Here is a 71,514-nt window from a genome sequence, read left to right as displayed (position 1 = left end):
TAACAAAGTGGGGTATTTACTAGGATGTTATTTCAAGTCTCTTAAGTCCCTGGTTATGTCTGTTGCGATTTCTCCACAAATACAAAAACAAGGGCTGCGATGATTTATTTGAAGGAATGTAGGTGTTTTGCCAAAACAAACATGGCTTTTTTTTTTTTTTCCCTTTCCCCCCCCAAACAATTGCTTCTCACGAGCATTTGTCACTGCAACCTCTCGGATTTCTTTCTGCTGTGATTTTACAGGTGCTTTGTCACAGTATCATGAGCGGGTTTCTAATGCCCAGCAGCAGATTTGCTCGCTATGAACACACACACTGTGCAGAGACACAGACACAGCTCCCATGACACCATCCCAAGAAATCCGCATCCCGAGAAATCCCTGTCTCTCGCAGTGCTGGATGGCCAGGCCCAAAGCCATTTGCACACTTTGCACACTTTGCCCAGCCTTTGCCCAGCACAGCATTTGCACAGGGCTTGCACAACCTTTACATAGAGTTTGTGTGGCTTGCACAGCATTTGCACACTCTGCACAGACCACAGGGCCTTGCACGCTGCCACTGGCACCACCCACCCAGCAGTTAGTGACCACCAGGACCCCTAACCCAGCTGGGGCAGGAGGCAGAGGAAGGCTTTAGTAATTGTTATTCTTTTGTCAGTCCCTTATTAAATCCAGCCTGATGCTCTTCAGACACTAAAGGTCACTTTAAAAAGCACCTGACAAGACCTTCCAGCTCCTGAGGCCTCACTCCCCCCTGGCCAGGGTGCTGAGATCCCACTCGGGTGCCCTCACAGAATGAGAGCAGGTGGTAGCAGGGCTGAATGTTGAGGGCAGTTCTTCCCAAAGATGGGAAGGCTGAAAAACACTGTCTAGCCCTGCCCCACTCAATCCCACCTCAACCAGCAACTCCAGGGTCACAAACTCTGCTCCTGAAGTTCCCACTGAAAGGTATGGCAGCGATCCCTTCCCAGTGCTGCCCAGAGAAGGGATCAAAGGGATCAGCAGAAGGATGGAAGGATGATGGGACAGGAAGGACTGTTGAATTCTAGAAAATGGGCAGACAAATCTATCCATAAACCTCTGGGCTTCTCGCAATGGTTTCTGGAGCCTGCTGCCTGGAATTGTTTTCACACAGTCAGTTTTATGTGAAACACTGAAAGATACAAAAATGGTGAATGTGGTCCATGCCCTGGGTCCCCTGAGACGTTACATCCTCCTGCATGTTGGGGTGCATGTACCTGCCAAACATGTGGAACCCCAGGCTTCACCCTGGGACTGGAACTGTCACTGCATTTTTTCTGTGTGTTTTTCAAAAATTAAAGTTACACTGATGCAACAGACAGCCAGTCTGTGCCTTCTGGGGTTTTTTTAATCACAGTTTTTTCTTTTCCCTACAGACCAGTCCTCTTCTCAGCCCCCAGTGTGGGCAGCAGGGTCAAATCCCTGCCTGGTGCAAGTCAGCAGAGCTGAGCAGGGGGTTCCTCTGCATCAGTTTGCACCACACCATCCTTGTTCCTGTGCACAGTTGTCCCCGTGACAGAGCTTTGTGCTGCTGGGTGATGAGAGCCAGATCCCTGTCCTCACCATCTGTATGGAGACCCAACACAGGCACACACATACCCACGCCACCCTGAGCGACATGGACACACATGTCTGCACACACCAGGCACACATGCCCACACCAAAGGCACACTCACACACACACACCACACACACATATGGGTACACAGACCCAAGAGGCAAATCCTGCCCAGCCATGCCAGAGGGTAGATGTGAAATCCCACAGCTCATCCTCTCAACCACACAGCATCTACTGACGTGCACAGGCGCTAACTTTCCCATCTGTAATCCATTGCAACTTCACTTAAACCCTTCTGGGCTTTCTTGAATTTCCATCAGCCCAGCTCAGCCCAGCCCAGCTGCAGGACCTTCCCAAGCCGCTCTAGCCCTGCTCAGCAGCTCCTGCCCCCAGTCCTTCCCTGCGCCGAGGACGGGCTCCCTCCTCTCCCACTGCAAACCTTTGCGCATAATTTCACACTGGCAAAGAGCCACCTTCTACCAGCCCCCTTCCAAAACCAAATTAGCACGCTGCTGCAGCAGCAGAAATTGGAGAGGAAGGACTGCAGTTTTATTTTACAACTCAATTAGCAAGTTTATACAGAAAAAACACCCATATAACTGAGGGAGATTTTATGTCCGTTCGGCTCCACCAGTAAATAGACTTGTTCCTCTTGAGGGCACTCCCCACTGCTGTGGGTACAGCAATGTGCTCCTGCCCTTGGGGGCCCTTAACCAATGTGGTGATCCTGGCTCCAGACCTGCTCACTTGCTCCATCTCTCTTTGCTTTTACACTTACAAATCCTCTGGGTACCTCCATCACAGGTTGAAAAACAGTTCTGAGACTGTCCTGTCACCCTGTTCACCAAGTATTAAATCAGAAGTGTGCCAGAACCTCAGATGAAGATAAAGGGCCCCATTTGTCTCTAATTTTTCCCTAAGAACTAGTCCCAGACAACATGAAGCCAGTGGCTGTATGCCCAGGATGGATCCTGACTCCCATAACAGCTTGCACCTTATCTCACTATGGTCTCTTTCTCCCTTCACCAATAGGTCAGGTTTTTGGAAAGAAGGGGGCAGTCAACTCACTAAGCCTGTTTTCTTATTGGGAACATTTTTTGGATGCTGATTCCTTCAGGATCGGGAAGGAATCATTTCTGCCTGGCTGATACTTAGGCTAGTCCCTCTGACATAGTCTCCGTCCCTCTGCTCCCTCTTCTGGTCCCTAGCACTGCCCTGCTTGTCCTCCTGCATTGTCCATGGTGGTTGGGGACCTTTGTGTGTGGAGCACCGATTCATTTCCATGAGTCCTGGGCAGGGTGAACTCCCCTACCACATCTGCATCCTCTCGTGCAACTGTGGGCAAGGTCCCAGCCTGGTAGAGGGGCTGCCCTACAGATGCTCTTTGGCACAGGAAAGAACGGGGTATTCAATTTAACTGGAACCCACTAGCCACGGAAGACCACTTCTCAAAGGAGGAAACTGAGGCAGAAGGGAAATCCTCAAGGAATAATAACCACATACCTCACATCACAGCCACATTCCCACAGCTCTGCACCTCCACCTCACCTTCCCTATCATCAGCCCTTTTTGATGGAATAAAACCAAACTGCAGTGACAAGCCCCCTCCACTCTTCAAAGCTGGAGTGGCTGTTTCTGTTAGCTAAGTCAGTGGGGCTCCATCAACTTTTCAAGTCTCGAGCAAGTTCAGAGCGATCAGAATGTTGATGCCAGTGGCTATTTGGAAGAGTGTGTTTTCATGTAGTGACCACACAAGAAGCCTCTTGAGGCTTCACTTAACAAATGTCTTCTAGTGAGATGGCTNTACAAGTGACAGTAAGGCCAGCTCAGCAAGTAACCAAGCAACGGCATCATTTTCTTTCCAAATCTTCCAGCAACTCCTTCCAAAACGTACTTAAACTCAAGCCAAGCTGAATTCTTTCTGGTTGTCTGCACGGGGATAGCCAGAGAAGATAAGACAAATCAAGGTACAAACTCCATGCATGAAACATCAGACAGATTCAAGGACCCCATGGGCTGCTTTGCTTCAGGCCCAGAGACCTGACGTCACCACAGCCTGGATGCCTAAAGCTGTGCTTGTCTCACATCACTTTCTATTTGAACACTGTGCTCTAGCTGGAGGACAGGAGACTTATGGAAATGCTTTGCTGAAAATTCAATCCTTCTGGAAACATAAAAGCTTCTTGAAATAGGCTTTCCAATCCCCTCAGGGAAAATTGTCCTATTCAGCATCTGGTCGACAGGATTGGGCATAAGCCACCTGAAAGTAGCGAGTCAAAGCACAGTTGAGCACTCAGTCGTGCTCAAAAAAGAAAAAAAAGTCCATTTGCTTTTTGAAGGGTGCAGAGTCAGCATGTAATTTGTCTATGCAGCAAGCCCAGATGCTGGACCATGGTGACGACTCACTCAAGTGTCCTTATGGTGGTAGTCTAGGCTAGCATCTAGTTGGAGGGGGTGGGATTCACTTTACTTCATTCTGGCTTCTTCTCAGTCACCTTCCTCCCATCACTAGTTACTGCAGGGTGAGCTGTACCTCCAGAAAGCAGTTCTTACAGCATTAACACAGACCCCAGCTGGGACAGCTATTACAGAGGTGCAGAAAGCCCTCAGCTGCCTCCTACCCACCCCTGGCTGTCCATGTGAGAGGTCACGAGGGGAAGTGCTCTCCTACAGCCTTCCTCAAGCTCTGCTCCATGATTCTTTATTTTTACATATTTAATCCTTTGATCTCCACTCAGTCCTTTTTTCTCTCATCTGTTTTCCACATTATTGTGTTTCTCCCCAACTTCTTGTCCTCCAGCTCCCAGCTCCTTTGCAAAGGCCCCTCAGATGTGGGGGTATCACGACCTGAAGGTGAGACCCGGCTGGGAGAGTAGAGTGGAGACCCAAGGGAGCACCAGAAAAGGAACACTGCTCACAGTAGCTCACCCCCATCTTTCCAGTTCCCAATTATTCCTAGGAGAGTCCTCTGCCCTCTTCCCATCCCTCTCCAACAAGTGCTGCTCACCACTGTTGTCACTCTCATTTCTCTGCCACTTGAGACAGAATTTCTCCATATGAAGTCTTATGCTTTCTATTCCAACACAAAGTCTTACCCATAACTCCAGTTCTGTCTCACTCATAACTTTCTGCATGCAGATGTTCACCACTATGAACATGAAAGGAAGAATGGGGGTTTTTTCCCCTTTAAGTTATCTTCCCATCCTTTGGTATTGTTTCTTCCTTGTCAGACACTCTTTTCTCTCTCATTTACTTCAGTGCTCTAATCTCATGTTTTTGTTTTCCTCTATAGACCAGACAAATGGAGATAAACTCTGATGTTTTTAGGTCAGCCCGATAGTTCTCCACCAGTGATAGGGATCTGGCAAAGAAAGGCCTTTCCCCAAGAACTGATTTCCCTCCTTTTTGGGGATATCATCCTGATTAGGAATCAACAGGGGAATGGATCCTACCAAATTACTGCTGGTAATGCAAGATATCTAGTTGGAGGTATTTGCTTTCCTGGACAGTTGCTCTGGGGACACCAACAAGCCATGGGTGTCAGCTGAGGTGTGCAGAGGGCCAGAGCAGACCTGCCAGTCCTCAACTGCAGCCCAGTCCTCCTCCCTTCACTCCTCTGTGCCAGCTGCTGTGCTGGGCTGGGAGGAGGAGGAGGAGGAGGAATGGAGGAAGGTGGGTGCCTGAGTGCGGAAAGGGATGTGGTCCAAAGTCCTGTTTGATTGCAACTTCTCATGGTCTGGATCACTTCTGTTGAAGATTCTGTCTGTCTGACCTTCCTGCCAGGGCAGCATGTCCTTTCATGATGAATGTGGGTGGTTTGGGCCAGGCACTCAGGAGAGATGCCCCTCACCCAAAAGGCCCCACAGAAACCAGCACAGACCATAGGGCAAACTGAGCAGCTCATGAACTACTTACCACTTGTACCTTCTGGTCTCCTGTGCAGTTCTGCATTTTAACCCAACAATTTCTGCTTTCTTTTTCCATCTTGCCTTTTCCAAATTTTACTGGAAAACATTTCATGCCCTAGGTCTCTTTCTCCTTCAGCTGCTGAGCAGCAAGAGAAGCTCAGAGGATAAGAACCATCGCGTCCCAGCCCAGCAGAGGGGTCGGGTGGCTGCGGTGGGACCGAGCATCATCTGGAAGCGCGCGGGCAGGGATCTCTCCCAGGGCAGGAGCACCATCTCCTGGAGAAGGGATTTATAGCACTGAGCCTCTGTATAAGGTGTTTCCTGTCGCACTTATGAAATGTAGAAGGCACTAGCAGTTTCGAAGGCACTCACTCTTGTTTCTCTCCCCTTAGGCTGTGAAACACATGCAAATCAACCCACTATGAGTGTGTCCTGTATACAAGAAAGAGAAATGGAAGACAGGAATATGTTATGTGGGCACATACCTTTTCCTTTGTGCTGTGCATTAGATGGACTTGAGTGTGAGGTGCAGGATCAGCTGTTACCGTTTTACTATGGGTGTATCAGGTGAAGCTCCATCTTACTTTGTATTTCTCTTCTCAAAGCACCCTTGAGTTAATACAAAGAGCAAATCACACCTCACTTAAGGGTCCTTTGCATAGTATTACTATATAAGTCAGAACAAGCTTTCTGCCCACATATCTTTTCCTTAGTAGATGCATTTGAAAGAGATAAAAGCAATGTACTAAATCTTGCAGTCCTTGTACATTTATTTAGTGCTTTCACTAAAGTTAAAGCCATGCCTCTGGGCAGTGACAGCTGAACGGACAGAGTCACTGACACACATCACTGGGTGGGATGTCAAATACCCTGTTAGCAATGAACTTGATTTCCTAATGCATTACAGTGGTGTGTCTTCACAACTTCCTAACTCAGCTCTTTTGCTCAACTCAACTCTCTTGCTCAACACTGCAAGTTGGTGTGGGTCGTGCTGACATCAGTATTTAGGTAACATCCATTTCTGCCTTAACGAGAAAGACACAGACCTGTTATCCAGAGCAGGTTACAGGGATGACCACAAGGGTGGAGCACCTCTCCTGTGGAGACAGGCAGTAGGGGTTTGTTAAGCCTGGAGAAAAAAAGGCTCCAGGAAGACCTCATTGCAGCCTTGCAGTACTCTAAAAGGGGCTTATAAGAGAGAGTCAAACAATTTTTTTACACGTGCAGATAGTGATAGGATGAGGGAGAAAAATTTTAAACTAAAAGAGGAGAGATTGAGATCAGATATTAAGAACAAATTCTTTACTGTGAGAGTGTTGAGGCACTGGAAGAGGTTGCCCAGAGAAGCTGTAGATGCCTCACTCCTGGAAGTGTTCAAGTGTTCAGGAACAACCTGAACAACCAGGTCTAGTGGGTGGCATCTTTGCCAATGGTGGGGAGGTTGGAACTAGATGATCTTTAAGGTCCCTTCCAACCCAAACCTTTCCATGGTTCTATAATTTATATTTGATGCAAGGAACATGTTTGCTTTGCTTTGCCAGCTTGTGTGTTCTTATACACCAAAACGCTCATGCACAGGTTCAGGCACCTGAGACCATCTCACATGCTTAAATGTGAGCACATGGTGCCACCTGAGACATCCAGACCTCCAGCTGCTGCCTCAGAAAAGGAGGCGATCCTACCCCTTCAGCCTCATTGACCAGCACCATGCCTACGGATCTTTCCAAACCTAAAAGATCCTATGATTCCATGTTAACATCTTGGGTGCCCTGCAATCTGAAGAGAGCCCCCAGGTGCCTCTTTTAGCACCCAAGCACCTGCTCTTCTGAGAAGATCATCAGAATTTAGTAGGAAAAAAATAAATGAGATGGGACTTTCTGATACTGAAGAAATCCTTGAAGAGCACAGCACTGTGTGTGGGTCACTTCAGCAGTGTACAGGGAGCTCTGCCTATTTCTGTGGTTCACATACTGATCTCACCAGGTTCATAAGTCAAAATATGCCATTTTGGGCTCCTTGTTCTGTGTACAGAAGAAAAGTGCAGCTGAAAATTATTTAATATGACTGACTCCTGCATGAAAAAAAATGATGGTCCAGTGGTCACCTGTTGGTTTTCTAACAAGCACTTTGCACTTGGAACAAGGAGATGTTAAATTCTGCCTCTGTCCTCTCTGCAGGGCCTCGTCCTGCAGTGCAGATTCTGTCTGGGCTGACAGTTTTTATAAGAACCAAAGGCACAAGGACTGTGAAAGATTGTCCTGGTCCTTGATGATTTAGCAATGTGGAAACTGCAAGTGAACCCAGTTCTGAATCTTCTCCATAGTTTTTTCCTCTAAATCTTCTCCATGTCTTTTTCCTCTGTACAGTGATGGCTTGCGGATACAGTATGTGTAAGACAGGTTGTGAATGTAAATACTCAATAATGATTGAATAACCATAGAATATCCAGAGTTGGAGGGGACCCACATGGATCATTAAGTCCAGCTCCTAATAACAACCACAATTATGGTCACCTTGTACCATAGTCCTTGAATTTCGGTATTTATTCCTCCACTATTCCAAATTTTGCAGTTCCTCTGGCTTTTTCATGAAAAGCCACAATCCCAGGAGCAGAAATAGGGCTTGTGCTGGTAGTTCAGAGAAAAGAGTTGTGGTAGCTGAACAGTTTAAATTTTGGGGAAAATGTAGCACAGTGATCAGCCAGCTTCATCCCAGCGGGATCCCAAGCCCATGCCAGCCCCTGGCTGAGCCTCTCTATCCTTCCTTCCCTCAGGCTGGAGCTGTGCTCGGGATGCCAGCTTCTTGCAGAACCAAGTTCAGCTTTGATAAAAGCGACTATTCCTTGTTTCTCCTCCTTCATTTCCAGCTCCTTCCCTTCCTTTCCCATTGCTGCTGGCTTGCTGGGTGCCCACAATCCATTTTCCATCAGCATTAAACATAGGAGGAAGGAGACCAGAAGGACACACAGGACAACAGAGCATGGCAGGGCTTTAGGCTCATCTTTTCACCTAAGGATGCTGCCAAGCCCCACAGCACAGGGGGGAAAAGTGCCATCTCCTCCCCTTCCCCAAATCATGTCCTACCTGTGCCATAGTGCTCCAGACTGGTTGGCATCTCCTGTGTGATGGGCTCATCCCAGAGCAGGCAGCTCATCCTCAGCTGACAGCAGGTGGCCTGGAAGCCACTGGTCACCCAGTGATCCTCACAGGGGCTGGCAGCTCCTTGTTTCATCACTCCAGTCTGAGCCCTATGAGCTCTCCAGGTAGACATAATTGTGCAGCTAGAGCTAGATTCTTAGGCTGCATCTACACAGTTAAATTAAATGTTTGTAGGAACACTCAGTGGCTCCCTGGCATTATTTAATTTACTTGTGTAAATGGAACGCTGGAGATCCTGAAGACCAGGGCAAGTTACCTGATGGGCTTGTGTGTAGGAAACCTAGCTCATGGTCAAGATTGTCTGCAGCCTTGCCTTCTTTACTTCAAAAGCTTATTCCAGCATGTTCGGGGTGAACCTTAGCTAGCCAAGAAACAGTGGCTTTTCTTGAAGAAAGAAAGGTCCAGCCCTTTGGTATTTGGTGGGGAGCTGAGAATTTGGCAGCAAGAGCAATAAAGAGCGCTATCCTGGGGACAGACCTAAGCCAGCACTGGGTGGGAGCTTGGGACAGCCACAGTCCTTCACATCTTAGTTTTCCCCTCTCTGTAGTAACAAGTCCCTGCCTGCTCTTGAGGGCAGCTTGGGAAAAGGATTAAGGAAATAGTAGAGGTGTATTTCCAACCTTGCACACGGATGTTCTTGATGGAGTCTCAGGAAGGAAAAACACCTTCCCTGCAATTAGTTTTTCCACAAGTCCTGCATTTCCCATTCCCCTCCCCAGTTCATCACAGCCCAGACCAACTCCCCTGACTGCGTAATGTTTGGGTAGAAATTACCATTCTGGTTTTGTAATTGTAGATTTGAACGCCCGAGTGACTGATTTCAGCAGAGGCACCAGTCATATGAAGTGGGAATGGATACAGCTGGTTGTAGGACCAGACAGAAAAATGTGGTCTCCCAAGGAGACTTCATTTCCATTCTCCTCAGGCTGATTGTTTTTCTCACCAGGTGGTGGTTGCTTCTTCCTGCATTTTGGAAAGCCGAGAACTTGACTCATGAGAAAAATATCCAAAGTGTTGCTACACCATTGTACCATAAATGGCTACATCTGTCTCTAGGGATGTATTTTCCTCTGTCTTTCTGAAGGACAATCACTCATTTCTATAAAACCTCCAACACCCTTATAGTGCTATTTTAGTAGTTACTGTTTTGGAGGAGTGTGATAAGGAAGCATTTAGGGTGGATTCATTTCACTTGATCTAGAATGTGAAATTTGTTAGACATGCATCAGCTGTACCACTCTTTGGACTCCAAAGATTGCACTGAATTGATTTTCTATTACTACTATATATATATATTTAAGGCACATGACAGCACGAACACCTGCTTCTAAGGTCATAAATTTCAACCATTTAGGCCTCATTCTGTTTTCTACACATAGACACTGCAAATTGGGATGTAACAGAGATCCAAGACACCTGCTTGGACATGTAGACATAGCACAAGACCAGCACAAGACCTGAAACTCTCTAGGGCAGCAGTTGGAGGCCATGCGGGATACACCAAGGTCTCTTCAAGGGCACTAAATTACAGCCGAACAGTTGAATTTAGACCTGAGCACCTAAGCTGGTTGTTACCATTCCCCTATAGCCACTGGAGAAAAAGTAAGCCCTTTTAGGGCACAAATCTTTAAGTGAGCACCTGAAGCAGATCCCAGTGCTCCCCAAAATTTTCCTCTTCTCCATTGACTACAAAGCCAGTCTACCAGACTAGCATAGAGCAAGACTTTGAGGAGGCCAAAAATCTAATTTTAAGCATGAATTATATCTCTCTGTGAAGCTGGGTAGGCAAATTGTTACTGCTTTATAACATCTTTACAACTACAATACTAATATCTTCATTAAAAAACATGGATGTAGAAACCTGTGTTCATGGCCTGGTGAAACCCAGAGTCTGACTGTCAGCCACTTTCTAAGTAAGAATCAGAGCATTTGACTTAAAATGCTTGTTGTAAAACCCCTTTGAGCAAAACTCTGCTACTGGAAGAAACAGCACTGACCTGGAAAGATATTCATCTTCCTACTACAGCTGTGTATGAATGATTGGTTGACGAGATGGGTTGTACTGGTTGTGCCATGAGACAGATGCACACTTACAGATCTCCCTGCACAACTGGGCAACTCTATCCTGGCTTGCTGTCACCAAGAAATGGTTGGGCGATTGCAATCTCTCTCATGGCATCTGCCAAATCAGTTATCTTGGACTGAAAAGAGTGCAGCAGAACTAATGCAACTCAGTTTACCAAACCTCCTGCATTTTACTTCCCTTTTATTTCCATCACACACTGGAGGTACACCAGAAGTGACTGGCTTACTGGTGAGCCAAATCAAACAGGTATCTGCTTAAGTCTATGCCTCAGCCTTTCCCTTAGAGGGACACAAATCCAGGCCTCTCACCTATTGAGCTGCCAGGTTTTTACAATAATTGGAGGAGCTGAAAGTTGTCCAGCCATCTTCTTTTCTGTTGTATTTGATTAAAATTGGTCATTGGGTTGTTGCAACGTTATTAAGTGGGGAGCAGACAGCTAGACTGGCAGATACATGGAGCAACAGACAGAGCAATTGCATACACTTTCTATTTAGGAAGAGATGATGAAGAAAAACACCATCCCTCCTCCCAGTCCCTTCTGAGTTTTTTGCTAATTCAGAGAGTTGAAATTTTTCCATTTGAGAGAATTTCAGTCAGGTCCAGCATCACTCATAAAAATGGAAGAATTGTTCCAACAATGTCCCAGAAAGGTTTCCTAATTTTATAAAGAAATCCAGGAAAAAAATCTGTCCAGCTCTAACCTGACTGGCTCGCACTGTGCTGTGGTGGGTAGTTCAGCAGAGAAGTCTGGGTCTCCATGAGTCTCAGCCTTTACTCCTGCAGGCAGGAGGCTTCATAAAAGGAGTCACCTCTATGCTTCATGCAGCTAATGAGCAACCAGGAGCCAGCACCAAAGCCAGGCAGGCCTTGGGCTCTTGCTCATCTCCAACCAAATAACTTAGTATGGACATGAACACCTCCAGAGCTTATTTGGTGGGAGTGAGGGAAATCAAGGCAAAGTACTTGGACAACACCTTTGGTCAGGCGGGTGGTGAAGATGGACTTGAAAAACTTGGCAGCATATTTGGGAGTCTACCTGGAAATTTTTTGACTGTTCCTTCACCTTTTCTGGATCTGGGGAAACACTTTTCATTGAACCTATGTAAAGAGTCAACTACCCAAAAACTATGGTTCCTTTGGGGGAAAAAAAGATTCTACTCTACCTATTTACTGTAGATGTGATTTTTGAATAATATAGACAATTTTCTGTACTTTAAGGCTTGGTTTTATTAAACTGAGGCAAACCAGGAAATCTCATCTTTTCTTCCTCACTGGCTACGATGAAATTCATCCACGATTTACCTAGGGTCCCCAAACTTAAGAGAGGTGGAATTTGAATTCCAGGGCTGCAGCAGGTCAAGAGCCAGGTTTATCTTTCAGCAGGGATTACCTATGGTTTCTACTAGATTATTCCTGACATGTGGCTCATCATATTACAGGTTAAATGTTTAAAGGGGGGAGGAAAGCATGAGGCATAATGAATAACAGCTATATAACTCTCCTCCCTTCTCCCCAGAATAAATCCATACTGAGTTTAGGAGGTGCGTAGATTAAAAGACTGTCCTGACAAGCTATCAACAAACTTACCACATCATATAACAGGAGTGAACTTTAAATCTACCATTTTGGCTACCTTTGAAACTCACTGAGAAGCCCAGTCCTAATATAAAATCTCCTAGTGGTTCACATCTGGGTTTTGTAATTGTCATCTGAAAAGAGTGTTAGGAGTGATAAGTGAGTGGTCATCTCACTGGAATCCTAGTGCAGCCTATTTCAGCAATGAAATGATATTGTATTTCTCCCCATATGAATCAAGGCTGAAAAAAAGTTTCATGTTCAGCTTTTAAACTGTGTTTCCATAGCTGATTTATTTTGTTTTTAAATATGTTCCTCTGCCCTTGCTTTTCCCCTCTCATTTTATTTACTATACTCTAAGCAGGGCTCTGATTTCCCCTCATCCTGTCATGATTACAGGCAGAGTCCTCTGCCAGGGATTCAAAAATTGGTGGACAATACCCCCTGGGCTTATAAACTCACTGTTGTTCTCCTTCTGCTTTGGGGGAGATGAAAAGCGAATCCACGAGCTGCCAAGAATCACACCCAGGCAGGGACACAGTGCTGCAAGAGCTGGTCCCTGCTCAGTGTACAGGAGACAGACATGACCCTGGGATGAGTTCATGGGGTCACACCTTGACCCTGACGGAGACCCCTCATCCCCCCGTGCCCCTGTGAGGAACAGGGAGGGATTAAACTGCAGGGCTGCAGTCCGTTTGCATGGACGGAATGAACAGACCCCAGCCACAAATCACTCCATATTTTAACAGGCTTTGAGAGGTTCTCCTTCTTCACTTTAACCCTTTATGGGACCTCAGTGCCTGCAGAAGATGGATGGTGGGCAGTCCTCCAGTACAGGTGGTGAAAGGCTACCTGGTGTAAACATACTTTTTCCATGTCCCAGTCGGGGCTGAAGGAGAGGGAGGACCATCCCCTTTACCTCTCAGGTCTGGGATCTCCACTACAACTGCCTTCCAACACACTCCTCACTGACAGTGCTTCCCTTTGCCTGCTCACCAAACAGTTCCCCAATTCAACATCAAGCTGTTCCCCAAGGAGGCCAGGACCTGGTTGTCAGCTATTTCACAGGCATCAGAGCATGAGCCCTGCAGAGGACCTGGATACCCAACAGCTGTCAGATCACAAGCTCTGCAGTCACTTGCCAGCCCCCAAACCATCAGGGCTTGCCCCAGTCCTTGCAAAATTCTTTCACATGCTTTTTAGGTTGCCATAAGGAGGGCCAAGGGGAGAGCTTTTGAGCCACATCTGGTGTAGGAGAGCAAATGTGTTTGTGCCCCTTTCTGAGGAGGGGGGTGGTTGCTGCATCTCCATCATGTCTAACTGTATTTTCTTGTCTGTCCTGCCACAGGCTGGTGGATGGAGAATTATCTACTCTCTGGCAGAAAAGTGCTGTGCTAATGCTGAGAGAGCTCACAGACAATAGGAGCTGTAGGCTGCTGATTTCCAATCTTTTTCATTTCTTTCTTCTCCCCCTTTTTCATTCTACTCCCACTTGGTCCCCTACAACCCTCTTCATGCTGAGGAAGGTGGTTGAGAAAACTTCTCTGAGCTATGCGTCAGTGAAAGTTTAGCTATTGGGCGTAAAACTGTATCAAAAATAAATACAAACATCAGTCTTGACTGAAAATGTGGTCATATCACTGACTGACTTCAGCTCTGTAGCAAATCCCAGTGTATCTGGTCCCAGAGTCAGGTTTTGAGCATGAGCTGAGGGTTAGAATGGAGTTAGTGGGATTGGGTGTGCAAGTGAACGGTGACAGACAGGAGCTGGGCATTGACTCCCAAAAGGTGAGTGTCATGGTTTTCTAGCTACTAGGAAGAAAATTAACTTTACCCCCACCAAAACCAGCAGAGTGAGACACAGCTGAGGACTGCAGTCAGCACCAGCAGCCCATCCCGGTTCTATAGGTTGTACTTGAGTGCTCTCTAGTGGACAGAAAAGCAAGTCCAGAGGTGAACACAGCTGATGAGGCTCCCTCTGAGCTTCCGTCACCCTCACCTGGGTGTCAGGCATTGGGTCTGTAATATCCGCACACCACGGGCCTGTGCTGAGTGTCTGGTGCAGGGTTTGGGAGGGCAGTTCAAAGCTGAGTCTTCCTGATCCGTGAGGCTGCAGGGCAGAGGTTTGATGCAGGAGCAGTGCAGGGTGGCAAAGGATACACACCTTGTCTGGTAAGAGCTGACTCAAAGGTAACATCCCAGTCCCTTCCCATTTATGCAGCTTTCCAGTGCTTCTCCTTGTGCTGAAGGAAACACCTGAAGGACCTGTTCCTACATGTGCAGTCAGTGGGTAGAAGAGCACAGAGGTACTGTGGAAGGACAGCAGAAACACTGGTCATGGGATTTTATAAGGAAGTGAAGGAAAATTATATCAACTCATTTACCAGCCACTGATGAGCCTCCAGGAGTCCTCAGCTCTGAGAGCCCTGCTAGTGCTGAACATAAACACTCTGAGGGAAAACAGCTCTTGTTTCATAGCACAAAGTGATAACCCACTGGATATAGCGGAAGCAAACTACTTCAGTGTGACAAGAAGGTTATTATGGAAGTCAGCTCAGGGGACAGACCATAAAGTGGTTATGTAGTGGGTGCTCCCAGATAAGCAGAACTATACTACTGAACCCAAATGTTCAAAAGGTGCTCGAAAATCATGAGATCTGAGTTTTGAATTCTGAGACTAACTCATCGCATTTTCCTTTTATTTCTGTGAAGTGACAGCTAAAAGATTTTTATGATGGTCATATTAAAACCAGAAACAGCCACTTGACTCATGAAATAGTTACGCCAGCTACAGAGGTTATATGCATCTCTCCTTAAACTCTTTAAAGTCTGACTTCTCCATTACCTCTGTGTTGTGGGAGCTATTATCTTAAGTTGCCAGGATGTCAGAGACTGAAATGGTTAATGATTTATGCATTCTAGAGTTGCCAAGGGACTTTTGAGGCTTCTGCAGGACTTCTGCATTATACCTCTGATGGCCCATCAAAGCCCATCCCCCCCTCTGCCAATCTTGAAAGGCGGGAACCAGGCCAGACACAGAAACTCTGCACAGGCCCAGGGAGAGGTTGGAGGCTCGAGGTACGGCCCGTGACAATAACCATGGGTATAATAACTCATAACTTCTTGGAGTGTGGGGGCTTCCCTCCTTCACCCCCAGCAGATCAAGGCCACCACTTCAACTGACAGACATGGAAGCGGCAACTACCAAGTGTCATCGCTGGACCCTGTGGGCAGTGACTATAGACATCTTTCCACTCTCATCTTTTCTCTCTCTTACTCTCCCTTACCCTTATCCTGTCTTTCCTTTCTCTCCCTTATGAATTTCCCCCCCAGAGGTTATCCCTATGCCATATTGCTATAGATGATATAGATGATAACACCCAAAATGCTAACATACCTGTTGAAACAAAATTATTAAAATGAACCCTACCTATATATGTTTAAAATAAACCCTACCTATATATGTTTTCAAACACCGATTATTCAGTGTCGTTTCACTCTAATCCACCCCAAGGGAATTATTGATAAGAACCTGGGTTACCCCCCTCCCCTTTTTCTGGGGTGGGTCATAACACAGGATGACACCGCCTTTCATCAAGAGCTCCTCTTATATGGACACTTCCCAATGCTCAGACATCCTGAACACAAATAAAACTCCTTCAACCTTTTATTAAGCTTAATTACTTGTCTCCTATTCATGCTTTCCCTTTACTTTCTAGAGGCCTTTGACTGAAATCCGACTGCCTCCTTTTCTTTGAGCATCTTCTTTCACTTGGAGCAGTCATCTTTGACCTCATCTAGTCAGAAACCACTGAGGTTCTACCACAGTACCACACATACCTGCAGCAAAAGAACATGGGTTTGTATGTGGGCAGTTATTCCGTGCAAATTCATTAACAGTTTTGTTACAGAGATGCTGCAGCTATGCATGTTAGGCTGCTGAATACTGACTGCACAAGTATGTTGATTCAGTTTTTTGAGGGTCCAGAAAGAAAGGGAGTGGGGAGGAGGGGGGAGAAAAAAAAAGGAAAACTAATTAATAAAAATAAATGAAGCAACCTACCAAACCAGTCAGCACTGGAGAGTTAAGAGGAAGGAAAAAAGCAAAAAAATCCCAAAGAAAATAGCCCTGAGATTCACTCTTCACAGTCACCATGATGAGAGACCCTGCCCTAACCTCACAGGAAAGTCAGCTGATTATTTCCACAACCTCAGAGTTTAGCACCACTGAGGCATTTGTTTTATTCATTTATTACGATGAAACGGGCTGTGGAGTTATAAAAATCCCATATAGGATAAGACTTCTTAGGAAATCAGATAAACAGGCAGCCCTTGGACTTCTTCATGAGTATAGTGATATAGTGCACACAACCTCTCCAGGACAAAGAGGGGCAGCATACAGGGGCCAGGCAAACACTTCTGTTTAGGGAGAAAAGCCTCAAGTTTTGAAGCATCTTCACAGGCACTTGGCAATATTTGGAAGGACAGTGCTCAGTGAGTATGACAAGCCTCAGTGGGAGCTCATGGCTCAGGTCCTGCTCTATTTTTGCTGTCTCAGGCAGCTAACTGCCAGCTACTTACTCCTTGTTACTATCTGAATAAATTGGATTATCCAGGAAGCCAAATGGGGATAAAAATGCCATTAGAGAAGCAATTAATTTAGACATAAAACTATTCATGATATACCAGTCCTTCCAGGAGCTCCAGCCCAGAGCTGTTTAACCCATCAGAGGCCACATGAGAACAATTCACTATCCAAAAACACTTTCTGGTGGCCTGTAGCACTTTTGGCAACCAGGACTCCTGTGCCAGAAAGGCTGCAGCTGGGGGATGATGTTTACACTCTGCTTAACAAAAGGTTTTTAGTGGCAGGGAGAGAAAACAACTGGGATTTTGAAAAGAAGCTTGCCTATGAAGTCTCCCCTTTTTGTTTTGAGTTCCATGCTCCAGATTTCTTGTTTCACGACAAGCATCAAAAAAGACTGTTCTATGTATGCCACTTTGGACCTCTCTTTATTTTTACAGATTTCCATCCCATCCTAAACTCCTCTAGCTGTTCCTTTCAGGGGTGAAAAGTCCTAATCCACTCACTCGGTCTTCTTTCAGATGCTGCTCCTCTCTGGGGACACCCCTGGACCATGTTGCATACCCACTGGTGTGCAGACCTCGTTTGACTGCATTGATGCAGTCTCAGAGTCTGGTTTCTGTTGCTTTTCTAATAATCCCTTGCATATTAGTGGGAATCTTCTGTCCAGAGAAGGCAACGGAGCTGGTGAAGGGTCTGGAACACAGTGTGATGAGGAGCAGCTCAGGGAGCTGGAGGTGTTTAGACCAGAGGAGGCTCAGGGGGGACCTTATCGACGTTTGCAGGTCGGTCGCTTGTCCCAAGTGAAAGGAGAGGAAATGGCCTCGGGTTGCACCAAGGGAGGTTTAGATTGAGTATTAAAAAAAATTTATTCACTGAAAGGGTGGTCAGGCATTGGAACAGGCTGCCCGGGCAAGTGGTTCAATTGCTGTCCCTGAGGTGCTCAAAAAACCCGTGGATGTGGCACCTGGGGATACCGTGTAGTGGTGAGCATGGTGGCTGGGTTAAGGGTTGAATTCGATGATCTTAGAGGTCCGTTCCAACCATAACGACTCTATAACTCATAACTGCAGAAAACAGCCCCCGGTGCGAAGCTTCCCCCCCCCCCCCCCGCTGCTTCCCTGCAGAATCCCTGGGCACCAGTGCAGAGAAAGCGCTGGGATAACCGAGAGCCCGGAAACCTGCAAACCAACCGGGTCTGCCCAGACTGGCCGCGGGTGCCGTGAGGGGCAGCAGCGGGACCAGCTGCTTCTTTCTTCCTTCCCAAAATAAATTTCGGAGCACACAGCCGAGGTGTGTGGCCGTGTCCTGCTCCCGGCTGGCGCTGCCTCGGGATGGGGCTGGGTAAGGCCAGGGCTCTGGAGCAGTGTCGTGCCCATTGTTTTAAGGCAGAGACGCGCGCGAGCTGTTTCCAGTGAGGAGGAGGAGGAAGAGGAGAGCGCGGAGATGCACCGAAGCTCGGGGGATGTTTTGGTCCCGTGGGGAAGAGGATGAGTTAGTGGGGTTTCCGTGGAAAACTTTCCGCCCGTCGGTGTAGTCGTGGCCGAGTGGTTAAGGCGATGGACTAGAAATCCATTGGGGTCTCCCCGCGCAGGTTCGAATCCTGCCGACTACGGACTGAGGCCGCTACTTTTTTCTCCGCGTTCCGGACATTTTCCTCCCTCCCCCCGCTCCATTTGCACCGGAGCCGCCGCCGCCGCCCGATATCCGGCAGGACCAGCCCCGGGAAGGGAGGCGGGACCTCCTCCCGCGGCCATGGAACAGCGCGGCCCGGCACCCGCCGTGCTGGTCACCACCAGGTACCGGGGACACCGGGCCCGCCACCCGGATCGGCCCCGGCGGGGCTGGGGATGCCCCTGGCGACGCTGGGGATGCCCCTCCCGGGCCAGCTGCGCTGGTGGCGGGAGCCGTCCCGGGAAAGCGAAGGGAGGGAGGGAAGGAAGGGAAGGAGCGCGGGGTGGCGGAGCTGAGGGGAAGCCGGGTGGCTGCTGCGTGGGTTTGCCCCGGGACATTTGGGATACGTGGGGATCCTCGAGTTTTCTGGCGTTTCACAGCCGGGAGAGATCCCTCCCTGGCCCTTTCCTCCTGTGATAACTTGGGGTCGCTTCCCTTCCACGCTGACGCAGCCTGTGCTCCCGCCCTGCGGAAACGCCTTTTCCTTGTCGCGATTCTGAGGTGGGTCAGAAGGAATTAGAATTTATCCCGAAGTTTTGGCTTCATCAGTGGTTTGGCTGATGTCCATTCCCCGCTGCCATGCCCTGTATCCCGATCCCCGTGCCCACCGGGAGCCCCTCTGGCTGGAAGCCCAGTGATGGGCTAAATGGATTTTTTCTCTTTTCCCACCTTGTTGTAAACCTGCCCCAGGTGGGTGCAGAGGCGCTGTTTTCCGTTGCATTAAACTTTTAAAACCTGGGTTTTCCTAGATGTGATAAAGGAACCCTCGCGACAAATGCCTCAAGAAGAAAATGCTTCTGGCAATCTTTATAAAAAAATGATAGAGATCTCTCTTTTTTTTTTTCTTTTATCCCCACAAAATATTTGAAACCACATGAAAGTGGTTTCCTGTCAGAAAAGTCATGAGAAGAAGTGTTGATTCAGCAAAGTCCTTATCTCCTAGGACATAAATAACAGTTATTTCAGTCTCATTAACTTCAAAGCTGTTATATTAATCCCTTAATATCTGGCTTCCTTTGGAGCAGTGGCCTTGAACCTTCAAATGTATCTGACTTGACTGATATTTTGTAGGACTGACTTGATATTAGGTTTAGCCTTGGAAATGGAAATTGAACACCTGGACTTGTTTTACAGTCTGTAAACTGTAAAAGACACACTTGCAAATTGTCCCATTGATACTGGAATGCTTTCAGTGATAAAATGAGATATATATGTATGTGTGGGATTAAGACTTTAGCAAATAAACATATTTTTTATCTTGTGAGGTAAAATAGCTCTACAGTTTTGACCTTTTCCACTCTTTATACATACTGGTTTTGAGAATGGGACTCCTAGTTGCTGTGGTAATAAAAATCATAGAATCTTAGAATATGCTGAGTTGGAAGAGATCCATCAGGATCATTGAATCCAACTCCTGGCTCTGTGCAGGACACCTCAAGAGTCACACCATGTGCCTGAAAATGTCCAAACACTTTTTGAACTCAGACAGGCTTGGTGACCGCTGCCCTGGGGAGCCTGTAATCTGTATACTTGTACTTAGACTATACAGAGGAATAAAATGTTTGGGGGTAATTTGTGTCAGATATTTTGCCTTCAATTAATGAATAGACTAGCTGTACAAGTTTTTTTCCTTTTGTTATGACCTGGAACACCATGTTTTGGCCCCCTTAAGGCAGAGGTTGTTGGAGCTGGGTGTTGCTGGCAAGGCTGACTGTATCGAGGCAGGATAGGGCTGACTGTATCGAGGCAGAGTCCTCTCTCCTGGGTGCACAGACGTTGGAATAAAGTTTCTCTGGTCTTAGCACTTTATCTTTTACTTTGCTTTCTTGCCTGCAGTGGGTATTCCCCACTCCCCATCTTAGCCTTTCAGCACAGAAAGGAGATTAATTAAAGTACAATTTAATTATTACATGCAAATCAAAAGACAGGAATGAAAAACTGTCTCTTCCATGAGCTGTGGAAGCTGCTCTGTTCAGCTGACCCTTACATAAGTTCCACTTCCTCTGTCCCTTGCCAGCCCCTCATGATCTGATTGTGCAAGCACAGTGTTACTGGTATGAATGGTCTCCTTGTTTTCAGGTGAAGTGATTTCGTCTTAGGAAGGTTAGCCATGTGCCCAGGTCTCCCCTGAACCATCGGTATTGTAGACAAAAGTGTAACTTGGGGATAAACAAGCTAGATTTAAATAAGGAGTAGAAGCAATAAACCTGTGTGTCCAATTTAAACAACCAGCTTTCTCCTTTTGTTGCTTTTTTTTTAAAGGAACAAGTGTAAGAATAATTGTGTTTGATGTGAAAAATGCAATGAAACTATGTTCTGTCTTGGGATTTGCAGGTGCTGCTTCTGTTTGAACAATAATAGCAGTATTTAATGAATTAAAACACTGAGGCTGCTTATTTTGAAATGAAGGCATTACAAAAAACAGTGAGCACTGGAGAGTACACTCTGTCTGTCACAGCCTCCCTGTTGATTTCTGTTTGTTTAGAATCATTTTTATATTTAAAAACAATCCTGTTGCTGTTGAAGAGGTAATAGGGGTGGGTTTCCTGTAAGAGATGGTAATGAAAGTGATCACAAGGCCTAAAGCAAACAAACAAAAATGTAGCTATTGCCCCTCCCTCTAATTGCTTCCCATTACAGTCACTTTATGTCAGACTTTTAACAACTTTAAAAGAAAACCCCCCGGGGTATAGATAAAGTACTTATTAGGTTCCTGACATTTTTAGGGCTCTCTGAGGCAACACCTCTTAAGGTGAAGTTGTTGTGTCATCTCGGAATATCTGTATGTTTTCAGCTGAGTGGGAACCACTCAGGGAGGATGGTTCACTGCTGGTTATTTGTTTTATTTACATCAGGAGAAAAGCAGGTTAATTTGCTATTTATACTCTGTGTTAACAGAAGTAGAATCATAGTCATTTAGTGTGGAAAAGACCTTTAAGATCATCAAGTCCATCCATTAACCCAGCACTGCCTCGTCCACTACTAAACCATGTCCCTAAGTGCCACATCTACATGACCTTTAAATATCTCCAGGACTGGTGACTCAAGCTCTTCCCTATGTTATTCCTGAGTACCAGCCGACAAACCCTTTTGCTGCCTAAGCTGCAGGCACAACTTCTGAGTGACTACACATCTGGAGAGCATTTCCTCTGCTGCAGGTCTATTCTAAAAAACTCCATATCCAGCTGATTTTACTGGCAGGTGCCCTTTGAGTCAGCATTTTGGCAGAAAATGAGAACAGAATCAGAGCAGACAGAATAGCATTGAGGTAAATACTATAAAATGTTGGCGATGGTAGAGCTGTTGTTAAAGTCCTAATGTTTTAAACATGTCTTGCAGAGAGGATTGGGTACAAAATTTGGGACTGTACCTTTGTTGGTTGTTGTCCTATTTATCAAGAACTCTCAAGATACTCTCTTTAAAGTGCTTTTTATTAAGGTTTTGCATTGGAGATTCAGAGGTTGTCTTCTTGGGAAAGCTCAAGTTTCAAAAGAACTGGTCAAGTTTTAACATGATGAGAGGAGTTTTTTTGAAACTTTGTTTGAAACTAGATTGTTTAAACCTCTTGAAACTATATTTTAAGCATTGTGCATCCTTAGGTGAAAGGTGCCTGTGTTAAGGAATCTAAACTTGCTAAAGAAAGAAGTAAATTCCATAAGACACCTCTGCAATCAACAGAAGTCCATGGAAGATGGGACTTGATATTCCCCATATAGTTAAGGTTAAAAAAGGCAGAAAAAATGTTTAATGATTCTAGTTTGTTTGTTTTTTTTAAATGATCCCTTCTGATTTCACTAAAAAGCATTCACACATGGGAAGCACTGTTTTGTGCCCCAACAGCAACTGCTTGGTCTTACTCCTGATGAGTGAGAAATATAATACAGTTCTGGCATTCCTCTTACAAAAATACCATAAATAATTCCTCAGATGGGAATCTAGGGAAAGGTGACACCCTGGTTCCGTGGGTCTGAAGCTGGCAGGAGAAGAAAATGCATTGAGTAAACTGCTGCAGCAGCTCCCCTGTTGCATTTTCCTCCCAAAAGGAGACGTTCTAACTTTCTGGGTGGTTCTGACCTTTGGCAACATTCAGAGGTTAATGCTGTGATTGTCTATTTAACTGGGTATGAAAGGACAGGTAGTTTTGTTTCCAGTAAGATTTTCTGTGGGAAAGCTGAGATGTTTTAGCTGGTGCACCCTTAGGTGTTTGGCAACAAGACTATGTCAGGCAGTCAAAACCAGAAGGCAGCTTCAAGGGATCATGTCCTCCTTTAACTTGCTCAGTCCTGATAGATGTTTGTCTAATTTTCCTCAATGACCTTCACAGATGGAAACTATGGTTGGCCCATCAGTCTGCTCCAGCAGCTTCCTTTGTGTTCCAGGCTTTTATCTAGTTCCCTTGTTGCCTCTTAAACAAACCTCATGTTGTTCCTGTGCTCCAGCAAGCTCCTTCTTCCTTTTGTGGCCCCTTTTAGCTTATTGTTGCTGCCATTCCTGGGAATGTCCTTAGACAGAGGAGAGTTGGATAGGGCTTGGCATGAGTTATGATGAAGAGACCTTTGCCTCAAAACAAACTGTGATGAGAGATCATGGGATCTTCTTACCTGCCCTGCTGAGTAAGAGCACTTTCAACTCCTGTGAGTGAAGTCCTGTTCTGAAGAAATCCACATCTTCTCTTCACAGAAATGCTGTGCTCCTGAAATTCTGCCTGCAGTGGCCAGTGGCAGGTGCTTTGGGATGGAAAGTCATGGATAGGAAGCAAGCCATGTCTAAATTTGTCCTGATGCAGAGTAGGAGCAGTGTTGGGGCAGGGTCTCTTTGATGTCCTGTTGCAGTGGGAGTCTTTGCGCTGACTTTCTTGTGCTTTGAACTGGATCCTTGGAGAGGGTCAGTTAAAAGTCTTTGTGCCAATGCCTGAACTCTGCGTGTATTTTCTTCCCTTAGGCAAATTCAGAATACGCACACGGGGCTGGATTTGTCAGTGCCAGAATACCAGGAAATCCGTGGGAAGATGATGTCTGGCCACGTGGAGTATCACATCGTCGTCGTCACACGACTGGCTGCCTTCAAATCAGCAAAGCACAAGGCTGAAGATGTAGTTCAGTTTATGGTAAGTATTTAATCAGAGCTGTGTTGGTGACCACTTTCTTAATCAGCTTTGATTATTTTTGTCCTGATGTAGCAGATACTTTATCATCAATCACAGCCTCTCTGGGTCAAGGTCCTTGGTAGCACAACACAATCTGTATTATTTCTGCAATAGGAGTATTCTACATGTATTAGTTGAACTCTTTATTCCAGGAGCTCAAAGCAATAATGACTGTTGTTACCTTAAAGGCATTTGGCATTATGGGTCAACAAATAGAAACCAATTAAGCTTTTTATAAGTCCTGCTACAAAATTGTCTTCTTCCAAGCTCTTGGACTTGGTACATAAACTTGAAATAAATATATAATAGCTTATTTGAATGGATATATTAGCCTTGGCATGGCTTTTAAAATCTTTAGTAAGAGAACTCATAAAATGTTATTGAGTTGGATTGTCTTTGTCGTTATACCTGCAGAGTACAGGTTTGAAAACAGAGTACATGACTTAAACCAGGTGAAATTAATCTCATCTATAACATATGCACATCCACTTAAGCTGTTTCACCTGGGACTGTCTATTAAGTTGATGGAAAAAGGTGCATTTAGGGTATGTTTTATTTGATCTTCTTTAGCGGCCTGCCAAACCGCTCCCAAGAAGTGCATTTCTCTGTCCATTAACTATAAAGGGACCCATTCTGCTCCATGCTGTGAACATGTGCTCTTTTCAGATGTTTTGGCAGTAACTGTAATGTCACAGTGATGTGAGTGTGTGGTTACCTGGTGGACCATTACCTGTAGTGTAACTCACACTCCATAGAAGATAGTTGATAAATGGTTATTTACACAGTATGATTTGCAGATAAACATCTGTCAGTGTTGTAAAGAGATGCATGATGAGGAGAGCTCATTCATTTATTCCACACCTTATGCTATATATAACTTTATGGTAAGAGCAGCAGTGTTGGCGTAAGAGTCTGTTCTGTTCTCCCTCCTGGTCCCTGACTGCTTGTTCTCACTCCCTCAGTGTTTCCTTTTGTGTGCCAGTGTCATGTGGCTGTTCCATAACGTCAGCTGAGGAACTGGTCCTGGCTAAAAATGGGTGTTTGGGGGGTTGTTATTCAGTACAGAGTTACACATATTTCTTGAGCCTGTGAGTTGCACAGCCCCATTAAAGTTTGTTTTAAGACAGGGGAAGGGCCAGACATGGGCAGATGGGAGAAGGGGATGTGCAGTTGCCTTTTTTTATGCAGCAATGCCTGTTTATGTTATGTAATATTCCCACACAGCTCTGTGCAAAAAAGGATCTGACTAATCCAGAGGTGTTAAACTGGGCTATTGTCATCTAAATTCATTTTGCTTAACTTAAGAATAAGTTGATAAAATCAGATTGTCTATAAAGAGGATAAACAAACTTTCTACTGTGGCCCCCCTGCTTGCTGGAATTGTCTGTTCCCATGTCTGCTCTCTCTAGGAGGATTTTTAGCACTCAAGTGAAATGAACCTTCCTGATTTTTCCTCTGGTTAGACCTCCTGATATTTCATTCTTCGTGAAGAAGAAAACTGGTGGAACCTGGCAGGAATAACATTTATCTCAGCAGTTACATTTTTTTCAGCTGACTGAATCTGATATATTATACAGTTTGTTTTGTGAGAGTAATTTAAAACCATGAGCTGGGAGGTTGGAGGATGGATGCTTTGCATCAATTCATTCCAATGAGTTTTATCTGTATGTATTACTGGAAGGAACAGGGAGATTCACCTGTCCTAACTTATCTCTCTAAGTTGGATATTTTAATCTGAGACTGTCCTTGCTTTTATGGTCAGTGGGGAGAAGGGGAATGAGGTGACTCATCCTCTGGAAATGTCTCTCTTCTTTGACCATAAAGGGAAAGCATCTACATTTTAGACAGCTGCAGCAGGGGGCTTCAACTCCAGGCTGAAATGCTTAAGGGTCAGTAGAGTTGCATATAAATCATGTGTGCAGTCAAAGCTGCCCTGGGATTTTCCACCTGAACTTCAGAAGGTTGTGGGTCTCCCATAGATCTTGTGTGTTATTTGCCTGCCCCACACAAGCCCCTTGGATGCCATAGGATGCCTGTCTCTAGGCAGAAAAATCCGCTCTCTATGATTAGGTGTCTGCATTTGGTGGATTTCTAAACTCCCATCCCAGTCAGGGCAGTGCTATTGGGAAGAATGTAACTGAGCATCTGTGGTGTGGAGGAACCCACTTTGCATAACATACACGGCTGGTACCATTTGAGAAACTCTAAATTATCTGAGGTATGTGCACAGGGCTGGCAGGTGTGACAGGGGGAATAAAGGCATTAGCACTGCCCTGGAACAGAGTGAGGTGAGGTACAGGGCATCATCCAGGGTAACACTAGCTGCCTGTATTCAGGTGAGTTGAATTTCAGTGACATATTGCCAAAATGTAGAGACTGTATCTGTCTGTCATGAGGGCTGGGGCACCTCCTACATGTAGGCAGTTTGCTTAAGCTGGAGACAAGTCTCAACCCTGTGCTTCCAGGAGAGGTGAGTTGCACCCACAGTGTCTGCAGTGATTATCTGCTCTGCTGGATGCTGTACCAGGACAAACAAGAACCACCACCCTTTCCCAGGGACTTGCAGGTGAAGTGTAAGAGAACCAGGGGGCTGGAGAACAGTAGAGAAGAATGAGGTTACATTGGGCAGCAGATCTAACATATCAAATTTATATCAGAAAGCAGAGTGAGATGAGACACCTGAAGGAGCAAAAAGAAACTACTGTGGGTGCGCTCTGGAGCAGGATGGGAGAGGTGACTTTTTTTTTTTTTTGCTTTTGTTGAAGCTGCTAAATATGAAAGGTTAGAGGAAGGAGCCTCACAGTGCTGAGGTGGCAGGTAGGTTAGAGACGACAGGCAGGCGTGGTAGGATTTTCACTGGCTCTGCATACATTAGTCCAATTTTGGTCACCTCGGGAGTCAGGTCTGTGTTTTGAGAGCTCCTCCTCCCCTTCTGCCTCCCCCTGAAGCATCAGGTGAGTGGATTTTCCCTGTCCGACCGTTCTCCCTTCCCTGTGGCAGTGCCGGCCTCGCTCCCTGTCCGGCGCCAGGTGGCAGCAGCGAGGGGCGGACCCGCGTTTGCTGCTCCAAGAGCGCTTCTGTTTTCCCTGGAAAATGATGGTGAGCAAGGCACAAGCGCCCTCTAAGCTAGCTGTGGTCTGTGGTATGCTGTTTGGGCCACACTGGATCGAATCGCTGAATCATTTAGGCTGTAAAAGGTCATCTTTTACATTTAGACATTTAGGCTGTCTAAGGTCATCGAGTCCAACCTTTGACCAATCACCACTTGGTCAGTAAGTGCCTCATCCAGTCATTTCTTGAACACCTCCAGGGATGGTGACTCCACCACCTCCCTGTGGGCAGTCTATTCCAATGTTTAACAACCCTTTTCATAAAGAAATTCCTTCTGATGTTCAACCTGGACCTCCTCTGGTGCGGCTTGAAGCTATGTCCCCTCATCCTGTCAAGATCGAGATATATTAAGGGCCTATGACCAAAACCAGATGAACATCAAATAGATATTCCAGATTTGACCTGTGGAGCCTTTACTAGACGTGTGGGTCTAAACAATCCAGAGTTCCCTGTTTTCCAGCCTTTATGTGACTATGGAAAATCAGTACCATAGCATTTCTAATGGAAACATTTGTGAAACATTAACAGAAGAAGAAATTAGCTTTTGTGATGACTTTACGATCTAAATTCTTAGAAACTGGAGAGATCTTTTAATTTTAAAGAATGCTAATTGTTAAATAGGGCAAATGAGTTGTAGAACTGCTTAACCTTGAGGTTATAATTGGTAATTGAAGGAAAAGTCAGCTGCATTTCTTTCAAAGGTCAGAATACTCTTGCCCCATCAAAAGAGGGAAATTTGTTTTCTCTTTGGTACTGCTGCCAGGGTGATATTTAATTACTGCCTATGGATCTGCAATTTTCTGTGAGAAGAAGAAAAGGTTTTGGTTTTTTTGCATACATTTCTTCTAGCCACATCTTACCTTTTTTAGCAATTAAATTCTGTCTTCCCAGCCTTATTAAATATCCACCTAGCCTTCAGTGCCTTCTCTTTCTATCTGCACCCAGTTTAATTGATGCTTTTTTACAAGTTACATTTGTTAGTCAAGTTCTTTCTTTTTCAAAGCTGAACAAATAACTACCGGTGTTTGACAGGCACAGCATAATTTAGGAAGGCATTTACTATAGAACTGTCTTCTTCTCATAAAATGAGGGAGTATAAATATGTGGGTGTGTATTCATTTATGTTTTCATCATTGCCTGTTTGCATATGTTGGCCTTCTCTTTGTGGGCCTCAAAATCTGTGCATTGGAGTTGCTCTTTCCTGACCATACAGGTGTGTTGTGAAGATAAATTCCTTCACTTTATAATCTCTGTGATGTGAGAGGGGTTGAAAAAAAAAATCAATGCTCAGCATAGTGATGGGTTCAGGAGCCATTAAGAATTCATGTTGATTAAAAAGAAATATTTGAGTGCTTGCTCTTCTGCTCGGCAAAACAGATGGGGAGAACAGCATGTGGTCATGTAATTAAAATCTACCGTAATGCATACCCATGGGGTCACCAAGCAACATTAATTCCGGTATGGCTTGAATTGGGAGTGTCCAAGTGAAAACTTGGGTTGTGCTGTCTGGGAGAAGGGACACTTTTGATCCCTGTACCCAAAGCTAGTGGTTGTTTTAAAGGATAGTGTTGCTGGATCTCCATTTTCTGACAGTGTTAAGAAGTGGGCTTTGTAAAAAGAATGTCACAATAGTCATGTTTTTCATGAAATACTGTAAAATCAAGAGTGCTCTTGGCTGGGTTGCATTGGCTGGCAAGGGGTTCGAGTTAGCTCTGAAATCTCCGTTTTGTTGAAACTTTTGCAGTAGATACAAAGCATATGAAGAAAAGCTTGAGGTCAGAAATGGGGCATTAAAAGGAGCTTTGAAGGGAAAGGGCGCATGAAATCCCATTAATACTGAGTGGGATCAAATTCTACGCACAACTGAGAGTCCTGGGCTCGTATCCTACAGGCGTTCCGGTGTGTGTACTTTCATGCATGAGGTTCTTGTGAAGAAGGGGGACAAGGCACATGCATGAGATTTGAGGGATTAGCAGCAAAATTCAGGCTTTCACTTTGAACTTCTTGGTGGTTTTCTTAACCTTCCAGCTATATTTGATCACATTCAACTTTATTTGTTCCTGGTGAAAAAAAAAAATATTCAGCCCATCGCTGTGTCTCTTAAGTTCTGTGTTGGATGTTAATTGTTACAGGCAAATAGGGTCTTGACCTGGCAAATAGGCACATGCTTTGCTGTATTTGCATGATTAACTCTTTTGAAGTGAAGTAGATTGAGCCTTTGATATTGTGACTTGACAGAACTCCTTGAAGTGTATACATTCAGGCTGACTTACAGGTGGTGGAGGTTTAGCTCCACAGTGTTCACAGAGTTCAGTTAGAGGCATGGAGGGGGGGAGGATAACTGCAGGATCATAACCTGGAGGATTTACAGGCAACAGAAGGAAAATATTTTAATATTAATCAAATGGGACTTTGTTTACTTAATTGGATTGATAAAATGGGGTTTAGAGCAATGTTTATTTTTATCCTGACATTTTGGGCCATATGATCCATCAACTATTTTCAAAGGGTTGTGAGTGATAACCAGAAAAGGCAAGATTTGATTTTGTTTACGTGTTGATATGCCTTTCTCCTGTAAAACTGGCAGAGGATGTCAAATTCAAAGGGTACAAAATTGTCACAGCAGAGCAGTGGTGCCTGACTGGAAAGGTGTGAGAATGCTCTGGGTGATGTGTGGGACTTGACCTGAGAAAATACACCCCATGGAACTTGGCCAGCACTTCAGAAGGCCCCTGCATTGCCTCTGTGCTGCTGCATCTGGGCATGGGGTCCTGAGGACAGGAAAGACCTGTTGGATCAGATCCAGAGGATGGTATGAAAGTGGTTGTAGGGCTGGGACACCTCTCTTGTGGACAGAGGCTGAGAGAGCTGGAATTGTTCAGCCTGGAGAAGAGAAGGTTCTGGGGACACCTTAGAGCCCCTTCCAGTACCTAAGGGGGCTACAAGAGAGCTGGAGAGGGACTTCTGCAAGGGCTTGGAGTGATAGGACAAGGGGGAATGAACTTAAGCTGAAGGAGGGAAGGTTTAGATTAGATAAAAGGAAAAAAATCTTTACTGTGAAGGTGGTGAGGCACTGGCACAGGTTGCCCAGAGAAGCTGTGAATGCCCCATTTTTGGAAGTGTTCAAGGCCAGGCTGGATGGGGCTCTGAGCAACCTGGTCTAGTGGAAGGTGTCCCTGCCCATGGAACAAGATGATCTTTAGGACCCAAATTATTCTGTGATTCTAAATGCATCAGTCTGAGGTTGTTGGGCTCAGCCAGCCTTACTGCTGCATTTCCAGCACCAAACCCAAGGAAAAGCTGACAGCAGTGCTGAGCAAAGGTGTTGAGGAGCCAGTGGCTGCCGCAGTTTGAGGCACAGGAGCAGCGGGCAAGGAGCCTCAGCTGGCAGGGCTTGCAGGGGCCAGCACTGGACTTAGGTAAGTGGGGAATGGTTTCGGCTGGAGTTTTGACATCTCATTGGTACTGTGGGTTATTCCAGCAGAGGGCATCCCGGCACTGCCGGATATTGGCCTGCATGGTGTGGTGCAGGCTTTGGGGAAGCACATTAGTATGCTTTGGATATAGTGCTGTCACACTTGGTATGCTGTATCCTGTGTACGGTTGCTGGTGTTGTTCAAAGCCCACGCAGACCCACAAAGGCTCAATTAGGGTGTGCATTTGCTTTAGGTTCAGTGGTGTAATTAGACATAAATTGAGATTTATGAATAATTTACAGAGTTTAATAGAGAAGGAATGAAAATTAAGTGGGGAAAGAAATAAGTTTGTGTATCTCAGCTTAGTGCTAAGAGTATTTTAAAACTTTTGTCATAATCTTGATTGGCTGCTGTCTTGTAATACTTTCAGACATTAATTTGGTATTTATTATTGAAATTAATTAGACGTTAAATGTTTTTCACAAATCTGACTCAATTTTTTTTCCTGGGTGGAGGGTAATAGTGTTTATTCTTCTGAAAAAGTACTAGTAAATTCCTCACTGCCCTTACATTTGTGCTTATGTAGTATTGTTGGGAGAGGCTCTGCTGTCATACCCTCTTCAGAGTGCTACTGGGACCTAGCAAACTACAGCAGTTCAGAATTCTGGAATTGCTTTCCTCACTCTTTTTGGGGTATCTTTTGAAAGGAGGATTGCTGTATTCTGGAACATCCTCTATTGCCCTCACTTTAGTGCTTGGCTGGTGAATTGTGTTTCAGATCCTGCATGTGGACCACAGTGGTACTGACACCTTCACTGCTTTCAGGAGACAAGTCTAAAATACTTGTTTTTCATTCTCCTGAGGGCTCGAGTTGGGTTTTCTCCTTCAAGTCTTTGTTACAGGGCTGCCTGCCTTTGGTGGCTGGACACTGAACCCACAGTGAACATTGTACAGCTGAAACACAAACGCTTTTCAAATCAGCCAGCTTGGTTGATAATTACTGTGAAAGGCAGGGAAGTGTGAAAGCTGAGGTGGTTATTGCTCTTTATGCATAAATCTGATTTAGTAAACTAATCGAGGTGTGTCTGGTAATGTCAGGGCCTGTTCTCTGGCCTGGAGGGCAGCTCTCACAGTCTGGCTCATCTGTGTTATGAAACTCTGACCCATCTGCAGGGGGTGTCAGTACCCAAACTGGCTCCTGTGGAGTCCCTGCACCAGGCCAAACCTCGGGCTGACAAGTTATCTGGGGGAGTGCTACCTTTAAACTATTCCAGGCGTCGTCAGGTTCCCGTAGACACTATTAAGGTTTCTAGGAGACACTCTCAGGTTCCAGTGCCTGAGAATATGCCTGCTCCTATTTAGTTTGCTGGCATAGATGCAGTTTAGGGATTCTGCATTAATCTATAATTAATTTCCCTTCTACTTTTGTGCTTTTTGTTAGGTTGACTTTCTTTTATCACTTTCTTTTATCATCTGGTGGAAGAACTCTGCCTTCTGCCATCCCAAAATGTGGTGCTTGAGTCTCTTTATATCCATCTCAGTATATGCAATACTGCACACATTGCAGTATTAATGAGGATTCACTTCACTAGAGTTCACCAACGTGTTACAGGAGAGTAAGAGCTGGGCCCTAGTAGAGGACCTGGGCTGTATGCACTCTACTAGCACTAGGTTTTTGGATTGTTTATTTTCATCTCTGTATTCATTAAAACACATTCATAGATTATGGGAGCACAGAAGGCCTTGATGAATATATTATTTGTGTAATACCACACAGCATGAGTCAGTCTCCTTTGCATCTGTAACATCACTTAAAGATAGTGTTTTGTTCGTGTGTGAGTTTTGTGTATTGTTTTTTTAATGTACTGAATTTAAAACCTAATGTGACATAGTAGCCACACCTTTTCTAACCCAACATTCCCATAGCTGTTGCTTTCCTTGTAGTATCTTGAGCCTTATTTCTCCTCAGGCTTCCTGTCTTTGTGTGCAGGAGGAATGACTCCATTCACTGTTGGCATCTTCTCCTTGTATGAGAACCTGTAGGCTGTGGCCAAGTTGTTGGGTTTTATTTTCTCATGGATAAACTGAGTAGTCAGGGATCAGCTGAGGTCTTTGCCCTTAGGTTTCTGTGTTATGCGCTCTGCAGGGCAGCAAATATGCCAGTTTTTTAGGCCTAAACAGCCAAAGGGCACTGTAGCCACAAGGAATGAGAAATGGGACGTCTGGCTTAATGGTGGAAAGGTTCAGGTAGCTTTCTCCATCACATACTTTCCTGGCAGGGCTTTTCTTCCTATCTCTCTCTTTTAGTGGACAAGGATTTCTGCTGTCAGAAGAGTATCTGGAGCAGTGACCCCCCCAGTATTTCACTGATAAGTGAGACAAATGGATGCTAGGTATCTGGCAATGAACTCCCATTCCATTAGGCAGTAGATTTTAATAACAGAACTAGAAGACCAGCAACAATGCTTGGGGATTCACTGGGTACATAACAGGCTTTGACTGGGCTGTATGGAAAGCTCCTTGCTGATACATGTTTTTCCACTTCAGTTTCCATGGTTAATGTTTCACAGCACTTAAACTGCTGCTTTGCTGCTTCTGTCTCCCCTGTAAAGAAACATACCCAGGCAGCACATTTCATTGCAGGTTTCCAAGAAGTACAGCGAGATAGAGGAGCTCTACCAGAGGCTGACAGCACGATATCCACAGGCTTCTCTTCCACTCTTGCCTAGAAAAGTTCTCTTCGTGGGGGAATCTGACATCTGTGAACGAAGAGCTATGTTCAATGATATCATGAAATCCATCTCGAAAGACGCGGATCTAGCAACGAGTCCTGAGTTACTGGAGTTTTTAGGTAACTAAAAGATGTGAGTGTCCCCTCTCCCATGAATGTGCTTGATGAAGGCATTTGTCTCAGGTAGTCAAAAACTAGAGAATGCCAGAATAGAGGCTATCATGGAAAATATCCTCATGTGCATCATTTACAGTGCTGCATAGTTGTCTTTGCCAGTGTTTTCCCCTCCTCTGTTTGGACACATGCCTCATTCTGAGGTGTTGATAAATACCTTCAAAGCAAGCACTGTGCTGTCCTGTCTCTGATTTCCTGCTGTGAATCCGAACATGTAACTCTAGAAGGCTAAATAATCATATATTGTCAGTGGAGAGATGGACACTAAAGGGACAGGTCTCCCTTAGTGAGCAACTCTTTCATGTTTTTTCTGTTTTTCGTGCAAATTATTGACTCTGAGAAAGATTTAAATAAAAGACAGATTCTTTATTAGCTAAACACATTCTGTGACCCTCTGTTGTTTTGGGTTTTTTTGTCTTGTTACCTTTTCCAGTGATTCATATAATTTCTTTCTTATGTCCCTTGGGGATAGAAGGGAGTCACAGAATGAATGGAACATATGGGCTCTCTGCTTCTAATTCAGCTGAAAGCTGCTGAGCAGGGAATACTCCAGCCCAGTCCTGTGCAGGATTCTTTAAGGAAGTGAAATTGCAAGGTGCTAACAAGTGTGAACAGCCCATTTTGCAAAAGTGTCAGGTGTGACCTCATTAGAAGTTCTGTGAAACTGGTAGCTTCCTAAAGTCAAGGGGGGCAAAGCTGTGTAATACTGGGTAAAATCCTTTTGCTAATAAGGTTTTGGTGTGGTTTTTGTTTGGGTTTGGTTATTTTCCTCTGGCAGTGTTCTTTTGAAAGTAGACCCCTTGCACAGAGAATTCGGACTTCATGTTGATTGATCTTGGCAATGCTGATTAACCTAACTGTGGTGCACATGTCTACAGGTAAACTGGGCTGGACTGTCTTTATATCTGGAGAGACTGGGTGCAGGTAATGTGACCCATTCATCAAACTCTGCCTTAGAATAGTCTAAGTGCCACCCTACCAAAGCAGGTGGAATTCAGTACTTACACTGCAGATCCTCAGGCTACTTGTGTACGCTTTTCTGGAGACTTGTTTGACATAGTCAGGGATATTTAGGGAAAATCAACATGGTAAAACACTTAACTGTGGGGATAAGATAAGCAGCATCCTAACATTCACTGCCTACCCTGCCCAGTGCTCTCTTGCCTATAAGGGGAGCATAAGACCACATGATGAGCGTGGACACCCACACTGAGTCAGTGAAGTCTGCCCTGGGTGATTTGGCAGATGCAGACATGAAAAGCTGGGTGAGATGAATTTCCCATGCCATGTTAGTTGGAAACTTAAAAGGATGAAACCATTAACTTTATCCATCATAGTTTTCACTAGCCTTTTTTTTACCTAGTCTCATTATTTTAAATTACTTCCTGGACATCCAGAGACTTGACAGCAAGGAACAGTTTTCTCCTCATTCTCCTGGGCTCTGCATATGACAAGTATGGTGAGAAGACTTAGTTTCATGTTTCAGTTGCATGAATTTGCTCAGTTGGATGGATCTTGCATTCTGAAGGGTGTTAGAACTTCAGGCGTCATTTTTGAGTGTAAATTGAAGAGCTGCTGTGGAAACTTTTTCATGCTGTCCACTACTCTAATTTTAGCCCAAAAGAATTAAATAAATGTCAAAAAGTGGATTTCATCTCAACTAGCTATGTGGAAGTTGGTTATCTGCATCTAAGCAGAGTATTTACAGCCCCTGTGTAGCCAGTGGAGAGAAAAAGGCACTTTAGAGAGAAACTTCTCGTAAGACTTTATTTGGATGGGATGAATAACCACATGGAGAATCTATTGTTTGTGTTGGATATAGAGGGAACATAAATAAGCAGATTTGACATGCACTGCTGTGTCTTAGATAAAGGTTCATTTCCTCTGTCTTTATCTACTTAACTACTTTAAATCAGTAAACAGGTCGGACACATGACATACAGTGGATAAAGGGAACAGTGGGAATGTTGAAAGAGTTTCACAAAAGCTGATCATGTCCTTCATTCCTCAAACAAAACCATCAAGAGCAGGTGCAAGGTATTAAATAAACTAGTTGTTATCCTGTGTACTCAGTTTTGCATCTGTTATTATGTCTTGCAGGAACAAAATCTTCCAGTGCCATTGACTTCAAGGGTAAAAACGTGCCTGATGACAAGGATAAAGAAGATGAAGAAAATGAGGTGATGGATTTTTTCAAAGAGGAGAAGACACCTGACTTAATCTCGCAGCTTTTATCAGTGCAGAATGTCAAAAAGGGGGAAGAAAAGGAAGAGGAAGAGGAGGAAGAAGAAGTTCTAGACCCCCTTGGTATAATCAGGTATGGCTGCTAGTGCCTTTTTTATTTAGATTTTAGCCTAGTTTTCTAAGTTAGGCTGTTCTGTGTCACTGTCCCCTGATCCCAACATTTTATCACATTGACCACTTTCAGCTGAATTTCACAGAGGAGGAGAGGCCTCTGCAGTTCGCAAAGGAAGTGCCTTGGTAGAGGGAAGAGACTTTGTAATTGTTCTTCAGTGCATTCTTCAGGAAATCCAAGTGACTGGGACATTCTGAATGCCTTGATTACAATCCCAACTACAGGAGACACTTTACTGGGCACTGCAGGGCTCTACCACAAAGCATCAGTGCATCAGCATCCAGTGGATGTGCTGTTCTGGAGTACACCGGTGTTTACAGTGTCTGAAACTGCTTTTGAGCTCAGTTGTGTCTACAAGGAGGTAAAGTTAGAGCATCTTAAAGACCAAAAGACCTAACATTTCAGTAATAATATTCACAAATAGGCATTTCTTTCTTTATTCCCTTGTCTGAAGGTGTCACATTCTTAATGCCACTAAGGCATAAGCAATAACAGCTTAAGAAACAGTAATTGAATCAAAGCTTCTTGATATTAGTATCCGTGTTGGTTTACCTGTGCAGTAATTTTCAGACAGTTATTTTCTTCACTTCAAGATGGATTTTCTCACTGAATTCCTAAACCATTTCTATTGAAGCCTGGAAGCAAATTTAGTTTCTCGGCGGCTGGGATCATGAGTACTGACAACTTTTTTTAGGGTGCCTCAGGCTTTAGATATCCAAGTAGAGAAGGCTTAGCTGTTCTTGATCTTCAGTAAGCACTGACTGACTCAACTGAACTGTTTCAGCCACGAGCCACTACTGAATGTTCTTTGTCTTGGATCTAGACAGCGCTGTCAAAGTGCTTCTTCAAAGCAATAGGCAGTAACTGATGGTAACAAGCCAGAGCCCACTCTTGGTGTTTCCCAATTACATTGAATCATTTCCAGGAGATCATTCACTCTAGGCTCTAAGCCTTTTTACTTGAAGTATTTAGTAATTTACCTATCACCAGAAAACTTCTAATATTATTCTTTTGACAAAATGTGCTTAATTACTCAGCATCAAAATCATTCTTTTGTTGAAGAAGAGTTTAAAAATTTAAATAACTATTTACAGGGAGAAGTTAGATAAAGCAGTACTTCCCATAAAATGGTCCTTAGTTGGTAAGTTTACAAAAGAAGCTGTCCTTTTTTGGATAGGAAAATGATCTATTGGTTTAGCAAATGCAATGTTGTATTTTCCAACTTAAAACAAGTAGAAGCTATAAAGAACTTGCTATGCCAAAACAAGCAAGAAGTTTGCTTTTCTGCTCTGAACAGTTTGACATACTATTTGAAAATCTTGATTATTTTGGTCTTTTAATGCACTGAAGGATGACAAGATCTGGTATTTAATCCTCATTTAGTTTATTGCTTCCATTCCTTTTGAGAACAGAGTTCTTACTGAATCAAAATAACTTAATTTGTATAAGAAGTATGATCTTCACTGGGACAGAGCTGCAGCATGACATGTTCTGCAGTGAGATGTTTTTTACTCTGAATCACTGGTTGGCTATCTAGAAAAGAAATCTGCATATGTATTTATTATTATTTTTGTAAATCTCACATGTACAGTGTTGAGGCAGAAACGTGAAAGTGGAAATGAGAATCCTGGATCTGATCTTACATTATCTCTATTCTCATGTAGCTCACCCTGCTTCCATGGAAGTTATTTTCAGCTGACATCAATGGAGATCGGACTGTACATAAGCACTGTGTCCCAGCTCTGTGCCATCTAGCAGTAGGTGTCTAGGTAAGAGGCCAAAGGCAGGAGCTTAGTTGTCAGGGGATGGGCAGTTCTTGGAGGACCATTTTAGGCTGTGTTCTATGCCTGTTAAAGTGTTATGTGCTTACATGCTTTGAAGAGGGAGCTGCAGGCCTCACAGCTTGAGTGCTTCAGATGTGCTTGAAGTTACTTTGGGATAGAAATGAATAAAACAGGAGATGACACAGATTAATGTGTTTAGTAGTAAACTGCTCTCTAATGCCTATTAAATTCAGGATAAAAAGGAAAAAAAAAATCCATGGGCCTTTTCTCTCTGAAAACCTTTGAAAAGATGTAAAGTCAGCACTGAAACAAGCCAGTCCATCCCATACAGTATTGGTGGCCAGAGTGCTGTGAGCAGCAGAGCTCAGACCTAAATTGAATCATGTGTTTGGCATAATCTTATAGGTTTTTTGCTTTCTGGATGAGGATGAAACTGCTCCAGTAGCACAGGCTTCCATATGTTGTCAGCACGCTTCATTTGATAACAACTTCTCCTCCTGGGCCAGAAGGCTGTGACTTGGATTTAGCCCAGCGCTGCTGCTGTGCTGCTGAACCACCTGATATCCAGTTAAATATACTGGCCTTAGGGGTAAAATGCTAAGTTAGGGCCTTTATTTTCTGTTTTTGTATTGCTGGTGATCATCCAGGTGGAAGCTCATAATGGCCTGGTTCCTTTTGCCTGGAGGAGACATCCCAGTTGTGCTGATGCTCTGCCTCGCATTCAGGGCTGTCTGAGTTGCTCTTTGATGTCAGGTGGGCAACTCACTTGCCAATTCAGCTCTTCAGCTTTTGTGGGTATTAATGATGATCTACAAACTTTGTGTTTCTTTGCTCTATGATTCTCATTCCTCAAAGCTTTCTTTCTGTGTTAGCAAGGGGATCTTGGGATTCTTCACAACAGAAAGACTGGATTTTTTCTTGTCCAAATCAGGAACATATCAAAAACCATAATACATGCTTGTGGTTAAGTTTTCAGCTTTTAACACCCCTTCTCCTTAATATTTTTTATCCCAGGCCTAGTTCTTCTTAGAATAAAGGTTGCTCAAAATTATGTTACATTTGTGGGGTTCAGTGTTGAAAATCATTTGAAATATGTTTTCTCTTCTTCATCCTCTGACTTTCTTGATAGTTTGGAGTATTATCATTCCAATGTATTGTCGCCAGTTACTCTGCAAGTTCTCCTGGACCTTTGTAGAAAAGATCGGCTCTCATAGCAAACTTTTTTTTTTTAAAGTGACTATCTTTTTTTTTTTCATTTTATTTTCTGGTAAATCACAAACATTATAATATTTCTGTTAAAATGTTCTAATTCTTTTTACAAGTAGGAAATCATATATATATATAACTCCATATTGTAGGGACAATGTTAGGTATAGTGACTTATCTTTTTCACCACTCTTTATCGCTCTTCTTTAAATCCATCTATCTCAACATTTGCATATACATATTTTTAAGTCCTTGGTAGGCTACCATGCTGCTTGGGCAATATATCTGGATTTTTAGAGGTACACTGTCTTTTAACACTGCTGTGTTTTAAAAGATTTTCCTCATAAATTGCAAAGTAGTACTGCGAGTCTAGTCACAACTGCCCGGGGTTCTCCAACTGGAATGCCTTTAGGGATGAATGAAGCAAGAGCACTAGATCTGAAAGAGGCTAATGCTCTGAAGGGCAAGGCAAGTTGGATGAGCTGTTCACCTGCAGCCAGTGTGGTCTTGATGGTACTGCTGAAAATTCTGCAGTGGGAATAGGCATAATTTGCCAGTGGTTTGAGGGGAGATTGGCAGGAAGTGAGGATTGCTGTGTGAAGCAGGAATCCAGAGCAGCACCAATGCTAAGTCAGCTCAGCTGTGCCAGGGTGCCCTGGCTGAGCCTGACTGAGCAGTGTCTGGCTGTGTCTATACCATTACATTCTCCTGTCCTCCAAATGTGGATTGCTACATCCAGAATGCCCCACTGGAAATGGCTGCTGGCCTGTGCTCCCTCCTGGGCTGTGATTAGGATAGCTTAGGAGAAGACAGGTTGTCCCATACCAGGGTGGGTACCAAGAACTGAACAGCTGAACTCTTGAACTGAGCTCCTGTGCTCAGGCCTGGGGTGTGAAGGAATTACTAGAAAAGACTGTATGGCCCTGAGCTCCTCTGCCCACAGAGCTTTCTGCCTGCCACTGTGTTTGCCATAGCCTGCCCTCAAGGTTCCCTAAAGTTTTGCTTTATGTAGGGAATTCAGGCATCCAGCTGTGGATTTTTTTACTTGATCCAAGCAGGATCAAGTTAGCATTTCTGGTCTGAATCTTAAAGTAATTTAAAAAACACATCACAGCAACTGAATTTGGTTTTGTCTTCTTCCACTGTGGATGAAATACAGAGTTTTATTGTTTATAGGTTGAAGCCAAGAGCTTTAGCTTTAGCTTTATCTCTCTCCTCTCACTGTGTAGTTAAAACAACTCACCTTAGTATTTGTATTCAGTTTACTCCAATAAACCTCAGACAGCAGCTGATTAAAATGGCTGTGAACCAGCTCCTCTGGACAAAGCAGCAACAATTTTGCAGAAGGACTGTGACTGCCTCATGGGTTAAAACATGCAGCAGCCCTTTCAGTGCATGCATTTCTTCAGCTGCAATTAACTTCTGAGGTAATATTTGTTCACCATTTTGGGAGAACCCACCTTTTCCGGTGCTTTCCTTTCTTGTCTTCTTCAGCCCTCCAGAGCCCTTGCAGGAACCTCTTCTCCCCACATGGTTCCTCCCTTCCGTCCTTTTTCCTTTGCCTCTCTAAATCTTCCAGTGACAGCATATATTTCCTGAGCCTTAGGTTTTTCCTGGCAGACTGCACAGGGTCCAAAGGTGGGTATTCCCCAGGCAAGAGTTTTTCTGTCTCCTCATGAGTCTTGGGGAGTTTCTGTCTCGACTCTCTGCCTTTGCTATTGTTCAGAGGATTTCCCCTCATGGCTTCTCCCATCCAAATTTGTGCCTTTCCTGAGGAATACAGACAGACACGTGGGTGGGTTGAAACTTTGCATCTGTTGTGTTTAAATGCAGATACAGCGAAGTCCTGACAATAGTTAGGAAAGGATGGGGCTGGTGAGGGCTGACCTTTTGGGGGCCTTCTGCCAAAGGTTTTTAAAAGCCTTGTAGCTGGGGTCAAGCTCAAGCACCTCCAGTGCCAGAGGTTTCCCGTTGCTGGGTTTAGTTGGTAAGGAGATTATTAAAGGACTCAGGGCCTTTTCTGGCTGCAGATGAAATTGGTGATGGCTTTGAGCAGCAGATTGGCAGGGAGTGAGCAGCCAGGAGCCAGCCCTGGCCTTGCCAGAGCCCTGCAGAGCCAGGCAAGCTGCAGGAGGAGGTGGGTTGGCACACAAGCCAGCAGTTGTTCCTGGTTGTATCCTACACCTTCGTGTTTCCCAGCCCCTTAATGGTAGCCAGGCTATACCGTTCATCCCAGTACTCCCTTCCCTTGCCTTTTCTTCCCTGTCATGGCAAAAGAGCCAAGATGGCCTCAGCCTTTTGTCTTTGGGGAAGAAATGAATGGCAACATTTGATCTTGCTTCCTCTGCCAGAAGCCTTGGGCCGCTGAGAGTGGCTGATGAAGAGGCAGAAATCAGCTTAAGGGGAGTCCTACGTTTAGCGTCTTTCCAAGGGGTTTTCTTGATGCAGTGCCCAAAGCTGTAATAGGTGAGGGCAATGTACTTGCTGGTGGATTTTCACCTCCAAGGCAGAGAATTTCTGCAGGCTGGAGTGGTGTCATGGCACAGCTGCTGTCTGCTGGACAGATGGTCTGGAGGAAACTTGTAAAAATGTGTGTTCAGCTGCTGTGCCTTCTGGTCCTTGGTTGGCAGGGTTGTAGTTCTGCCACTCCTCAGCCATTCTCCTACTCCTCAACCACTCACAAATTCACAGCTGCCTTTTGGTCTAGCCACGTATGTGTGTGACTTCCCCTCTGAATCCAGTAGGATTCATACACAGCAGTGGAAAAGCTAGTCTGTTTGTCTAGATCAGCTGAGAGAGTGTGAAGGTGTCAAAACATCAGAGAAGAGAAAAGATACAGGTTATTTTTCTTTAATTCAGATCATTTAAACAACGAACGAGAGAATAAAGAGCTTTGTTTTCCTAGCAGTGTGTGTATGCGCGCTCACAGCTGTGAAGCCTTCAGAGATTTGAACAGGCAGATCTTTATTTTCTGTTGGTTGTTGGGTCACAAGCTTAGGTTGCAAGGCATGCTCAACCATCACTTTGCCAAGTGACACAAGTATTTGTCGCAATTCCAATCCAGCTGCTGTCAGATTGGCAACTCACAAAATCCCAGTAAACAACTCTGCTGGTCCTCTACTGCCATTTGAAATTCTTCTGAAAAGCAAGGACATACTCTGGTATGGTGTTCTTCCCTGTCAAAGTGAGGAGAAAGAAGAAAAGACAGCAAAGAAGGCTTTATTACTCTCCCAGTTAAAGGATAAGCCTCACTTATTTTTCATAAATTGCCTGCTCTCAACCCTTTTCAGGGGCAACCTTGTAGCCTCTTCTTGAAGGTGTTTTAACTGAGTGGCTAGAGAGTAAAGCAGGATGGCAGAGATGCTCTCCTTGCAGGAGTTCAGTCCCTCCAGTTTCTCTCCTGAACTTTTTTATGTTTACAGGTGCTTTGTGAGTGGTGTCTTCCCATGCAATGGGCTTTCCTTTCTCTTGTGCTGCCAATCCCATCTCCTGAGCACAGCTTCCAGTGTGTTTCTTTAATGGAAATCTTGCTGTCACCTCACAGATGAAAGGTTGAGGGTGATTGAAAGAAAACATTGGAAAATGAAAGCATGTTTAGTTGCTGGATCTCACAGAATAATCCATATTCATACTGTGTTGTCTTCTGACTAGAATAAACCTGTTCTCTAGGAAGAACTCTACTAAGGCCTGTGTAACTGCAAGGGGTGGAACTGAGAACCTTTCCTAGCTGCACTTTCCAGCCATATGAATCAAGTTGGATGTGTGAAGGACTTGGTCCTCTTCTCTCATTGGTGTTCTTTGGGAGAGTCAACTGAATGGAAGTGCAGTCAGGAAAACTGAGGTGTTCTGGTACTCCTGGGCTGGTAGTTGCCATGTGTTATATCCATAACCACTCCTTCAAGAGAGCGTATTGGACAGGTGATTGCTGTTATGTCTGCTTCTGGCTATCAGAAAGAACTGTACCTTGGATCAGAGCTAGGCAACTCACACTGTGGGAGAGGTTTGGAGAGAAGTGGATACATAACTTAGAGATCTAAAGTTGTCTGCTCTGTGTTTTCTTGTATTCTGGAAATAGTATTTCCCTGACCTAAGGAAAACTTGTGAGAGTCTTTCCCTGTGCCAGCATTGTCCTTATCTACTTTCATATTTTCCTGTCTAGCGTTGGATTTTTGGTCCCATGAGATTATGCAGTCATTATTTCCCCAGGTTTTTAAGCAATTGCCTGGCTTATACTTCAGTGGTAAGTTTCTGTCATGACTGGCTTGAGCGATTCCAGTACATACACAGCTGGAACACAAGGATCCTTTGGGAAGGAGTTTAAGTAATTATTTTAATGTGCTTCATTTTCTTTCTGATTAGAACACAGAATATACTTTAATGGGTTTTATAAATAGTTAATTTGTGTTTATGCCATCATCCTAAACCCAAAGGGCTGAAAATAGCTCTCCAATCTGTGTAGTGTTACAGCTGTGTGTACCATCCGGTGGTGTTTTCAAGCAGAACACAAATGTAACTACACCTGGGGTAAAATGCAGCAAGGACCTAATAGCTTAGTGCAAGACTTCATTGCAGCATCAGACTGTAAGTGAAGAACACTTAATTTAACTGGGAACATAGAGGGAATTGCATCAACATAATACCCAGTCTGGAATTTGACTAGATTGCTAAAGTAGATAGTCTGCTTTTAAGGAAGATATCACAGAATTTTTAACAGACCTGGTTCATTGTTTACAATGTACTAAAGCAATAAAACCACACACTTTTATGTATATAGAAGAACTGTAGAGCGAAGTAATATCAGGGAACTGGAATGAAATACCATTGCCACTAGCTGGCACCAGCTTTCAAATAATTCCCATAGTCATCTGAGTGAACTCTCAGCTTTTGGTTTCCCCATCCTGTTTGACAGCGATGTGCAGGCATTTGTAGCAGAACTAAGCAGCACTGAAGGCACGCAGGAGCCGTTCTCCAGGCATATTCAGCAAGTCCTTACTTAACTGAGACAGGTTCGTAGGAGGCAGGAGATCCTTTAGAAGGGCCATAGGATAAATTTATGACTACACAGAATCAGAAGTGTGTCTTTTTTTACCTCTGCTTTGGAAGAGGATTGTTCATGATGTAATTGGGCAGATTTAAACATGTTTTGTTTCATGGACTTTACAATAATAGGATGACTCAAATCCTTAATTAGCATAGAAAAGCATTACCTCATCGATGAGCCTGCTCCTTTCACCAAGGCACCGAGGGGGAATCTTTAATTGACAGATGCAGGGAACTGCTCCTAGATGAGGCAGACTGCTAATGAGGGATGGATTCAGAGCTGCCCTATTGCTTTTCTGTTCACCAAGTATAACAGAATTGTTTGCCATAGAAGAAGCTGTCTGTAGGGTGAATGTGTGCTCAGTTTAAATTGAGATGGGAGACTTGCTTTTCCTTTCATCTGATGCTGTCAGGTTCCTAATTCAGCAGACTTAATAAAATCATTGTTCCCTTTTCCCCATGGGTCTGCTGCAGACACTTCTGTCTTTGTTTCAAAGGATCAAAGAATCAGCTTTTGGAAAACCATTTTTGGAAGCAATCTGTAAAACTTTGCCAAAAATGCATGAATTAGCCATTGTAACTATAGACCAGTACTAATTGACACACCTGGGGATCACATTTCTTCCTACTGCCCTTGCAGCAGTTGGCCAGGTCTGGAGTCATCTGAAGTGCCAGTTAAAGGAGGAATGTCCCTGAGGACAGACACACATCTGGGACTCAGCAGCTCTTCATTTTGCACTTGAATTTCTTGGGTCATATCACACTACTAAAAGGCTGGATCTCTCCATTATCCCTTTGGTAAAAGGAATAAAACTGATTTTGTAGATCTGCCTGGAAAAAAGAAATTCTTTACTTCTTTACACAAAAATGTGGCATTCAGATAGCTGTTAATGACCATTGTCATTGAAGTGAAAGAAATGCTTTTCAGTACCTTCTATAAATTTTGGAAAGACTTGAAACCTTTCTTTCCATGTTGCCTGAGATGCCCAGTTATGTCCAGATCATAAGGGGGCTAAGATTGTCATCACAGTAAAATACACAGCTGTGGTAGGTGATTTGACTGTGGCTAAACTAGTAAATAAAAGCAGATAGGAACTGTAGTGTTGCTTTTGCCAACTAGAATAAAGTAGCTTCTGTCCAACAGCTAAATCCTTCTGCTCCTCAGAGCGAGTTGGCCATGTCCAAAACAGGAAAGGCCCTAAGCCTGTAACGATCCCTAAACCATGTCCAGGCATCATTTGGGAAAGCAGTGATTAGCCTGGGCCAAGTTCATGCCAGGAAGCATGCTAGAAACTCACAGGGCAGTTACTGTGTGCCATCATCTCAGCACAAGCTCTGACTAAATTTGTGTGCTGGTATATGTGTTGGCTTTTCGTTGCCAACAGGGCAGCCTGAAGAAAGTGCATGTTTAGGGGTCAGGATTGGAGCCATTGGGATCCTGTAATGAGGCTTTTCTTGGTGCAGGCAGTGATGACTGTGGGCCTGGCACTTGAGGATGCTCTGTGATCATAAACCACCAAGGGCATTTTGCAGCAAGAGTGGAGCTGGCTGCTGTGGTTCCTCTCAGCTGGCACTCTTTTGGATGATGGCACAGCTCAGGAGCTCACCCAGGACTGGATGGGTGCAGCCTGCCTCTTTTGAACTGTAACAGAGTTCAGCCATGAGGGTGTGAGCTGTGGTGGCTTGGAAAAGGTCTTGACTTGGGTTTTTGCTAGTATAGGCTGTTTTCTGAGGTCTGCTTTCTGAACCACGATTTTCTGTAATAACTGCTGCTTATTGGCACGAGGCACAGATGGATTGAAGTGGCTTGGATGGAAGACTTCCAAGCTTTCTTCTTCCTTTATTGCTTTTTGTCTCTGATAGTATCTGAGGCATACTTCAAGGCTTCATTAAACACAAAACATAGTGTCATGCTCTCAAAACCAACTTATAACATTATCTAGACCCATTTGCAACAGACATCTCATTTTTCATCTATGTGATGTGTTATCTGCCAGCATAGGCTGTTGTTGTGTATAACACTCTTGTCCTGGAAGCTTGTTCCCAAGTCATCCATCTTACTTTTCCTGGCTATGAATGACAGAACCATGGCCCCCACTGTCCCGTTATATGAAAAAAGGCAAGTGCATTTTCAGGAGGCTCCTGAGGGCTAACCCTCTCTTCCTCCCTCAGGGGCTGTTACTGCAAACCCTGACCTCACTTATTGTTTATTCACTTTTATTTGTTCAGTGGTGCTGCCAGGAGACAAGGGCAGTGCCACACAGTGTGGGATGCTGAAATGGGAAGGAGAAGCATGTGGTCCAGAACTGCTGGCCAAGGCCTCAGAAGAATTAGTTTTCAATTCTTCATTTCAAAGACATCCTGCTTAGGCTGCAGATAGCTCACTTCTGGTTTTCAGGACCTCATTTTATTCCTGATTTGTAAAAGAACAGTACTGGCATGCCCTGACATGCAGAGGTGCAGAGAGAATGAATTCTGAAGGATCATGAGGTGTTTGGGGTCTGTTGGCAAACATAGTGGTTTGTTGGCAATAAGCATTGTTTTAGTTGCCCTTGGGAGGTGGTGGGAGATGTTACCCAGCCTGTTGTATCCCTTACTCTCATGGAGGAACATCCTTGGTCTGCCAGGCATTTCCCAGCTGTTGGCAGCACAGCACCATTGCTCACAGGAGGGATGCAGTCATGGTGCTGTTCTGTGCTACTGATGGATACTGAAGGATGCCAAGGTGTCCTTAAACCCTGCAGCCAAATGGACAACATGGCAAAGGACAGTCTCCTTTCAGCTCTTTGCTTCTCGGTTCTTCCTTGGAGGGGCCTCTCTCAAGGACCACTTCCAGAAGGTGACATAGAGAAGACTGCATCAAACTTGCCTCCATATACAGTCCTCTGGCAGTATCTCACCAACCTTTGCTTCTTCAAACACCCCCATGTGCCTTTGTTCTGTGCCCAAAGCATGTCATAAGCACTGTTTCGGGCTGTGACTTTGCAGAGCTCTAGCACAACCCTCATGTCATTCCAAGCACTTGAACTGAAAATCGGATACAGAATAAATACTAATTCCAGAACATCACACAGAGAAAGGGAAGACCAAGGCCAAGTGTTTTATAGTATGGATACAGTCCTGCCCCAGCTCTGTTGTTCAGCAGGGGGGTGTGTGTGCTGCCTCCTATGCTCATGGCAGCTCTGCTGTGGAATTCTGCCAGTCGTGGGAAGGTGAGCAACCTCAAAACCCTTCCCTGCCTTGGAGAGACCACAGGCAGGTGTAGTGGGTTAACCCTGGCTGGACACCAGCTGCCCACCAAAGCTGCTCTATCACTGCCCTCCTCAGCTAGGCAGGGAAGAGAAATTATAATGAAAGACTCGTGGGTCAAGATAAGGGCAGGGAGAGATCACTCACCAGTGACTGTCATGGGCAAAACAGACTCCATTTGGGGAAATGAATGGAATTTATTACCAATCAAGTTAGAGTAGGATAATAAGAAATAAAATTGAATTATAAAACACCTTCCCCCCCCCATTCCCTTATTCCTGGGCTCAACTGCACTCTTCATTTTCTCTACCTCCTTCCCCTCGGCAGCACAGGGGGACATTATGACCACATTGACCCTGTAGTGTTGGTTCTCTGTCCTAGCTATGTGGCACGTGAAAGGTTGCTGTAGCATTCTGCCTTATGGATTCAAATCCTGAAGTGCCCTGGGTCTGTTTTCTATCGGAACTCATCATTCTTCCTCCAAAGCTGCCATACCCACTGTAACACCAGGGAGTAAAAGCTTAAAACATCATGCAGTTATTTGTAATTGTTACTCCCTTGCTGTCATCAGCATCATTTCAGCACTTTTCCACGAGTCCCTCTCCTGATGCAGATCAGTGATATGGTTTCTGCTCCCCCTTCTGTGTATTCAACCAAAGATCCCCCTTACCAAACCTCAGGTAATTTCTCGCGTGCCTCCAACTTACTAGATGGCACAAGACTCTTCACTGTTGTAAAATGGCATAACTTTAATGTTTTTTGAGTGCATTTAGGATTTTTGAGTCAGCAAACTGACCGAAAGGATCAAATTACTGGCTGAGGCTCACACTGTGAGTCAACAGCAGCTAAACCTGGAAGGAGCTCAAAGAGCACTACACACTTGGTGCTTTTTGCCGCCATGCAAGCCTGACTTCTCACGTCATCTGGTGTGCGATAGCCTGAGATGTATACCAGCATTTCTACCACAGGCTATGTTCCCTGATCCATTTTCCCTGCAGCATCCCTTGCAGCACAGGAATTGTCAGTATTTTTAATGGAGCCAGCCCCAAGGGGCCAGTGGGCAGTAGCAGATCATCAGGTGGCTGAGCAGGAGTGAGGAGGAGGGTCTGCAGTGAATCAGATGTGTGGATCTACAGGCTTGTGTCACTTATGTCTAGTCATAATTCTCTGGGGATGTGAGATGCTAGTTGGAGGCCTTGCTGAGATCATCCATCTACCATCTCTTTAGAGTGCTGTGGGAATAGCAAGTGTCACTCTGACTGAGCTGAGCTCTGAGGGGTTTTTTGCCAATAGGAGGGGAATGATTTTGGTTATGATTTTAGAATATTATCATGTCTGCCAAATAACACCTGCACTGCACTGGACCTCATGCACAAGGCAGAATACTTGTGCATTTGTGCACACTACTTATTTCTTCTTCTTTTAATCACGTGTTGTGGTTTGCTTGCATTTAGCAGGTTTCTGTAATTCGGTGCCTGGCCCCACTGTGCTCCACAAAGGGCTCCTGGTGCTTCCCCAGCAGGACCTTCCCTTCATCCTGACAACCAGCTGTTGGACACACTGAGCTCAGTGCTCAGCCCCTGAAATTACTTATGTTGCAGAAGCTTCTGAGCTGTGAAGTCAGGCCAGTTAGTGATAAAAACATAAACAGGAGTCCAGTTTAAAAAATGCAGAATTACGTCATCTGTTTTTCTGCTTGCAGCAGAAAAAAAGCTGCCACTGCAGAGCCTCAGTGTCTTGCTTAGGAGGGAGAGTTTGTTGTCTGTGGTGCTCCCTGGTGTGGCTTTTCCTACAGTCTGACCTCCAGCAGTGTCTGCAACATCACAAGTGGAGTTGCTTCCTGCAGTAGGTATATCCATGGCCTGGGGAATATTTCACCCAGAGCAATTTTATCTTACCTCTGTTTAAAAAACAAAATCAGCACATGAAACCTCTAGGCAGGAAAGCTGTGTTCTCTTTTTATGGAAGAGGATTTGATCTCATGATCATCAGGAGAGGCAGCAGTGGGAGCAGGGCGCTACGTCTGCAACAGCAGCGTCATTTAACTCTGACAATGTCTCACTGTGTCCTTCTCTATTGTAGTTCCTGTAGAGCCATCTCTGAGTTGTGGTGATAGGTTTCTTTTACCCATGACATAGTCAAGAGGAAAAAGTGACCTCTGTGAACAGCAAGATGTGAGTGAGGGAGCCAGGCTCAGCCCTATGGTCCCTCCTCAGGCAGTCAAGACCCTGTGCTTTGGAAGCAATCTGCCCCTACTTCCAAATCCTACTTGGCTACTGCTGGAATCTGCTCACTACCCTGGTAACCAGCCCTTCTCAGGCTTTTCATAAGCTCTCTAGATGTGGTATGACAGGTATGTCAGGCAGAATTTTAGACTGGAACATCATGTGCAAGTTGCTAGGGGTTTTCTGTAGGTTGAGGGTCAATCTGTGCAGGTACCAGGCAAAAAAAAGGAAAGGCACCCTTCAGACTGAGTTTTATACAGAGTATCTGGGATTAGAAAGGCCAGACTATTTTGATGCAAGCATCCTTTCTTGTTCTGTTATCTCTTTGAGGCTTTTCTGTTCACAGACAGACGAAAATTAGAGTTGTGCCTGGGCTCCTGTACCCATTCTACTTTAGGATGCAGTGAGGAGGGAATTCAGGTGAGGCAGCACTGCAGGAGAAATGGTCTCCTCCTGAGGAGCACAACATGAGGCCAAGGGACTGTCAAACATAGGTGGCAGGAGATGCCGCTGGCTATGATGGCATTCTGTTGTGAGGAGCCGAAGATTAGGTAACACGAAGTTAAAACTGTATGAAGTAGATGTGGGTCAGGCTGCCTGTCCTTGGGAGGAGGCACCAAACACTTGCAGGTCCTGCTGATTTGACTTTATCAAGGCCTGTAATGAGAAGACAACTTTAAAACTTTCAGTTTTAGGCTGAAAGAGGGTGGATTTAGATGAGCTGTAAGTACAATAAGGGTGGTGAGGCACTGGCACAGGTTGCCCAGAGAGGTTGTGGCTGCCCCATCCCTTGAAGTGTTCAAAGACAGGTTGGATGGGGCTCTGAGCGACCTGATCTAGTGAAAATTGTCCCTGCCCACAGCAGAGGGGTTGGACTAGGTGATCTTTAAGGCTTCTTCCAACCCAAGCCATTTTATGACACTAGAGTTCTGTGACTCAGAGGTGCACCCAACACTTCAACGACACCCAACACCCAACACAAAATGAGTCATCAGGTATTCTCATGTTCAGTAACAAGAAGGTGGTATGTTCACGCGTGTGTGTGGTTCAGTGTTGAAGAAACCAATCGCTTCTCCAAAATGGTTGCTGTTTTTTGCTTTTACTTGGTTAGCTGTAAGAATTCTTACCACAACAGTGGATACTTTCAGTACCTTCAATTCCTTCTTTGTGAGGCCTTCTTTTTTGGAGTTTGGTCCTGAATCTGTTGTGCATGTGACAGTTAACATGCTCACTAGCGAGTTTTTTCACACCCTCTTTGTTTCAGCTTGGTTGACTTGGGTTGTGAAGCTGCTCAGGATGTTTTGTGAAGAATGTCTCATAAAGGCACGATGTTGGCAGGTTGATTTCATGACATTTAAATTCTTGTCATGTGGCACATTTTATTGCTGAGTTATACTGCGTGTAGGCATCACTTTACAGGCATGAAACAGAGTACTCGCTATAGAAGTTGTTGGTTTTGGAGCTACAGACCTGTAACAAGCAGTAATTAGTGTAAGAGAATGGATTTTCTTTCTTAGACTGTAATTTTTATAGGGTTAGAACATAAAGCTAGAGCCTATTCTTAAAAGTAACTCCATTAGTTTGAATAATGACATTAAAGGAAATAAATTAAGGAATAATTTCTTGCAGAATTTTTTAGGTTCAAACTGTTCAGCGTAATTTTTTTGCAATAAAGCTTCCTTTCTCCAGAAAGATTTTGCATTTATTTAACATTTGATATGAATTTTGTCTTTTTTTTTTTTTTTTTGAAAACTGACTAGTAAATGTTGTTTATTTTCAGTGGTTGGCGGTTATAGCTGGTTATTTTTTTTTATCAGTTTCAACCTCTTCCCTTTCTCTTGCTTTGCTAACTTGCCTACTGTTACCTCTGCTGATTTTATACTTTTTTTTTTTTAACTTACCCTCCCATCTGCATTTTCCCACTTTCCCTTTGAAGCTTCCTGTTTCTCCTTCAGTTACTGCCTGTGGTCTTTTTCAAAAGCATAGTTTGACCATGATAGTAATCTTTAGGGTTAAAGCAGAAAGAGTCCAGAACAGAGGTCTAGAAGGTAAGAGGTGCATAATGTGAAGAAGAGCACTGAAGATGACAAGGAGGCCCAATTAGCAGTCTAGAGGATAAGGCAGCACTGCAGATTCTGGAGGTGGAGCAAGGAAATATCTGATGCTGGCCAGAAATTTGGGAAAATTATTGAGGAGGCATGAAAAGGAGAAATAGAGTGGAATTGGGCAGAATTGTAGCTCTTCTACTAATTCATAGACTGAACAGAAAGACAATGTTTTCTCTTCCTTGTCCTACCAAATACAAGACGAAAACCAAAAAAAGTGTTTTGGTTTCATCCCTTCTTCCTTGAGGCATGTGTGTGTCCAAGCTAATGCAGAGGTAGCTCAAGATCTCTCTGTAGAGAAGCAGATCCCTGCAATGCTGCAGTGAGATCCCTGCCTGCAGCACCCGGAGGATAGGAGCTTCCATCATCCTGCTTCTGCTTTGGAAGAAAACAGTGGGAACTTCATGATTGCTGTGTCAGTCCTTGGGTAAGATGCCATTAATGTAGGCTCATGAAAAGAAAATAGCAGCATGATTCCAGCCAGATTTTAATAATGATTGCTCTTTTAATTACTTGCTGATTACATCTGATTATCTGACTTTCTATAATCTTACCAAGCACCAAGGCAATGCTCACCAGCCTGTGCTTCTTTATTTTTCTGATTTTCTAACTTTTCTGATTTCTGAAATGGCTTCATTTTTATTCCTCTGTAACCTTCCTGGAGTTCTCAAATGTGTTGAGTTGTTATATCTAGGGTGGTCCAAGATACTTGGCCAATTTTTTCTAAACACCCTAGTATGTGCTATCTGGTATTGCATATTTGAAAATGTGCATCATTACCATGAGTATTAGGATAAGAAAAAATTCACTGTTGCAGAAACCCTGAAAGTACCATTCTGCTGCTTTGCAGATGAAACCTCAAATTCTAGTGAGCATTTTTGGCTCTTTCACATCATTATTGGCAACTTTATTATGCCTGTCTTGTTCTAGACCACTGTGGTTTCATTCAGACATGATTGTGTTTTGAAACTTGTCTTTTGTTGTCCTTATTTCAGCAAGTCTCATGTTCTGGTTTAGTCTAGAAAATCAGAGGAAAATTATAAATTTCCTTTATGTTAATTTTCTTTGCAATCTACTCTGTAACCCTAGTTCCCTTGCCAGCCATACGAGTGCCTGTGTGCTTTATTAGTTATTTAGTTGAAAACATTTTAGGAAATGTTTCTGTATTATGATTATTGCTAATGAGCTGTGTACTAAACAAAAGTCCATCTGTGGTCTTCTCATCTGTTTTCAAATTAAATTGAAAATTAATGTAATCAGAAAGCTTAAGGACAGATTACAAAACCAGCTTGGCTTCATTTAGGAAGGAGAGGTACTCTTCAGTGCTGAGCCCTTCAGAAAAATCTCTCCGCAAAAGCAGGTCCCTAGATGGGACCTGAACTCTTGAAAATCTGTTCCTTCAGGCTTCCTTTCCATCTGTTGCTCTGCTGGAACAGTAGTCCAAGACTGACCTAATCTTGGGGCTGCAGCAGAGAAACTTTGCCTGCAACTGAATGCTTTTCTTCCAGATGATTTCTAATAGGAGATTTATCCCATCTATTATGCATTATCTTATTTTGGAATATGCCAGAGGCATTTAAAATACTGTATGTTACTGTGATGTCCACAAGAAGAGGATTACTGTGTGAGGTAAAGTATCCCTGTGGCCAACACTTGTCATGGTTGCTTAATGCTCAGCAGTCAGGCTGTGCTGAGCTGACGGGCTTAGAATTTCTATTGGGCATCCCTTGCCCAAAGTGGATGAGAATGACCCCTTTTGTCCTGTCTGTTATTATCAAGCAGCTTTGGAAAATGAGCACTGTTGAATGAAAAGAAAGCAGCAGATGACATTTTGTTTTCTGCAGGAACTAGTGTATAGGTTCTTTGTTTTTCAGAAATGATTTTCAATAAGATGTGCTAGTACTGCTGCTATTTTAGCTGTAGTTCTTTTGTTCTGTAGATTTGTAGGAGTTGGGGTGTCCATTTATATTAGAGATCTCTTCCCATGTAAAATCCCATGGATACTTAAAATAGGAGTATGTATGTTCTGAATAAGTCTTTTTTTTTTATATATATATTACTGTAACATTTCTTTCCTGGAGCATAATTTTATTTCTACGAAAAAGAGATGGTCACATTTTCAGAACAATAAATTCTGTAAATTTTTGTCAGTGTGCTGAGATTACACATACTCTGATAACAACACTCACTGTTTTAACCTAGCAGTGATCATAGGTTAGGGACTCCTCTGTAGAGAGCACAATACTTTGTGATTTAAGCCACGTGTCACCACGTGTTAGATCTGGAGATTCAATGTTTCATAATACAGCCATCACACATACAGTTCTGAGAATCTTCTGACTTTGGAGTGTCTTAGTCATCCTCATTGCTGTTTTCTGCAGCTGACCAGAAAGCATATTTGCATGATTGCAGTGCCAGTGAGACCTGGAGGCTGCCAAATGAGTGACCTACATTGTGTTTGGTAAACAATAACAAGAGAATTGTGCTCACAAAACAGGTTAGGTTTGAAAGTGTCTTTGCATGCAGGGTTTTGTTGGCATTTTCTTGGGTGATTTGAGAATCATTTGGGAGCCAGGAGTCTCAGCTGGACTTTCAGGTGTGCCAGCAGACTGACTAGTTGGATTCATATACTCTTGATTTTTGACCATCCTGTTTTGGTCCATGTCAGTTAGGAAGCCAGTGGAAGAGTCAGAGCAGGAGACAGCAGTGTTATTCCTGTGATTCTCACAGTTCTTTCAACTGGCTCAACTGGGTAAGTAGTTTCACTGAATAAAGGATACATCTTCTTTAGGGCTGGTTTGGTATTTGTTGATATTTTTAATCATTCACTAGAGTGATGTTCCAAAGGTTCACTTGTTTCAGCAACAAAAAAGTAGCAATGACACGGGTCATCTTCCACCAGCTGGATGCTGGTAGTTTCAAAATGTCAGATCCCAAGGTTGTGAGCGTGATGTATGAGGAAGGTTCTAATGAAGTGCAGGGCTTGAGTACAGTAATACTTTGGAAAACCAAATGTTACTTTGTTTCTGTCATCCCAAAAGCCTCTGCATCCCTGCACAAGTTTACTGCACCCTGGCACATCATGATCATCAAATTAAATGTCCTTGCAGGTTCTCCTCTGAAGGGCCACCAGCGTGTGGCTTCACAATCAGCTCAGCTCCAGCTAAGTCCCTGCTTATGGGGAGGTAGCAGGAATATGTAGAGGGGGGAATGAGAGGGCAGGCAGATGCACACTCAAGCCAGCTGCAGCTGATTCTGAAACCAGAACTCAGACAGGCTCTGAAACTTCTTAACACACCCATTCTCATCCACTGACCTCTGCTCAGCAGTGCACAGTCTGGACTGGCACAGCTAAATACAGAACCGTGGGAATCCTGTTTCCCAGTTAGAGCCTGACCTCAACAGAGTCCCTGTATGGATATGCTGGAATTACTTGGCAGTCCAGCTGTGACTTCCTTAGGAGGGTAGTGAGGGGAAACAACTTGAAGGCACAAAACCAACTTCCTGATGTTCCTACCAGTAGCAGGTCAAGCCCTGGGGTTTTGGCCCTGTGCCATTACTGCCCAGTGGAGTCTCCTGGCAAAACAGAAAGTGAGCCCATGTCAGTGGGCTGGTTTGGTGGTTGGACTAAACAGAGGGTTGTTACTAGGACCTTTCAGTTCAATTATTTTTGGTTTACATGCTGTTCTTTATGACAGTCTTTATGGTTCTGTTCCCTTTCTTTGGTATTTCCCACCACACTGGTAAACTTTACTGCAAATACTTCAGCTGAGTGCTAGTAAACTCCTTCTTAACTTCACTGGGGTGGAGTTGCTTGGAAATGTACTGGCTCGTGGATATAAGTATCTGTGGCGTAACAGGTTCTTATGCATCAAGGGAGCTGTTGTAACCCTCTGAATGGACAAGGGATCTTGTCAAAGACTTTTGGCATTCTGTAGGTTGGCAAATCCACATTTATTTTGTCATTCACCTCTCAAAGGCTACTTTATGAGGCTTGAATTATGCAAATAAAGGTTGCTTCTTCCCCGGTAGATTGGATTTATTTCTGTCTAATAATTCTATTTTTAGTCAGTTTGTCAGCTCTGAAAGACTCAGTCTTATTGTTCTTCTGATTTTGTGGTTAAATATAATGGCTCTCATTTTTTACCTTTTACTTTAATACTAAGATTCATTTGAGTGATAGATTCCTTACCACAGTTAATAAAGCAAAGAATTTGAGTGCGTGTAGAAATCCTGAGTGAAAGCTGTCTGATTTGTACATATTATACCTTTAGATTTTGACAGATTTTGGAAGAAGGGTCTTTTACAAATGCTTCAGTCTGAAGCAGTTCCTTGGAGCTGAGCTTTCAAAAGTAGCTCAAATTCAGAAGTTGCTCAAGGCATATCCATAATGAATATGAATGCAAAATAAAAAAAAAAATGAAGTTTCTTCTGCTTTAAAATGAAGGTTTATGTCATAAATAGTACAGCAAACTAGTTGCTGACAACTGCAGATACCTTTACTGTATCAGCTAGGGTATATTTCCAAATAAAGCCATGTTTAAGTTCTCCATGGGGCCTGTTCTTGGGCCTCCAAAGTGCTGCATTTGCCATTGTTGAGACAAAGTGGTGGTAGCAAGGTAGTAACATCCATGAGTTCTTGTTGATAATAAACTTTTGAAAATAACTGAAAGTAACTGGTCTCCACTCTTTTGTGTGCAGCTGTAATCGGAAGAGGATTTTACAAGATTCTTTAATGTAATTGGAATGTATGTGTAATCTTTTGACCTTGTTCTTTAGTTTTTGATGACTGTGGCATGATAAGTGCTGATAATTGGATTTGCTTTAGGCTGAAACCTGACCTGCTCTACGCAAAGCAGAAGATCAGATCTTCTATTGTAAGAGGCCTCAAAGGGTCTACCTGAGAAATTGCAAGGCCAAGACTGCTGAGAGTAAGGTTCTGAGGGTCTCTGAAATGTGGCAATTACTTAGGAAGGACATGCTGTCCTAAGGAATACTTCTCTTTCAGCTTAGTTTGAATTGGACTTTTCACCCAAAGGTTTTTTCCCGTTCTCTAAATTTTCTTTTTTACCCTTGAGCATAAGGAAGGTGAGGGCTTAGGAACAGATTGGGGTTTGCTCATAGCTCAAGTTGCTTTCTTGTGAGAGTGGCCTTGTAGTTTCAGCCAGTGGAAGATGAGTCCTGGGTGTGGAAGTAAGCAGCACAAACTTTTCACTCAGCTCTTGGAAGGGCATTCAACTCTCCTTGTTTAAGCCATGTGCAAATGAGGCCTTTTATCCAAACTAGGTTTTAGCTTCTTTCTCCAGAGTGTGGGGAGAGGAGGAGATCTTCAGAGATTTATTGTATCCAGATATCCAGTGTTAAACATAGGTGGGATTCATTGCCCTATGGAGATGTGTGTCTCTGTCCACTGAGTAGAGAAGAAGCCTAAAAATTAACTTTGTCCCACTGTCAGATTTTTAGAGGACTAAATTTAGAGGAAGTTAATCCTGTCTTTGGTTCAAGAAAGTATGGGTGACATTTGTAAATTCTGCTAATAGCAGCCTGTCCACCAAGTCTCTTCCAGTTCCTGCTTGCTTAAGCTTAAAGGTGGTGTAGTCTCACAGTACATCTCCTGAGGGGATGAGGGGAGTGTCTAACACCTTTATGAAGGAAGTATGCAGCAATCAGAAACAGCAGCAGGAACTGGTGGGGAAATGGAGCCAAAGAGATTTTTTAAATCCTGTCCAAAAGGATCATGCAATGGACCAACCTGCACTTTGTTTTTCAAGCCATCCCTTTCTGTCCATCTAGGACAGTGTTGCTGGCCAGTGTTGCTGGCCTTCTTTCTTATTTTAAGCTTTCTGTGTGGGAGGAGTATAACTGCTTAAAATAAATGGGTTTGAGTGGCAGTTTGCACAGTACAGCATTGTTAGCCCTGCTCTTCCCATTCCCACTGGGCTCCTTGTCAGTTCTTAGGAATACACAACATAGGCATATGTACAGTACATCAGACAACAGTCCCTCCAGCTCAGTATCCCATTCCTGCCAGTGACTAAGAGATGTCTGTGCACCTTTCTATAGACCTTTCGTAGCCTCCTGCCATGTATTTTCAGCAGAGACTTTCTAAACATAAATCTTCCTTGTTAAATGAAGAATTGGAGCTGACTTCCTTTTCCTCTTTTGTTTTAGAACTAAAAAAGCAAAAAAGGCACCTGCTCCTCCAACCAAGGAAGAGAAACCCAAATTAACCCTTTTTGAAGAGGAAGTGGATCCAGATGAAGGACTCTTTGGTCCAGAAGAAGATTTCTCATCAGTTGGTCCCAGAAAGAAGATGAAAGAGAGTAAATCTGTTCTATATTTGTAAATACACTGATTATTTTATCTAAAATAGAGCTTTTAAATTATGGTGGTACAGAATATACAAGCTAAATAATTACTTGGGAATGTTAAGGTAAATTTTCAGCTGAGCAGAATCATTTAGAATCATTCAGAAAGAATAAGACCTATACAGGTCCCATAGATGTTTACTGTAAACATTTTGAACTGGGATATTAAGGTCTGTGTAGGAGCTGTCTGTCCCACAGTCACTCATGCCACACTAACAAGAGTAATGTGACCTACTGCTGAGTGCAAGGAAAAAGCAGATTTACCAAGTCCTGAGAGTGCAGAGTATCACTGCACTTTGTGGATTGGAAGTCTTTGTTAAAAACATAATTGTCTACATGATCTGTTTTTTTAGCCCAGTAGACACATTTACTAGCTAATGTTAGTGCAAGCATCGTGTTACATTGTGTGATCTAACTACAGCATTTTCTGGTTCCCCTTTCTAGATCTGAAATTATTTGAAGATCCAGACCTTGGTGGGGTGGTGAGACTGGGTGACTCACTGCTGCTGCCAGATGCCTGTGAGAACAGCAAGTATGTGCTGAGCAGGGGTCCCGAGGAGGACACTGAGGAACTGCTGAGGTACTCATCTTAAATCTGTCATGTGGGGTGAATGAGGGAAAAGCTTAAATACTTCAAATGCAAACTGTGAATCAATACTTGTACTGACAAGTGAAATGTAAGACGTGTGTCATGGAGTTTGGAAATCAAACACATTAAAAAGGAAAGTAGGAAGACTCTCTGAGAAAGGTAAGGTGCAAGGTATTATTCTCTGACTCCAAAGGAAATGACTTGAAGGCCCCAGGCATGCTATCTAGTTCTTGTTTTCTAACATGACACTTCTGCTTTCTGCAAATGATCCACAGGGAACCTGACTTCCATTTTGAGAAGTGAGGAACAAAGCCCAGAGACAGAAAAGTTCAGCTTCAGGGAGGTGAAATCAGGGGCTCTTGCCACAGGAGGAAGGGTTTTCTGCTGATGGTTCACAGACCTCTGTGCATGTTTCCAGGAGGAATCCTATGCATACCTCCACAGCAGTAAAGGACTCTCATTAAAATCTTTATCACCCTGCATTTAATTTTTAATCTAGTGGAAAGGACTGGAGCTCAGAATTATAGGAGGGAATAATGTATTGCTTCCCCCTTGATAGTGTAGCACTGGAACAGCACATAATGTGTTTTATCCCTGACATCTCTCTCACAAGACTAGTTTGCCTGCACTGATAATCCTCAAGAGATCCAGCAAGGAACGAATGCTTGGAGAGACCAGCATCACCAGGGAATCTGTGCTGCAGTAATGAGTCAAATTCATGCCTTCTGGATCTTAGGCTGGCATCTGAATGATGAGGCCAGCCTGCTTCCAGTGCTAATTCGTGCCAGCCAGCTCCTGTTAGGATGTATTACTTCCACAGCAGGTACTAAGCCCAGGAGAGAGAAGCTGTGTGTGGTTTCCAACCACTCCTGAAGCAGGTAATTTTGCAGCTATTGCTTTCTATGCATGCAGAAGTGCTGTCTGCCTTAACAGCAATACCTGGCTTACTTTAAACAAAGGTTAAATTGGGTTGGGTGCCATCTTGCATTACATTCTGACAGCCCACCTGATGTTTATAGAAGCTGATGGGGCAGGACATGACCTGATTTGGTGCAGTGGTATATTGGGAGCAGACACATATGTGCTTGCTATATTTTCATGTTTGCTTTAGCAATCTCAGCACACAGCACTTGATCCAGAGTGTTCATACAGCTAGAAGTGGCTGTTCTAATGCGCTCCTTGCATTTTCATCCTCTAGAGAGAGCCTTTCCTTCTGTCATGTTAATGTGTTTTGGATTATGTATGTTCTTTTCCTCTGTGGTCTCTGAAGTCTGGTCTCTGCTCTGAGACCAATAGACCATGGTTTTAAATCATTTTGGGTCATCAGTGACAGCAGCACACCCAGATGGGTATGGAAACCCATGGGAAAAGATTACATTTCTTTTAAATTCCAGTAGTTTTCTTTATCCTTGATTTGTCCCAGTGCTTTCAACAGTTGACAAGTCATCAAGATCCAATTGGAAATGAATGCACGTAATGAAGCAGAAAATCATGGCAGTGGTCCAATGGGAAAGTTGCTATGGGAATCCAGAGGCAACTCCTGGCTGTGCAAGAGGTATAGGCAGATAGGTAAGGATCTGTTGACCTGTTCAGGTGCCTAACACCCTCTGAAATTCCCCTAGTAACCCCAGTTCATGGTGTTGTCTGCACATCATAGAGAGCTGGTGGACTTAATGCAAGGCAGTTGGGGCTCATGGAGAAACTGTTGTTAATGGGGCGGGAGGAGTGGCAGTGCTCTTTTCACCTAACCAACACTTCACCTCCCCTCTATGTCAATTCTTTGCAGTCACCTGAAACCCCACATCTAAACTTTCTCAAGTGGTTGAGCACATTGCATTTTTTTTCTGTTCAGCCTCAGCAGAACTGTCAGGTCTCATAAATTTAGGGGAAGCATTTGAATTATCTCCCACATTCCCTTACCACTGGACTGGTGTTTACATATTCTTGCAGGGCAGTGCCACAGTCTCTTTTCCAGGCAATGACCCTTTGTGGTGAAAGGAAATGTTCAACTTGAGCTGAACCCTGCAATCTCCCCAGCATGGGGGTTTGAGCATATTTTGAAGCCTAAGAATAAGTCTTGCCTTTGCCCTGAAGGTCTTGACAAGTACTCTCCCAAAGGGGACTGAAGAAATGTCTCCCCAGCCCTCAGATCAAATTAGGAGCTGTGACAACCCATTCCTTCAGTGGGCTCGAGCTGTATGAGCTGCTAGAGGAAAACAGAAATGTCTGGGTCTGTTGGACATACTCTGTTATACCACACAGAAAGTTTGCCTGGACACATTTTGTTAAGATCCAAGACCATCCTGAGCTATGATGCTCCAACAGGTCTGTCCAGGTCAGAAACCTGGACGTGTTCACCAATGGATTAGCTGAATGATGCAGATGTGGGAGCTCCTCACTCATGTAGTGAACATTCACATGTACTACAGAGTCTGTTCATGTGCATGTGGTAGATCTGAGAAGTGTCTGACTCACTGTGAATCATGGGCAGAGTTAGGAGAGCACTGCCCAAGGCAGAGGAAGGCAGAACCTTCTTCTTCCAAAGGGGAGATGGGAAAAAGATATTGTTCAGAGCAGGACACAGGAGCTGCCAAATCTTTCATGATCTTTATGGTACCTGGGTGGTTGTAGCAGCAGTAGCACCACAGCACTGTCAGCACAGCAGTGAATCCTCAGCAGTGACTGTAAATCTTGAGGCAGAGACTGTTAGGGAGACAAATGAGTCTGCAAAATGTACGTGGGCTGTACTTGTCACAACATGAGGGAGAAGAGAATATGATAAATATTCTCATTGCAAACTGAAGACTCTGCTCTCTCTAAATACCTGCTCATATGAAATGAGAACTACTGTTTTAAATAGAATCACCTACTTTACATTAACAAGCATAGAGAAGAACCAATTTCTCTGTAAATGTAATGGAGGGTTTCTTTTTATGGAAAAATACCCATGTCCGTTCAAACAAATATCTTCCCTCTTCCTGTCCATTGACCAGCCTTTTACTGGTTACTAATTTCTTGGCCTACTGACAGATATTAAGTGATGGTGATGGGAAATCTTAATGAGCTACCTCACCCTAACCACTGGCTTAGTAGATGCAGGCACTGTTTCCTACCACTAGGTCTGCCATAATACATCAGTAAGGTGTCTGTCTATACTTCATGTCCTTCCAGAACCTGTGGAAAAGAGATAATTGCTGTGGTAGGAACCAGCAAGGTCAAGTCCCCTTGCGTTGCCTTCAGAAAAACAGATCATGTCTTACTCTTCCTTCATAGGATGTGCTTTGAGAAAGAGAGGGGTAGGCAACCAGATGGTTTTGCCTGATTTCTCTTTGTTGGAGTGTGTTGCTCTGAGCTTGGAGAAGGTTATCCTTGAATATTAACCAGCTTTCTTGGGCCCCTCTTCCCTCCAGGGCTTTATCCCATGGTACTCTACTAAGCAGGTCCCTGAAGAAGCCAAAGACTGCTTTCCTGAAATCTGGGGTACTGAGCTTGCTGTGCACCCTCTTCACTGCCCTAAGAGACTTCACCATTTCATGGTCACTGCAACCAAGGCTGCCCTTGAGCGTCATATTCTCCACCAGCCCCTCCTTGTTGGTGAGAATAAAGTCCAGCATAGCACCTCTCCTTGTTGGCTTCTCTATCACTTGGAGAAGTAATTTGGCCTCAACACGTTCCAGGAACCTTCTAGATTGCTTATGGCCTGCTGGTTGTCCTTCCAACAAATATTGGGGTGGTTGAAGTCCTCTTTGAGGACCAAGGTTTGTGAACATGAGTCTGATGCTGTCTATGGAGGACCTTACCCCCTCAGTCTTCCTGACCAGGTGGCCTGTAGCAGACTCCCACTATCATGTCACCCGTCCCTGCCCTTGCTTTAATCCTGCCCCAAAAGTTCCTAGATGGCTCCTCATCCATCCCCAGGCTGAGCTCCATGCACTCCAGGTAGTCAGTGACATAGGGGATGACAGTCCCTCCTTGTATCCCCTGCCTGTCCTTCTTAAAGAGCCTGTATCCTTCCAGTCCAACACTCCAGTCACAGGAGCCTTCCCACCATGTCTCCATTATGCCAGTGAGATCATAGCCCTGCAGGCATGCGCTCTTCTACCTCATTAATCTGAATCATGCCTGTCTGGTGTGATGGATCAGGTTTTTTTGGAAAACCAATGCTAGAATTGATCCTGTGAATGTTGCAGCAGCTCTGTGGGCCCACAGAATTACATAAATTATCGCACATCCTAGCCTGAAGTAATTATCGCAGTTGTCTGAGCAGCTTTTTAGGAGAGATTTAATTAGCTTCACCTTTGATAATGAATAGGGAGCTGAGATGGAAGGAAGCAGCTGTCAGCACATTTGTCTTTTTCCAGTGCTTAAAAACGTGTTAGCAGCAGGATCCCAGTTTTGCTGCCCTGAGATGGCAGACCTGGTGTGTTCTTTCTTAGGATTACACTGATGACCCTTTCAGGAGCATTGCAGTGTTAGAGGCTGAAGCTGTTTGTGAAACCACATCCTAACACTGCCCATTTCTAACCATTCAGTCCATACAAACCCTGAAGTTATCTCTGTTGATTAGAGCATAGTGTTAATAATGCCAAGGTCATGGGCTTGATTTCCATGTGGGCTGTTGACTGAAGATTTGGACTGGTGGTCCTTGTGGGTCCCCTCCAACTCAGTAGATTCTGTGATTGTGTGACTAGAGGTTTGTCAGCTTCCGGTTTGCCAAGGAGCCATTGCCACCTCTGAGGCAGAAAAAGTTTGTGTGATCATCTTTGAGCAGGCATTAGCAGATACTGAATTCAGAGAACAATACTTACATCTTCAGACTAGCCAGAAGTCATGTGGGGCACCATCTCCAGCACTTTTGCCTCGTTCTGGGGGTATGAGAACAGCACCATAGTTGGAAAAAGAGCTTTGAGAAACTCCAGAGGGTTTTAATATAGATCCTTTGGGCAGAGGGTTGTTTGGGCAATGGGCAGGTCGTAGAGGAGATTGCAGTAACTGAGTCAGAAAGCTCCTGACCACTCCAGGGCAATGTCTCTCGCTTGCTGTGACCTAACTGTGGGGAAAGGTCTTTGATTTAGGTTACAATAAACAAATACATTCTTCTGTGATGGTTTTCAAGCATTTACTTTCTTCATTTAATTCTTCATGTGATGTTTAGGGTTGCTATTTACAAACACTGGAACAGCTATAAAATAAACGTTGACTAACAGAATAAAAAGGCTTTTGCCAGACAGGAAACATTAATCCTTGCCCTACCCTTAGGAACATGTATAGGTTGTACAGAATAATGCAGAGAGGTGGCCTGAAGTCCTGACCTCTCCTAGTGTAGCAAGAAATGTTTTTGCTGGACTTGAGACTCACCACATTTCAAGGATCTTGCCCCAGGCTGTTTGCATTTTTGACAGACATTGTCAGCTCAGGGGGCAAAAGCTGCCTGCTTTCCCATGTCCCAGCTGCACCTTTGTCTGGTGATTAGGGAACTTTCTAGAGAAGCAGGAGACAGAGGTTTGAACTTCTTCAGCCTGGAAGAATTGACTTGTCTCATTTCCTGGGTGAGTGATGTAACCAGCAGGCTGTTTTCCTCAGAGGGCTTGTGAGCATATGTGTGTAGGACTTACCTGTGCTAATGAGCCCGTTCTCTGGCTCTTGGCCGGGCAGCACCAGGGTCTGCATCCATGCTGTTGGGACTCTCTCCAGCTTCAGAACAAGGTGAGTGTATACAACTGCCTCCTGGGAACGGTCCCTGTCCTGCACCAGCTCCGAGTTGTGCCGGAGAGTTTTTTGGAGGAGGGCTGATCTGTCCCAGACTAAAGCTGTGCCAGTGGTTCTTGTAGCATTTCAGCAGTACAAATTCGCACATTCTAGTATCCAGACATATTTCCTGGTCCTGGTTAAAATACCACTATGAATTTACCTATAGTGGATTGCAGGGGAAAGCTGAAGCAGAAAGGGAGATACCTTCTACATGGCCCCCAGTGCTTGGCATTCCTGTGGTTAGCTCCAGCCTGTGTGTTTCCCTGGGCCCTGCTAGATACCACACTGTCTCCAGTGACCATGGTAGCAGTGATGGTTCAGAGATACTTTGAAGCCTCCTGCCTATTTTTGGGCCCAAATGTTTTCTAAAGTTATAGATGTGATATTACACCACTCCCCAAGGCTTCACCAAGGTATGTCTTGTGCGTGTAATTAACACCAGACAAAATAAAGATAATAAGATAGGGAAAGATAAAAGTCTGTTCTGCAGGAACTGCTATTAGTTGCACAACAGAGCTTCAAGCATGAGCCCTTTTTGATACTTTAGGAAATTATGGGAGTCTTTGTCTCTCGCTTTCATTACTGATTCTTCTCATTAGAGCATTCCCAGCAAGCAGAGTACACTGTTCCCATCATGCTGTACATGCACATAGTCATTCCTGTCCCAAAGATTTTGTCCAAAGAGACAGGACAGAGTTCAGAGAAGTGGCATCTAAAATGTTGATGTTTGGATGGCGACTGTGTCTGTCTCCAAGTCAGAACTCGTTTGCTCTCCTGAAGACCACATGCCATCAATCATTTTGTAGGGCTTTGTGACAGCCTTTCTTCAGTAAGGGTTTTGATTGCTTTCTGTGTCTGGAAACAAAGAGAATTTGCACCAATAGAGTCTGTGAATCAGCACAACAGTATGGCAGGAATTTTAAACAATGTGGCACTGCTTTTCCATTACAGAAAATGAGAGAGACTAATTAAAGAATGATTAATTACACGGATTGTGTGCCTGGTGGTCTATAAAAAGATGGGAATGGGAAGGTTCTTCCTTTAATCTTGTTTCAGAATAGTTGCTTGATTTTTTTCTTCCTCCTCCTGGCCTGCAGTTAAATATGGTAGTAGTTATGCACTGTAACAACTCATTTGCTTCTCAAGAAATAGTAGTCCTTGTTTCTATCTCTGCCTGAGGCATTTTGCATTTTACCTCTTTAGTTTTGCAAAGACAGTTGTGTCTCACATGATCAAACAGCAGTGGATCAAACAGTTTGCCTGCCGCTGCAGCACTGAAAAGCAGGTTTTGAGACAAAGACCACATATTATCTGTATTCTCTGTAAGAGACTTCTGTCTAACCCAAGTCTTGAAAAAATCCAGGACAAAGGAAATTACATGAACAGATTCCAGACTTTGAAAAATCATCCCCTGCAGAATCTTTGGCTTCAAAGCACTGTACCAACCCCCCACTTCCTAAAAAACCCAACAACCTACTAAACTGGACCTTTTGAGGGTACTTTTGGCTTGCTGAGTAGTTTTGTTGCTGTGGTTAGCACAGAAATTAGTGTAGAGCCACACAGGAGTAGAGAATTCAGGAATCTGTACCATCTGATCAGGTAATGAGCTGGATTTACTGCTGCTCCTTCTGGGCAGTGCACCTACTTCAAAATCATGCTTCCTCCATAGGGTCTGTATGTATATTGTGTGTTGTTCTCTGGTTATTATGGTTTCTGTTATTTATGACCGGAACTTTATGACACGGACGCTGATTCATTCAGTATTTGTTTGTGCCAGGAAAGGAGGCATCAGATCAGTTAGTGAGACTCAGAAATACCAGCCCTAACATGTTTTGTTTATTACAGACCAAAGAGAACAAGAACATGTCTTGGCAATGTGATCACAGGTGTGATATCTCTGGGATATCAGAGTTTTCAGCAAACAGAAAGGCCTGGTCTTAAATGAAGTTAATTTCTTCTACGTAGATGAGAAATTCAGAAATACATAGAGTGTGTTTTGTAAGTTAAGTGGGATGTGTCACTCACAGGGAATCATGAAAACTAAAAGACATCAGAAATCTTATCTAAATAAAGGAAAATATAATCTCTAGAGTTATTTGGAGGATGAAATTTGAGGAGCTGCCTGCTGGAATATCACAGGTAGAGTTCAAGGTGCAGAGCTCTGGGGCAGTGGACTGCTCTGTCCATCAGTTGATCTGTTTAGATATTTCCCAGTTTTAGATATCAGTGTTCAGGCAATTAATTTTAAAAGGGTAGCCTTGGTTAAAACTGGTTCTTTTTAGATTCCTTTTGGGAGTCACAGAAAGACCTGTCTGACTTCAGGAATGGCTTTTCCTTAAAAGGTTCTGAATGTCTGTACAGCAGAAAATTTGGGCTGAACCATGTTGACTTTATGGCCAATTCATGGTGAGTGTAGTTTGTCTCAGCCTGGGCAGAACAGTTGTAAGTTCCTCACAGCTTTTAATGAGAGTCAACACAAAAAAGAAACCCTTGAAATCATGCAGTTTGTCTTAGTAGTAGTGGGATCCTTAGCTGAGGGGTCTGGAGCTCTCGAAGTACCTGTGGTTTTTACATTCAAACAATATTCACTGGAGATGGAGGATAAAGTGTCTCTGTGAGGTTGCTTCTTCTGTTGATCGTGTTCCTCATGGTCCTGGACAGTTGCCCTCATCAGTTGCTTCCCAAATTATGGAAAAGCTCAGCTTTGCTTCAGTTGTCTGCAGAAAGCCCTAACAATTGTTCTGCCATGTGGCAGAGGCATTTACAGTATTTCTCCTAAGACTACTGGCAAATAAAGAGAGAAAGGGAGGAATCAGTGTCCCATTTAGTCAACAGAAGTTATCCCAGTGGTTTCACAGGGATATAGGTAATACCTCCCCTAAGATGACCTCATTGCCTGGTAGTGAGGAAGATATTAACTGGATATCAGGAAAAGGTTCTTCCCCTAGAGGGTGGTTGAGCACTGGAACAGGCTCCCCAGGGCAGTAGTCACAGCCCCAGGCCTCATAGAGTTCAAGATGCGTTTTGGACAATGCTCTCAGGCACATGGTGTGACTATTGGGGTGTCCTGTGCAGGGCCAGGAGTTGGACTCAGTGGTCCTTGTGGATCTCTTCTAACTCATGATATTCTATGATTCTATGATTCTAATTACAAAAGGCAAAGAGTGGAAGAACCAAAAAACACCTGACATGAAATGACTCATTCATGCTCCAGGGACTGCCTACCTATGGGGCATGTGGAAGGGGAAATTAAAAGGTGTCTTCCTTAGACTCCTATGTGTTATCCTGTTCCAGTGAGTGGAGCTGCTGGAGAGCAACCTTCTTTTCTTTTCCTCCACATATTCACTTTTCAAAGGCAGACAGCCCTTGGAGTTACAAGACAGTCTATTATAGGGGCTCTCTCAAAATCCTTAACAGCTCATGTGGGAACAGAGTTTGGCACACACAGCCTGCTGCACCTCTGATAAGGTCAAACAATGCAGGTAGAAAATATCCTGAACTGTTTGAAGTGCTCTGGGTTATTTCACTAGGAAATAGAGGGAAATTGTCACAAAAAAAGAGTTGTTGTATATGGTCACGGATTGCAAAACTTCTTCAGTTTCCCGGAAGCAAATGTGAACACGATATTTTTAAATCCATTAGTGTTTCCAGTTTCTCATGATTGAGCACAGTCTCAGTTTTGGGTGATGGGAATGAAGAGGAATCAGAGCTGAATGTGAAAAATTTTAGTTTGAAAATGTATGGGAAGTAAATCATCCTGTCACATTTTGTTTCCCAAACTAAAATAAAGTTCTTTTTCATTTGATAATTGCAAATTGCTTTTAATTTAGACATTTGAAAACATGCTGTAAAATTAATTAACTTGTACAATGAACTGAGAAGCCACATTATAAAAGACAGTTCTTATGGAAAGTTCTGTGGAAAGAGAAATTCATCAAAGTAGATTCTTTCCTGCAGAAAGTTATATTTTGAAAGATTGCATTTTCTTACAAAACAAAAAGCAATTCAAAAATTCCCAAGATCTTAGTAATATTTTCTTTTCATTCCAGAGTTGCAGATGATTTTGAGAAACTCTTGGAAGTTTCCTCTAAACCAAAACCCAAGGTACCACCAAAACCACCACTGTCTCAGAAGCCAGCAGTTGCCCCCAGGAGCACCAATTCATCTTCACTGGCAAAGCCAAATGAAAGCAGGATTCAGACAATGAATGAAGTGGACATTCTCCAGTATATCCAGGAAAATATGAACAACGAAGATACCAGTCTTTTTTGAACATAGGTGTTTTTAAAATGTAATGATACCTTCTTGGCCCTAACTCATGGTGAGCTCTAGTGACAGAAGGAAAAGCTGACCAGGTGTTTTTACTGTCGCAGTGCTTATTTGTGTCCCAGGACGTAGAGAGCAGCAAGTTTGAGTAGAAGAACCTCAACATGAGGTTTTCAAAACAGTGCAGCTGTGATATAATGTTGCCTTAGTTTTTCAAGGGTTTGCAGGGAATGTGGACAAGGAAGTAGCACTACAGATTGTCTACTGCTGTTTTAGTTTCAACATATTACAGTTTTGGCCGGTTGATTGAAAATGGTAAGAAAGTTGTACATATGGCAGCTGTGAATAATGTCCAACAAATGGTCTGAAGCAGGATAGGATACTGTTCCTGTAATTTTTAGACAGTGTATTTCAGCTCACTGGAAAGGCCATTTTTCTTTTCTCCAGTGCATTTTTGTAGCAGCCTTTTCTTGCCTGACTGGTATCTCAGTAGTTTATAACAGGAACTGTTGAGTATAGGTAATAGTTCCTCAGTATTTCAGAGAAGCACTGAAATCCCAGCTAAGCCTGACTACCTGCTGCCTTAGTTGCTGCACAAATGCCAACTTGTAAGAGAACTTTAGGCCTGTGAACACCAGACTGTGCATCTCTATCTCCTGGGTTGAACTGCAAATGACTGAAGGTGGGTAAGAGCACAGCTCCAGACATATACAGAGCTTGCAGTGTGTGGGATGTTTGAATGCTGTAGACTCCTGTGAACTCCAAATTCACAAGGGCTAAATTTTTCCAGCCAAGTCTTCCTGGGCTTACACTGTAGTTAGTGGAGAGACAGAGATTTCTCCAGGAAGTGATTCAGTGCAGGTGTCTTAATGGAAGAACTCTGAATTGCTCTCTGGAGTCACTGTTTCTCTCTTATTCCTTCAATTTACCCAGAACTTAAAGAACCAGCCATGGTGCTTGATTCTACTAAGGTAAAATGAGTTTTTGTGATAAAAGAGCAGTCCATTCCTTACTATGCAATGGATAAAAAGAGGGAGGACAAACTTGGGATTATCCAGAGGAAAAATAATAAAAAGAAGAACTTCTAATATGCAGGAAAAGAAAATCATGGTAGAACAGGCATCACAGACTACTCCTCTTCTTGTCTGGCTCAGCTGCTCTGGTTGAACATATTGAATTTGCATCTAATGTGGGTTGATATCTGCCATCATGCAGAAAGAGATTCCTGAACTTGCTCCACATGTGGTCTAGCCAGAGGTGAAGACCAGCTTCCCAGAGGGAAAATTTTAATATGTTTAAGCCATATCACTATCCCAATATTTGCCTTTCTAATACAGAGCAGAATTAATAGAATTAATAATTATATATATTTTTAATGATGAAATTATTTCTATTAGTATTTCCTTTTTAAGCCAATGGAAAATATTATGAAGGTATTTTGGTTTGATGGGACAGATAAAATGTAACCATTGGCTTTTGTCTATGTCTATTATGTTTTACTATAATAAAGCATTTTGGTAACCCACAGGTGTTGTTGTTGTTCTCTCAGTTGTACATTAGCAACAAATCAGAGTTAAAGGATGGATTCCATTTAACCCATGAGGAGTGTTACATGGTATTACAGTGTAAATAGGTATGAAACCAAGAGTGTAGCTGCACTCACATTTCCTTTGAGAGTAGTTAAAAGTAGAACTATGTATGGGCAAAGGTAGTACCTGATCCTGTTTGTTCCCACAGTGTCCTGGTGCAATTAGGAATCTTATTTATCCTAGCCTGCAAAAGGGGAACAGAAGCAGTGGGAAGAAAATAAATGACTTGCCAGAGAGCAGGCAGGGAGCAGCAGGCAGGATAAATTAATTCAGGGCAGCCTTCCTGTTGCAGTACCTGCTGTCATGAACAGCCACTGTATATTTAACTGGGGGCTGAGGAATCATCATCTCCATTTTATGTGGGGACACTGCTTGCATTCCTGTATTTTTGGCCTACACCCCATCACACAGCCTGAACACTGCTAAAACCACCACACTGCAGGCCATTAATGATCAGTGACCTTGAGTGCAGATCTTCAGCCTCTGTGGGGGATCAACAAGGGAAAAGGATTAAGATTTCTTGAAGTGCATTAGAGAAATCAATGAAGAACAGAGCTGGCAGCACCCTGGGAGACCAGTCTGTCCACTATCCTGTCCTGAGTGGGAACATCTGTCCTGTGTCCTGCTGGTAGCAGGTCTTACTGGCTGGGATAATGTGTTTCTGATGTGAGGCCACAACTGGAAGAAGAGGTAGGTGCCAGAGCAGGACATGGTGGCTGAGCACGGTTAGGCTGGAGACATACCTGAACATGGGCACCGAATTATTCCTGCAGTGGCAGTAATTATGCTGGTACTATCTCTCATAGACATTTTTTTAACCTGCCCTTAAAAGTTTGCCTGTCTAGAGAGCAGCACTGGAGATGTCATAGCCTCCCTGGGTGTGCCATTACAGTTCTTTGCCATCCTATTAGAAATGGTTTGCTACTGTTTGACGTAACTGTTCCTTCCTGCAGCTAATCTTGTTACCTCTAATTCTCATCACCACAGAAAGAGAGAAAAGTATATTCCTTTCAGCCTCTTTTCCAGACTGAACAACTCTGTCCAGTGAGGGTGGCAGCAACAGGGGGTCAGGGCACCACTGTGGTATCAGCTTCTCACGACCTGATGTGCCCTGGATGAATATTGTCCTCTTGCACTGGATTTCTCCTCTGTTTTTTGAAGAATTATTACGTATCCACATACCAGTATACCAGGGGCAGTAAAGGATGCCAATATCCCACACACTGTCATTAAAACTGCTCACTGCAGTGACACAAGGCACAGCCTTTGTTCCAGCTGGGACTGTTTTTCTTTCACTGTTTCACTCAGAGCAATGTCCTCTGTCTGCCTTCCACCACCTCTAAAGCTCCACTCAGAAATGGCTCATGCTTTTGCAGAGCAGTGGGAGGGTGTGTATTTTATATTACCCTCATAATCGTAGGAACATTCCTGGTAATACTGATGTAACAGCCTTACAGTTGTATCCATTCTAAATGGCCAAGGAATACTTTGCCACCGGGGCCTCCCTAAAATTTTCAAATTACCTAAACAGAGGGAAGGAAGAGCTGTTAATTGCTTCCTGTGCTAAATTTTTAAGATTATTTTAAGGTCAATGTTTTGCTTCCAAAAATCTATCATTCCTGTCAGGGAACTAATATAAAAGGATCCTTCATAAACCCTGGTGCTATGCATTTGTTTTACAATGCAAATATCTAGCTGCAGTAATATTTGTGAGCACTTAGAGGTGAGTTACAATCCTTGAATAAATTATATATAATGAATCATTATTATACAAGAGAAGAATGTCAGACAAATGTAGCCCAGAGAAATGCCATAGGGAAGCCATACAACATACTTTGCATCCTAC

General features: G+C 43.9%; 1 protein-coding gene and 1 non-coding gene across 3 annotated transcripts; both read left to right on the top strand.

Moving 5' to 3' along the window:
* Window positions 1-18,131: 18,131 nt before the first annotated feature.
* On the top strand, window positions 18,132-69,595 carry HS1BP3 (HCLS1 binding protein 3). 2 transcript variants are annotated; one of them, XM_017813152.1, is made up of 7 exons: window positions 18,132-18,687; window positions 23,504-23,669; window positions 32,879-33,086; window positions 35,241-35,457; window positions 57,277-57,428; window positions 57,918-58,053; window positions 67,863-69,595. In XM_017813152.1, exons 1-7 carry the CDS (start codon window positions 18,644-18,646, stop codon window positions 68,083-68,085), a joined length of 1,146 nt encoding a protein of 381 aa, XP_017668641.1. In that variant the 5' UTR covers window positions 18,132-18,643; the 3' UTR covers window positions 68,086-69,595. The 2 variants fall into 2 exon arrangements, with proteins under 2 accessions (XP_017668641.1, XP_017668640.1); XM_017813151.1 differs by having other exon boundaries at window positions 32,864-33,086.
* On the top strand, window positions 18,422-18,503 carry TRNAS-AGA. Its single transcript has one exon. It is a non-coding gene; the product is annotated as a tRNA-Ser (tRNA).
* Window positions 69,596-71,514: the final 1,919 nt, after the last annotated feature.

Source organism: Lepidothrix coronata, unplaced genomic scaffold, assembly GCF_001604755.1.
Source record: "Lepidothrix coronata isolate B3197 unplaced genomic scaffold, Lepidothrix_coronata-1.0 Scaffold39, whole genome shotgun sequence".
NCBI lineage: Eukaryota > Metazoa > Chordata > Aves > Passeriformes > Pipridae > Lepidothrix > Lepidothrix coronata.
The sequence above is the reverse complement of the archived record's forward strand: the minus strand, read 5'-3'. Positions and strand labels throughout refer to the sequence as shown.

Coding starts and splice junctions, on each gene's coding strand:
- HS1BP3 (XM_017813151.1), top strand. CDS start 18,644: ATGGAACAGCGCGGCCCGGCACCCGCCGTGCTGGTCACCACCAG. Junction 18,688..23,503: donor GCCGTGCTGGTCACCACCAG/GTACCGGGGACA, acceptor TTCTTCCCTTAG/GCAAATTCAGAATACGCACA. Junction 35,458..57,276: donor GACCCCCTTGGTATAATCAG/GTATGGCTGCTA, acceptor CTTTTGTTTTAG/AACTAAAAAAGCAAAAAAGG.